Source organism: Mixophyes fleayi, chromosome 9 (assembly GCF_038048845.1).
Source record: "Mixophyes fleayi isolate aMixFle1 chromosome 9, aMixFle1.hap1, whole genome shotgun sequence".
Classification (NCBI taxonomy): Eukaryota; Metazoa; Chordata; class Amphibia; order Anura; family Limnodynastidae; genus Mixophyes; species Mixophyes fleayi.
The window spans coordinates 120,415,333-120,487,421 of NC_134410.1; the positions used below are offsets into that span (position 1 = coordinate 120,415,333).

At 43.6% G+C, this 72,089-nt stretch overlaps 1 protein-coding gene across 1 annotated transcript; it reads left to right on the plus strand.

The window, feature by feature from the left end:
* Positions 1–8,949: 8,949 nt before the first annotated feature.
* LOC142101133 (histo-blood group ABO system transferase-like) lies at positions 8,950–37,595 on the plus strand. Its single transcript, XM_075185355.1, has 7 exons — positions 8,950–9,025; positions 15,638–15,701; positions 18,362–18,418; positions 29,711–29,761; positions 31,819–31,854; positions 35,726–35,860; positions 36,560–37,595. Exons 2-7 carry the CDS (start codon positions 15,643–15,645, stop codon positions 37,275–37,277), a joined length of 1,056 nt encoding a protein of 351 aa, XP_075041456.1. The 5' UTR covers positions 8,950–9,025; positions 15,638–15,642; the 3' UTR covers positions 37,278–37,595.
* The last annotated feature ends 34,494 nt before the right edge of the window (positions 37,596–72,089 follow it).

Below are 72,089 nucleotides of genomic sequence, written 5' to 3' on the forward strand. Positions count from 1 at the left end.
AATCTCCGTCTCAGCCAAAACACTTTTACTCCTATTAATAAAACACACATAAATTATATGAAATTATGAGTGCTGTGCGTTCCTAATTTGGGAACAATGATATACTGGACACTATACAATGTTCCATTTTATGTTTATTTTTTGGGGGGGAAGAAAGATTAAATCCAGGTGAAACACCAACCTCAAGTTGGGCAGGTTTTAACCAATTTTGAGGAGGTGTTTTCATTTCATTTTCATCAGGAAAACTTTACTTTAAAGCGCACAAAGGGTCATTTCCGTATATGTTAAACAGTGCCATATGTAGCATAAATGCCATCGACACCTGTTTTGGCTATCTTGCAAAAGTAGAGTCGTATACATTTTCTAGGGCAGTCTCCAAAGTCAAGGTACGAGCATGCAGCTATATATGCACGAGGTGAACAATCAGGCACATTTGTACAAAATTCAAAGGTAAACGCTCACACGTTTCACATTTTGGTATATTTTGTTTAGAAATGCTATTTTTTTTGATCTTACCTTAGTATTTTTCTATAGTAAAAATCAAGACATTAATTTATATTTATTATTATTGCTGCAACACTTCCACTAGTAACTACAAAGGTTTTACTAATTCTAGGCAAGCTAAGCTTTGCAGGCAGAGCCATTGCTTTTGTCTGTCTATAAACTTAGCTCCTTGTCTTTGTCAATCTTGATAATCCACTCATCAGCCTCTTGAGAAACTAAAATCCAAAAATCCACTCCAACCCCAAATTTCCTCCTATAAAATAAACTTTTTTTAATACCCACAAATAGTAGTTCACAGAACAAAAAACATTTAACACAGGACTTTAATCATTGTACTTATGACAAGTGCAGAAAATAAAACCCAAAAGATTTGTTTGGTGCCATCCGGTGTATGTGGCAAAGACACCTATGTAGACCACAATAAATTGCCTCTGTAGTTCTACTCCAAGATAGGTAATGACAAGTATGGAAACAATTGCATTTTTCAGCAGTCCGTGTCTTGTAGTAAAGAAGTAAAATATGTAAAAATAAGGGGAAAGGTAGATCAGGAAGGCAATGCTATAGTAGTATAGGGTCTCCTCTGCTCTCTCCACTCCACACTGCTCACTCCACCCTTGCTAGGGTTGCCTCATCCCCCTCTCTACCCCCTCACAGTGCTCACATAACCCCTATGCCCTACCTGTCCCTCTCCCCCAGCCTTGGTCCCATCTCCCTCTGTTCACATACAGTCACTCACTCTGCCCTGCCACCCCCACACCTCGGGCCCCTACCTAGTCCTATTTGACCCACCTGAACTCTGGACCCATCAGCTCTCTGGGCCCTTCTGTTTCCTGGACCTACCTTATCTTTGGACCCACTGGATCTCTGGTTCCACCTGAACTCTGGACCCTCCTGATCACTGGTCTTATTGGACCACTCCTGCTCCTGTGACTACCTGTGATCTGTCTGGACTCACCTGTTCCTGTGTTCTCCTTCCTCCACGCCTGGTACCGGCACTCTGAAGCCCTCCACTACTGCTATTACCATGTGTTTCATTTCAATTTACCATTAGTTTATCTTAACCTTTATTTAAAATTTTTACTTCACTTTATATTGTTATATTGCTTCACTTTATATTGTTATATAGTTTTTGCCACTGCCTTACTGTTTTACTCTGTTCTGCTTGTCCTAATTTGCTCTGGTTCACTACGGTCTGCCTTTTTCTGCCCTCACCTCTGTGTTACTCCCTTACCCCTCCTCCTGCCTCTTTCTCTTGCTCCCCGTCCCCCTGTCTCTCACCATGTTGCCCCGCTCCTTTCCTATACCCATCCTCTCCCCTAGCCCCCTTCACCGGCCCAACTCTCACTGTCCTAGCTCTCACTGTCCCATCTTTCACCCTCCTCCTCGCTCCTCCAACCCTGGCAATCTCATCCACATCTCCCCTCTTCCCTCCCTCCCCTTCTCATGTGCCTTCTGGAACTCCAGGTCCATTCGTAACAAACTGTCCTCTATCCATGACCTCTTCATCTCCAACTCTCTTAACTTTCTTGCCATCACTGAAACCTGGCTTCTTCTGATGCCGCCTCACCCGCCGCTCTCACCTATGGCGGCCTCTCCTTCACCCACTCCACCGGACGAGCTTCCGGGAGATGGTGTGGGCCTCCTCCTATCCCCTAGCTGCATTTTTCGGGTCATTCCCACTGTACCTTCCCTTTCTTTCTCCTCTTTTGAAGTACACTCCATCCGTCTCTTCTCCCCCATCCACCTCAGTGTCTCTGTCATCTACCATCCCCGTGGCTCCATCTCCCTTTTCCTTGACAATTTCGCTGCCTGGCTCCCCCACAACCTTTCCTCTGACCTTCCCTCCATCATACTTGGCGACTTTAACATCCCTATTGACAACTGCTCTGACCCTGCTACCATCAAACTTCTCGCCCTTTCCACCTCCCTAGGCCTCACTCAGTGGACCTCTTCCCCCACCTACTGTCTTTGTCACTCCCTTGACCTTGTCTTCTCTCATTTCTGCAATCTGTCTGACTTCTCCAACTCTCCCTTCCCACTCTCTGACCACCATCTCCTCTCCTTCACTCTGTCTTCCTCCCCTGCTCCCACCTCGTCTAAAGGTACCCTCACTAGGCGCAACCTGGATGCTATCGACCCTACCTCTTTCTCCTCCTTTCTGGAAACTCTCCTATCACCTCTTCCCTCCCTGGCCTACCCTAACCAGGCATCTCTCTGCAACCACTCCCTCACTACTGCCCTGGATGCTGTTGCCCGTCCTCTTCTATCCGCCGGCGCCACCTCATTCCCCAACCCTGACACTCCAAAATCACCCGCTTCTCCAAGAGTGCTCTCGCACGGCTGAACGCCTCTGGAGGAAATCTCATTCCCTGGCTGACTTCCTTCACTTTAAATTTATCCTCTCCTCATTCTGCTCTGCCCTCTCCCTCCCTAAATAATCCTTCTTTAAGTCCCTCATTTCTACCAGCCTCCACAGCAATCCATCGCCATTTGACAGAGGGAGAGAGCAGGGTTAGGTCACAGGCTGTATTAGAGCAGGGACAGAGCAATAATTGTACAACTTATTCTTTCAATTATTATTGCAATTCTGATACTTATTCTATTAGCAATTGTTAGAGCAGGAAAAGAGGAGGATAGAGGAGGCATTTTTTTCAATATTTTGCACTACAAGTGCTTTGGGATGTCCCATATTTCCCAGTGTGAAACACTAATTTTTCTGGCTGCCAAAAGTCATATTTAGCAGCAGTATCTATAGAATATTTTGCACTACAAGTGCTTTGGGGTGTCCCATATTCCTCAGAGTGAAACAATAATTTTTCTGGCTGCAAAAAGTCATATTTAGCAGCAGTATCTATACAATATTTTGCACTACAAGTGGTTTGGGGTGTCCCATATTCCCCAGTGTGAAACACTAATTTTTCTGGCTGCCAAAAGTCATATTTAGCAGCAGTATCTATAGAATATTTTGCACTACAAGTGCTTTGGGGTGTCCCATATTCCTCAGTGTGAAACAATAATTTTTCTGGCTGCAAAAAGTCATATTTAGCAGCAGTATCTATACAATATTTTGCACTACAAGTGCTTTGGGGTGTCCCATATTCCCCAGTGTGAAACAATAATTTTTCTGGCTGCAAAAAGTCATATTTAGCAGCAGTATCTATAGAATATTTAGCACTACAAGTGGTTTGGGCTCATTAAAATGGATTCAAAGCAGTCCACATATGAGCAGAATCAGCAAGCAGGTTCTGTCACCAGTCCTGATGGTAGTGTTTGATGGTTAATAAAAGAAAGGCTAAGTAGGTGCACTAATGCTCTAAATTATTGAAGGAGTAAGGAACACCTAAAACATAACTTTTATTTCTGACATATCAGCGAAATATAAAATAAAAATTGAAAAACTTAAAACTTGATGTGTGGTTAAAATTCGCTGGATGCTCTACTCAATCCTAAAAATCAATAGTTGCATCCTTGTACTAGATCCTTAATATACCTCATACAGTAATTACATTACTTATCCAAGAAACAGGTGGAGCACTAAATTCGGGTATTTTATGCCCAAAAACATTGATTTTTAAACAAAATTGCAAAACAAAAGCAAACAAAACCAAAACCAAAACACAACGGTAATCCAGATCCAAAACCAAAACCAAAACACGTGAGTCAGTGAGCATCTCTACAAAATACACCCACAACACCATCCTCATCAATATCCTCAGTAGCGCTCGGAGTTAGCCCTGCATCCCACTTAGTAAGGCTGCACTATAATTGATTCCTCTGAAGAAAGCGTTAGTCCCATTGTTGCTGTTGTTGCTGCTGCTGGGGGTGAATCGTCATCCCAGAGGAAGGCCAAGAAAAAGAGCAGTCCTACATTACAACAATTAACTGTGAAACAATCATTTGCTAGGGGAAGCAAATATGACAGCAATCACCCAGTCGCCAAGCGAATCACAGATGCCATGGCTACCATGTTAATGTTAGATCTGCGTGCAATATCCACAATAAACGCAGCTGTTTTTTCACAGTTAATGAAGGTTTTGTGTGCGCGTTACAGAATTTCATCGCGCCACCATTTTTCCTGTAAAGCTATTCCACAACTATACCACAAAGTGTGTAAAATATAGAGATTGTGCTGAAAAATGCCATTCTGCCCACTGTCCACTTAACCACAGATATGTGGACAAGTGGAAGTGGCCAAACCAAAGACTATATGACTGTGACATCCCACTGGGTTGGTCATTTGTCTTCACCAGCAGGAACAGCAGCAGCATGTACACCACTACGTAACATTTGTCACAGGCAGGCCACTCTTTGTATCACCGGCTTCACTAACAGGCATACAGCTGACAATTTGATACAAAAACTAAGAGATTTGATTGCTTCATGGCTTATACCACTCGGACTCTCCCCAGGGTAAGTCATTTCTGATAACCCCAACAATATAATGCGAGCATTACAGCTGGGTGAATTCCATCACATTCCCTGTTTTGCTCACACTATCAACTTGGTGGTGCAGAGCTTCCTAAGAAATAACCGTGAGGTGCAGGAGATGCTTTCGGTGGCCCGTAAAATTTCAGGCCATTTCAAGCATTCAGCCACAGCATGTAGGAGATTACAGCAGCTCCAGAAACAGTTTAACTTGCCCTGCCACCAACTTAAGCAAGAGGTGATAACTAGGTGGAATTCAACCCTGTACATGATTCAGAGGATGGAGGAACAGCGCAAAACCATCCAAGCGTATTGCACAAGCCATAACATTGGAAAAGGAGGGGGGGTGTATTTCACTCTTGCACAGTGAGGAATCCTTTCAGTGCTGTGCAAGGTGCTGAAACCATTTAAAGTTGTGACGTGTGAAGTGAGTGCAGACTCTGCTAGCTTGAGCCAAGTCATTCCTTTAATTAGTATAGACTATTGGAAAAGCAGCTTGAGAAACTGGAGGAGGAGATGAAAGAGAGCAATTCCGCAAAGTATGTTGGCCTTGTAGATCAAGTACTTAATTCGCTTCACAATGATCATCAAGTTATTAAAATCTTGAACTCGGATCACTACGTTTTGGCCACTGTGCTTGATCCAAGATTTAAGACCTACATTGAGTCTTTGCTTCAAAATGAGCGAGATGTGAACTTTTGCAAGGAGCTATTGCTCAGCAAGTTGTCCACTGAACTGGGACTTGGCTTGACGACGTGTCCTCCTTCAGTCTCTCAAGCAGCTGCTGCTCGTAAAAAATGTAATTTTTCAAAGCAAAGCAGGGAAGACGCATTTGGCAGACTAGAACAGTTTAACATCTGGGCTGGTTCGAAAGATTTTTCAAAAAAATGTGTGACCTTGCCCATAACTCCATCCAATCTGAATAATAACATGCAAAGGATGGTGGAGGATTATTTTCAAGAGGTAATTGATATGGAAATATCAGACAATCCCTTTCCTTACTGGGAAGAAAAGCAGGGCATTTGGAAACCCATGTACAAACTTGCTTTGCAATACTTAAGCTGCCCACCCTTCAGTGTGTACTCTAAACGAGTATTCAGCACGGCCAGGAACCTAGTCAGTGATCGCCGTAGAAGGTTACTTCCAAAAAATGTTGTGAAATTGATGTTCATAAAAATGAACTACATCTTCCACGAGGAAGGCCTTCACCATCCAAGACATCCAAGCACTGACTGTTGTCTAATGGCGGATTCAAGCGGCGATGAATTGATAGTCTGTGATGATCACGTACACACTGATGAGGGTGAGGATGAAGCTGAAGATGATGATAACATCTTTTTAAAACTTTATATATAAGTGTAGGGTGCAATCTACCCCCAAATAGGAAAGGGACTTGGGGCATTTCTATATCACGTACAGTCTTGAAAGGCTGCTGTTTTGGCAATTTCTCAATAAGGGTAGGGTGTCATACACAGACTGACCCCAACTGGCTTTGTCCATTTCAATTTATATTGTACAGTCTATAACGACTGAATTTTTTAGTATTTTCTACAAGTGGAGGGGGGTCTATAGAGACAGAAACCAAACTGCCTTTGTCCATTTCTTTATATATTTAACTATAAGTGTAGGGTGTAATATACACCCAAAGACGATGGCTGCATTGCCAATATGCATAGATGGAAGGGAAGACAATCTGGTTTGTGTGTAGAATTAATGACGGCCTACCAGGAATTAAACTGTTTTTTTTCATAATTTAGTAGCTTTACAATGACCCTACTTATCCAAGAAACAGGTGGAGCACTAAATTAGGTTATTTTAGGCCCCCAAAAATTAATTTTTAAACAAAATTGCAAAACAAAACCAAACAAAACCAAAACCAAAACACGCAAGGGTGGTTTTGCCCAAACCAAAACAAAAACCCGAAGGTAATCCAGATCCAAAACCAAAAGCAAAAGCAAAACACTAGGGTCAGTGACCATCTCTAGTTTTAAGAAAAACGCACATTACTTTCACTTTGTGTTCCTTAATGAATGAGGCCCTGAGGGTTCTGACAAATAAAAACAGTGCAGACACAACACCTAAAGCCCTTACCCTCAAGGACACCAGTGCTTCCTTCACTATGTGGAGTCAGGGTGTGAAACAGAGAACTGACTAGATGGTCTGTTTGCATTAGTATCGCCTCAGGGGAAAGCTGAAGCTCTTTAAAGGTCACAGGGGATAAAATAAGACATACTAAGCCAGCGGTTCCCAAAGTGTGTAGCTGTCACAGGGGTGCCGTGGGCCAGCCATAGAACAAACAAACACCACAAAAACTTACCAATCCGCGCAGCGCCGGGACCCAGCATCCTCCTCTCTCACGCAGCTTGTCACTGAATCACAAGCTGCGTGAGAGAGGAGGATGCTGGGTCCCGGCGCCGCGCGGATTGGTAAGTTTTTGTGGTGTTTGTTTGTTCTATAGCTGGTCCGCGGCAGAGGGGGCAGAGTGAGAGGGAGCGTGGCAGAGGAGGAGGACAGCGTGAGAGGGGCAGTGGAGGGGGACAGCATGACAGAGAAGGGGGACAGCGTGAGAGAGGGCAGAGGAGCGAGGACACCGTGAGAGGACAGAGGAGGGTGACAGCGTAAGAGAGGGCAGAGGAGGAGGACAGCGTGACAGAGGGCAGAGGAGCGGGGACAGCGTGAGAGAGGGCAAAAGGATGGGGACAGCATGAGAGAGGGCAGAGAAGGGGGACAGCATGACAGAGGGCAGAGGAGGGGGACAGCGTGAGAGGGGGCAGAGGAGGGGACAGCATGAGAGGGGGCAGAGGAGGGGGACAGCATGAGAGGGGGCAGAGGAGGGGGACAGCATGAGAGGGGGCAGCGTGAGAGGGCAGAGGGGGCAGCGTGAAAGAGGGCAGAGGAGGGGGACAGCGTGACAGAGGGCAGAGGAGGGGGACAGCGTGACAGAGGGCAGAGGAGGGGGACAGCGTGACAAAGGGCAGAGGATGGGGACAGCGTAACAGAGGGCAGAGATGGGGGACAGCGTGACAGAGGGCAGAGGAGGGGGTCAGCGTGACAGAGGGTAGAGGAGGGGGTCAGCGTGACAGAGGGTAGAGGAGGGGGACAGCGTGAGAGGGGGCAGAGGAGGGGGACAGTATGAGAGGGGGCAGCGTGAGAGGGCAGAGGGGGCAGCGTGAGAGGGCAGAGGGGGCAACGTGAGATGGGGCAGAGTGTCTGAATGCTGAGGGGGCATTTTTGCATACAATTAAATAAGTATTTCTGTCCTGACCTAAATACTTATTACAATTTTTTGACCCAACTACTTCTAAAACAGGACTGCTCAGTAATTATTTTGGAGGGGTGCTTTGAAAAAATTATGGAGACTCTAAGGGTGCCGCGAACTGCAAAAGTTTGGGAACCACTGTACTAGACAATGGGATTGTTTGTCTAACATTTCACTACTACAACACAGTGCATTCCTACTGAAGCCAGAGGGGTACAATAGAGGACAATAGAGACATTATGGATCACATACCTATCAGTTACATTAGATAAATAAATTATCTATATACATTATGAGGCCCTAGGTTGGCCATGGTATTTAATCAAGCATTGATTAGGGATAGATGTCGGCACCTCCTTTGTCTACCTTCAATGTATCTGTTATGTTTTTATGTTTCACTTTTATTGTATTAAGTTTAACTTGTCCTTATGTACTTTTATAGATGCTACTTGCGGCTTTGACTTGCACGCTCTGTACTTGTTAGTTGTACTTATACAGCTTGTTATCATGTTTCATTTGTTCCCATGTATTTTGAAAGCTGACCGTTTGGCTATGGGGCATTGGTGGCACATCCCAAATAATGATGATAACGATAGGATGATTGTCTCAGTTCATAGACTATAAATTCAGTGAAATACAAATTGTTGCAGCGATTTGCTCTTATGTATTTCAGGTGAAACCCTTCCTATCCCCAGCCTCTAGTGTACTGTTTCTATTGCTTGAAATAGGAGATTATACCACACCTACTATTCACCAGTTAAAGTCTACCAGCAAGATAGATTCAAAGTTACAGTTTGAGGATACTGATTACCTCCTAAATTCTGTATCTGGACAAATGTAAGTACATCTATTAACTAACATAAAAGTGGAGTCATAGGATTTATTATTAGAAATGGGGTGGGGAAAACAAATTCTAGGGAAAAACGAAAAAAAAAAAACGGTCTAGGGATCATTTGAAAATGATTTGTAGGAATAACATGTAGTATTGTAAGTATTATGTTTTGTACGGTATCCAAACTTCTACCTTGTTCAAAATACCTCATTGTGAATGTATCATTTAATTTATTATTACAGTTAGCCGGGTTGAATTCGTTAACGGAGTTTTCTAAAAAAAAAACACCCTTTTACCAATTAATTCAGCACAGGTATCGTCAATAGTTCATGTAGAGGGAGGTTTAGGAGCGGAGAATTTTGTAGTTTGTTATTCTACAGTCATTAATTTTGTTTCAACTCTGAACTTTGATCCCAAACTATTTCTTAATAACGAATGATCAAAGCCATAAATAATATCAACTGACTGGGTGGTGGCTGATGTATCCTCGGTTTCCACCGGTTTAGAATGATTTGACTGTAAACTTCATGATTACCGACTAATCATAAACAGTAGATTCCCGGGGAGCATGCCAAACTTACTAACATAGGAAGCAGACACCTAAATTATTATTAATGCACTTTGTATGTAGCACAAAACAAAGCCAACAGATAAGCCATTACTCAGGGGCGCACGAAGGGGGAGTTTCTGGTTCTCCAGAAACCCCTCACCTCCGCAAAGAACGGGCGCTGAACAGTGCCCCTACATAGCGGCACTTTACTGTACAGCAGCCGCGGCGCAGTCAAAGAAGCGTCCGCTTCTTTGACAGCGCCGCGGCTGCTGTACAATACAGTGCCGCCGAAATGGAGCTACTGCGCATGCGCGGCCGCATGCGCAACAGCTCTCTATATTTTTTTTCGGGGGGAGACCACCCCTTAAAAATCCTGCGTGCGCCCCTATTACTATAGATCAGGGGTAGGCAACCTGCGGCTCTCCAGGTGTTGTGAAACTACAAATCCCAGAATGCCTTGTCACCTATCTGCTGGTTATCTACTGGCAAAGCATGCTGGGGCTTGTAGTTTCACAACACCTGGCGAGCCGCAGGTTGCCTACCCCTGCTATAGATCATACTAACAGCAATGCCAGCATAAAAAATGGGAACTAAATCAGCGAGTGGAATAACACACCCCCCCAAACTAAATAAATAAAAAAAAAGAATAATCATTGATTTCTTCATACTGCATTTTTAACAAATAGCTCCAACAAAAATAGTGGCTAACATGACATATAGGTGTATAGATGTAAACTGGTTTATAAAAATATATAAATGAATGTTTGGGGCATATTTAGGTTTGAAAAAACTATGGGCCGGATTGATTAAGGCAGGCAAAGCAAACTTATGGTGAATAAAGTCCTACGCACGTCCGTATATTCAACTAAAAGAGAATCTGCAGAAATGTCTGCAAGATATGATCAATACATATATACAAATTAAAGTCCCAGTACAACAGACAGAACATAAAAGAATATTTTTTTTTTTAACATTTGCACCGATTTTGCGATTTATTACCTGACAAAATGGTGCCAATCTGCACCTCTCGTTATAATTTTGTTACATTGACAAACACCACCTTATTTTACATTCAAAATGTAAAAAGAGTCACAGTGAAAATAAAAAAAAGATAAGTATTCCTGCTGGCAGACATTCAGGTTTATTTCTCGCAAGGGACACTGTAGTCAATCATTATCGAGAGAGTTAACTCACAGAACACCGGAAGAATATCTAAACCCGATCATGGTGTCTGTCCCCTTAATATATGACCCCGACATAACAAAAACAGGAAAACTATTTATATAAATATCTATGTTTCCATAAGGATGATAATAATAATATGTGTCAACATATAGCTTGAATAAACTATATGACACATAATGGACTAGTTGCCCGCGTATTGTGCTCGAATCCCATTATAGCGCCCCCTATGCTGTGAAAATCATAGAAAAAGGAAAAAGAATAGTTTAAAAGAAGCAATTCGAACGACCTATTTTGTCCCCAATAAACATTTTACCAATTCCATACCTCAATTTGCCTTTAAATTAGCTGGGAAGCAAAATTCAGATATATAATGGGGCAGGTTATTGAAACATACAACTTTTTATTTACATGTAAAATATAATTCCAAAAGGTGATGGTCAAATTGTTTAATAAGTAATATACTTCTGTACTAGAATTCATATTATCTATTAAAATATCACTGATATAAAAGTTACATATTTGAATATCCAGGATTTACAAATGTTTTGATTGGTATATTTGGATTATATACTTAATAATTATAGTGCTTTCCATTGCATGGATTTGTATGTATTACATTTAAATGAAAATATATTTGAGTTAAAGAGATAGATATAAGTTAGATAGATAGATAGATAGATAGATAGATAGATAGATAGATAGATAGATAGATAGATAGATATGAAATAGATAGATAGATGTAATATTGGTAGGAATGAGATCCTTAAGCTGGATACACACGACAGAAAATTTCTTCCAATGCGATATCGTTAACAATTATACCAACGACTAAAAGTCCCGATCAGCAGATTCCTGTGTACGTACTATACGCGTTTTACATGATTTACTTTGAGATCTGTGCTCCTCATCTGTCATAACCATCGATCTGCCTACACTGCTGGTGGTCAGTGCATACACACTGCAGAATTTGCTCAACATTGTTCCAATGTTCATAGTGACTTTTAGTCAGTTTATAAAATCAAATCAAACGATACGATGTGCTTTTGGAACGAAAAAACATGATCATAGGAGCTTACGAACTCTTGTGATATCAGACCTAAGAATTGTTTATCCTGTGATTGGCATGATAATTAGTTGAAAAACCTGTAGTGTGTACCCACCTTTACAAAGGTTGTAAACAGGTGTGGTCTCTTAGTCTTATAAGTCTCTTAAGAGAAATGGAATGTGCAGTAGTCAGTGATGAAGTGTGCTGTCACCTGTCATGTGCACCTTTAGCATCTGAGAAATTTCTTCCCTTCAGCAACTTGCAGAGCTGATCTGGACTTCCAAATGCACAGCAGGAGAGACATAAGTCAAACATTAAACATACAGGCAAAATAAAAAAAAAGCAGGGATTTCCATAATCATATATATGTAATACATTTGTCATCATTTGCAAAACATACATTATAATATACCAATCTATTAGCAACTGTACTACTCCTAGAGAAACAATAGTGTATCCGCCCCAGTTTGTTCACCTAAAAGCTGTTATACTTCTTGTGCAGCCAATCAGGAGAAACGATTTTATTATTATTATTATCTTTAATTTAGAAGGCACTACAAAGGGTCCGCAGAATGTACATGACATATACAGAAAACAGTGAACCATGACACAACATGATACATAAAGAACAAAATATGAAGAACAAAAATATATAAATACACACACACACACAGACACATATCTATTTCTGTACAGTTATTCATACAATAACTTACATGTTGTTACTTGCTGGATTTACCTTGGTTGATAATAGACAACAAAACGGATTCCGTCTTTGTGTGCACAATGTTAAACCCTAACCAGAAACAAATGAGGACTTATTGGTTTTAAACAAAAACATGCGTTTAAGGAACAAAACCAGTTGAAAAGGAGAACAGATTTCTGTTCACATGCTTTAACCTCTGAGTCTTAGCCTGGGTACACAGTACAGGGTTTTCAGCTGATTATCGGGCCAATCACACAATAAACGACTGTTCAGCCCGATATCGCATTAATGTGTACGCTCTAACGATGAACGATTATCATTCCAAACCACATTGTATCGTTTCATTTGATTTATAAACTGAACTTAAAATGGAATGATGTTGTTCCATTTCTGAAGTCTTTGTGATGAACTTACTTGCTTGGCAATAGTGTAGAACTGTTTGATCACTTTTAATGCCGCGGCGTTTGAGTTTAGTAAGCTGAGCAAATACCGGGCTCTAGATTTGGAGGACAAGCAAGAATACATGCACAAACTAATGTCTACGTTGGTTTTACTCTTCATTTCATTAAATAATTCTGACAGATTGATTAGACCATGGAATTACTAAATGTGGATTGAGGGACCGAACGTCATCTGTGCCATGTTTTTTGTGTCATCTTCTCTCTATACTCTTCCCTTTGCACTCAAAGGTAATCTGTTAACTATTGTCTTCTCCACTCATTGGACCCACTCTCTCCTATGTCGTGTAGACATACTTTACATCTCTGAGGGCAGACATTGCTGGGTAACCACCAGGTCCAGAACTTTATACGGTTTCACTCAACGCAAGACAAGGAACGTGAAGGTTATCTAATAGCCGTTGAGCTGAAACTTGAGATCCCTGATACAATTGATTTTCAAAGTAGCCACATACAGTGTCCGCACCATCAGCTACAATTATTATTTCACCACCATGGGTTTCAATTATTCTCCGTACCTCTTAGATTGTAAACGTATTTGGGCAGGGACCACGTTGTTGTATGTGATTTATTTGATATTATGATTCCCCTTTCAAGAGACAGCACTGTGTGATATAATTGGTGCTTTAAAAATAAAGGATAATAATAAAATTAGTTGGTAAATTAATGACTCCCATGTAGAACTATGGCTTGGAGTCACCTCCTAATATCCTAAATTTCTAGGGATTTTCTACATTGTATTGATCAATGGCACAGTATTATTTTTCTTGTTCTATTATATGGGTACAATTCCTGGGGGTAAATGTATCAAGCTGCGAGTTTCCAGCAGGTGTGAAAAGTGGAGATGTTGCCTATAGCAACCAATCAGATTCTAGGTTATCATTTATTTAGGACATTCTAAAAAATTACGTGTATAATCTGATTGGTTGCTATAGGCAACATCTCCACTTTTCAAACCCGGTGGAAACTCGCAGCTTGGTACATTTACCCCCTGGTATATGTTCTTATTCTCTATGTATGGACAACTGAACATTGCCAATTCTCTTTTCGGTGTACTGACTTTTATTCTCAATATCTTTTCTGGACAGGATCATTCCTCTGTTCTGTGGTTTGTGTGCAATTCTCAGTATCTGTGTAGACCACAGCACACGTAGCTCGCAAGTGCCCTCAAACAATATATTAAACTACGTAGCACATGTTTCATAAGAAACAAGCTGGGTCAGCTCTAGGATTCTTTAAAACTTACTGTGAAAATGTGAAAAATTGTTACACAATATATAAGTGGTATGAACATCTGCATAAACAGTTTTGCAAATCTGCTGATCTGTGGTGACAGATGATTTCTGAGAATGGCACACCCATCACCCATGCTTGCAGGATACGATTGATTAATTTTGCAATTGTTTATATGAAATCTACCTCACCTGCTTCTTTCCTCAATCCTCCACCTAAAGATATGATTACCTATTCCTAGACCTACCCCACCCTCACCCCAATCACAGAAAGCCAACTATTTCTTAATATTGCTGTGTATTATTATTATTATTATTATTTGTAAGGTGCCACAGAGCTGCGTAGCGCCGTACAGTAGGGAAAACAGTACATACATTAAACAGGAACATACAAGGCAGACAAAACAAATGCAGACATGAAATAAAAGGTATGGAGGTCCCTGCTTGTTAGAGAGCTTACATTCTAAGTGGAAGAGGGCACAACTGAAACAAGAGGAGCGAGTGTGGTTCAGAGTGGAGATTGGGACAGTTGTGAGGGTGTATTAGTGTGAATAGTGTTATCGAGGATAAGATCACCTATAAAAAAAGTGATGGGCTTTCAAAGAGCATCTAAAGATATGAAGGCTGTGGGAAAGTCTGATTGAGCGGGGTAGGGAATTCCATAAGTAGGTAGCAGCACGGGAGAAGTCTTGTAGGCGGGAGTGAGAGGTGGTTACCAGAGACGAGACAAGGCGTAGGTCAGAGGTAGATCAAAGAGGACGGGAGGGAGAGTATTTTGATATGAGATTTGAGATGTATGCAGGGGTGTTGTTGAGGGCTTTGTAGGTAAGGGTGAGTAATTTTAATTTGATTCTGGAGGACACAAGGAGCCAGTGTAGGGATTTGCAAAGTGATGCAGCAGATGTGGAGCGGTGAGAGAGGAAGATTCGTCTTGCGGCAGCATTTAGGATGGATTGAAGTGTGTATATATGGGTGTCAGGAATGCCAGATATCAGGAGGTTGCAATAGTCAAGATGGGAGATGAGAGAATGGATAATAATTTTGGTAGCATGTTGAGTAAGAAAAGGGCATATTCTGGCAATGTTTTTAAGTTGGAGTCGATAGGACTGGGAGAGAGTCTGGATGTGAGGAATAAAGCAGAGGGCAGAGTCAAGTGTGACACCAAGGTAGCGGACCTGGGAGACTGAAAAAATAGTGGTATTGCTGACAGTGAGGGAGATTTGAGATAGTACAGAATGGGAGAGGTCAGGGAAAGAGATATAGATTTGGCTGTCATCAGCGTAGAGGTGGTATTGGAGGCCGAATGAGCGAATTAGTGCTCCAAGAGAAGAGGTGTACAATGAAACAAGTAAAGGGGCCAATATTATATGGAATAATACCTTGGACTGTACAATTCACACTGCATGGTGCATTACCGCACATCATTTTTTTTTTCTTTCAGATAAAATGGTCTGTGCAAAGAAATGGATTTTTGTATTGGCTGTCCTAATGGTCTCTTTCTGCTGGTAAGTTTATGAAACTAAATGTTGGAGGACAGTTGTAGGACAAGGTGTTTTCGCAAGATGCTTAATGTGATCCCTTATTTAAGATAAATAAGTGGACGTCCAATCGGGTTATGGTTTCAAGGCACAAAAAGTTTTATTTTGCAGCTAAAAGTAAGTTCAAAAGTACGGCCATTATTGTGCGCAAGCCCGGCCTGTATCAGCACTGAGCATGTTATCCACAAAGCCCCTGCAGTCCAAAGGGCGTCTGCTGAAAAGATGATGACTCTGCACACTCTACAGAGATCTGCCAACGCTGCTGGTCTTCAGTGCTTACGCACTTCTGCATGGAAGTTTATAAAACCGAATCAAACAATACGATGTTGCAATATCTGATCAAACGGCCGTTTATCGTGCGGTCTGCGCGATGATTGCATCAGTGTGTACCCAGCTTAAGTTATATCTGGTCCTGCTTTCAGAGCAGACACTTGGACAAGCACAGGCACAGTACGGTAAAGGCGTGGAAACGCTTCTGGTCACTTTCCTAGGTCAAAGGCCAGGGACTGCCCGATAACACAGTTTACTAAAGGAAAGATCTTAGGTAATTGGTCTTGAGGCTTGTTTCTATCTCAACTGTAACTATGTATGGATCCAACTGCTCAGCCACCCCCCAGATACTGGTTAAACAAGTACTTCCCCTCCGGCTCCTGACTATAATAAAAGAAAGAAGTATGCAGCGTATGCCTTTATAGTTGTAAACACAATTGTGGTTGGCAAGTAAATATTACGTAGAACTATGTTAGACTTTAAACAATAATGTTTATAAGATACAGCATACTTGCCAACATTTTTTTTTCTTTTTCCGGGAGATGCCGGCTGGGACGTGGGCGTGCAGGGGGCGGGGCTGCGAAATCGCGTCATTTTGGCCCCGCCCCCGTGACGGAATGACGCAAATCGCGTCATTTTACAGTGGGGGCGGGGCTAAACGCCGCGATTCCGGGTGAATCGCGGCGTTTAAACTAAATTTTTCCCCCTTCCTATCAGGGAGATTGCCACACTCGTCCGGGAGACTCTCGCAAAATGCGGGAGTCTCCCGGACAATCCGGGAGAGTTGACAAGTATGAGATACAGTTTAGCAAAATAGATACATTTAATAAATCTTAATAGCACATTAACAGCTATAAATACACTATAGATTAATTAGCATATGAAAACAGATCATGTAACAAGCAAAATAGCCGGCAATTGCAGCTTGAAATAGCCAAAAAGCTACCGATTCAGTATGTTAACATTGGTACAATCCTCGTTCAATTAGAGCTTTTAATAATCTCCTTTAGAGAAAAATACTGTGTTTCTAGCCGGTTCCAATGGTAGCTCCCGTTGACGTTTATTATTTGGCAACTGCCAGAAAGAGCCAGATGAGGTTCCTATTAAGTACTGCTCACAGTTCTATATGCTGCAAATGAAGCAATACACGAGTATATTAGAGGTTATAATTACTGCATGGCGGCCACAGTGAAATGGGAATCATTGAGCAGCTGTTTCGGTCTTGCGGTATCTGCAGAAACAAATTCATTTTACCTGAAACAAACAGCTTCTGATGCATTTGCAAATGAATTTATTAGAGCTGAACGATGGACTTTATTTTTACCTTCAGTTCTTCTGCCAATAAAGAGCGACATAAGCGTACTTAGTATAATGTTATACAAAGTCTGATTTCATACAAAATTAAACAATAATATGAATAAATCAGGTGTGATCGCAACAATGTACGAAACGATAGCAGCTAACTACAAATGTCTGCGTTTAACACAATCAACACAATTAAAAATTGACAGTTTTAATAATTTGACTTTAGGACGTCACACATAAATATGGCATAATCTCTTCGTTGCTGCATAGTAATGCTTTGTGGGGCGAGGGGTGTTTTTATCCCTCTTTCTGTTCTGATAGATTTAAATGAATTTAACCAGCCACGGAAAAGCAAATTGTTCCTCTTGCTTATAGTGATCAGGTGCAGACTGTGGGCCTGAGGCTGAGTGGAATTTTACAGCAGACTGCATAGCGTAAGTTGCGTAAAATTGGCACTGCTCCTGCCCACAAAGAGAATGGATGCATTTGCAGACTTGCTCATATCTTCCACTTGAGCTTTTACGATTGGAGTGGAGGAACGGGAGAGGGGAGGTCTGACGTCGGCTAAATACAGTAAAAGCATGTTGAATCGCGGCTCACGCAGAAACAGGCATATATTCCCGTTAGGGGGGCGTGTCTTTTGGACCTGCAAGAAGGCAGGTGGAAATACACGCTGTTAATGATGACTTGGCGTAAGCCAGGCGCATTTGCTGCTGATACAGAGCTTGATGCGCCACAAGATGTGTACGGCTCTGCAGATGGGTGGAAATACGCTATTTTTGCATTCTATTTTAGCATAATCTACGACAATTCTGCATCGGGTGCAGTGTGATTCTCCAACCACAAGCCTTGATGCAGCAAACACTGCCTCTTCTGAGTACTTCTTGTTCTGGACTATGGAGAAGCACCGCAGTTCTTAATTAGAAGCAGAAGCTTTATAACAATAACAGTAGAAGTAATACTAAACAGCGACACATATTGTAGTGACTGACGACAAGGGACATTACAGCGTTTTTATGTCATGATTCAATTGATACGATTTGTTGTTTCAGGTACAATATGAGAAGAATGGCGTTGCATCCTAGTCTTGTATTTCACTGTAACTCACAGTAAGATTTTTTTTATTTCTGTCTTCTGATTTGCATATTGCATATGTAATGAGTAAGTTATTTGCAATAATTTGACTCTGGGGCTTCCATGACCTCACTGTTTCCTATACAAATGCATTTTAATCTTTCATAGACATTATAATACTTTATTGCCATGGTTAATCTGATGCAAAAATATATTTAACGTCTGCTGCTGTCTAGGGGCTGGTTCATTAGAGTTATACACAATGGGCCGGATTCATTAAGGAAAGTACAGCAATAAAAATGAGTAACTTTGCACCTTGGCAAAACCATGTTGAATTGGAGGGGGAGGCAAATTTAAAATGTGATGGCAGATTTATAGTTGGGATATGGAATGTCCCAGATCAACTTTGAATTTCAGTGTACAAATAAAGCTATCAAGTATGGTTGTGTGCTACATGAAAAACACAGACAGTGTTTAAGTTATATGCAAAATAAAAAACTAATTTGCACCCCTTGCATTGCAACATGGTTTTGTCCAGGAGAAAACTTACTCCCTTTTTTACCTTACTTTCCTTAATGACATAAACAAGAGGATATATACACTGGTGCTTCCTTTTTGTACAATTGAATGATCAAAAATTCAGATACCTTCTTCTCAAACTGTGATAGTGTGCACAGATGATTATAACCCTAATAGGACTCATAAGCCCAAATGGAAGAGAACCCTAGTGGTGCCAGAGTCTAGTTTATATATTGGTGAACTGAGTTTCATTGGTGGGAGTGGAGGTCGGCGGTCAGCTGGTCTGACCGCCGACAGGAAGTACCACTTAGTGTCTCTGTTGCCTAGCATGCGCCCGAACTTCCTGTCTAAACCAGAAGTGACGTCCCGTTGCTAGGCAACGGGACGTGCGGCAGTAGAGAGGGCGTCCGTTCCGGCACCAAGTAGGAGTGCGGGACGGCGCCTGACAAGACGTCACAGATGAAAATCTGTGCAAACCGCTCAATCCTTGTGGCAGCTTGGCTAGCAGCAACTCATAGGCTGCCAAGAGAGCGATGTTGGAGTCTGCAGTCAGCAATGATAAGCTGTTGTGAGGTCTGCTTCCAAAAGGTCCGTAGCACAGTGGAATAATTAGGCAGCTGACACACTGCAAAAGTCCATCAGTGGAATTTCCAAAGTAAGAGCATGTAATCACAATGAGGAAGATCAAAATATATCAAATCCTTCACAGTCCAGCAACAAAATAAAACAGAAGAAGTATACCAGTGTGTAACGGTGATATTTACTGACACATTTCGTTATAGTTAATACAACTTCATTAGAGGATACTGCATGGACATAATGTGCCTGATTCATTAAGGAACGCAAGTTCAATTCCGCAATTCATGTTTGTGCGTAAATGACATGAACGACGGGCTGTGAATTGAAGGGCGGGACGGGGAGATGAATGGGCACAATGTACAGTAAGGGCGTGCCAAGGTTGAGCGCACACAGCAGCATCCGATTCATGCTTTGAGCATCTCTTAGGTACGCGATTTTCAGCCGTATAACAGTTCTGGGCATGCGCAGTGCGATTTTACGCAAAATGCCGTACATATCAGCATTTGCGCTAATTAAAGAAGCAGGCCCTCGGTGTTCAGTGTAGCTAGCAGCGGAAGTCTCTGTGTATTACGGCAAACATTGGCAGTCTCTATTCAGTGGAGTACAGGCAAAATATCTGACAATAGAACCTGTACACGGAGGCTGTCTACAGGGTCTGTGAAATGGGGCCCTCTAAGGTATAGTTATAAGGACACAGTTCTGCTATAATCATTTGCAGGGGCACAGTTGGTATATTCATAGGCAAAGAAATGGCGAAAACTAAACTGAGACAGTGCTCCTGCCAAATGACTACTGTACTTTTCTAAAAGGAATCCACACTTTTCCCAAAACAATAATCAAAATAATGATAGAATTTCTTGCGCTTCTTGTGTTCTAGCCATAGACAACCCATTACATAGTGGATAACTGAATGCTTATATGAAGTGAACGAAGTCCTCAGGATGTTCTTCAATCAACATTGATGGTGTTCCAATTAATACTGAGTGACCAATGTGTACCGTATATGAAAAAAAAAAAACAACATAGCGTGAATCTGTTTATATACTCACTTAATGTTAATAATTTGCTACATATTGTAAAACATAGATTCCGTTTTTCAGTGAAATATTTTCTTCAATTATCCCCCTATAGGGGGTGCACTTACTAAACACAAATGTGATAGGTGCCACATATACATATATATGATGGATTCAGTGCTTCTGTGATCTTCTGCCTTCACCACCTCTCACCCATTCAAATTGCACTTACAAACGTTTAAAGTAGAATAAAAGTGATAATAAAAATAGACTTCTTGGGCATAATGAAATACAGGTGGATTCCTACCAGATTGGAAAGATGTTAAGCATGACACAAAACTCTGTGGTTCCCAGGATGTTCACAAAGTTGCATCCTCTAGATAGTACATCAGCATTGGCGTTAGTATAGCTTTATGCCTTCTGAAGCTTCAGCTAATTGTCATTGCTGAAGCAATACTTTACCAATGCGTTTCAACCTTTTGGTTTAGGTCTTTTTCAAAGTTGGATTTTTTTTTGTTTTTTTTTATACACATTGGTCACTCAGTATTAATTGGAACACCATCAATGTTGATTGCGAAGAGCCTGAGGACTTTGTTCACTATTTTCATAGGCAAGAACGCTAAGGAGACGTGGGGATTCACCGTAATACCAGCTACAGATGACAGGTGGCAGTGCAATTGTCACGTTAATGAATAAAGAATGCCACTTTCCTTCACTATGGCGAATATCCAGCAGTTTTGTTTTTTCTTACTAGAACATAGTATAGTATGTCCTATTCAATTCTAAGCAATTCCCAGGTTCATAAGATAGAAGCATTCCATATAGACACCATGTGGTTTTAAATGGAAAAACACCAACAACCAGGATCTGTGTTTCTTCTATCACACCTTGACCCCAGAGGACCTATGCTTACAGTGTTTCCAATCAGTATGGGCTTTCAGATAAACATCAGGGGGTAAATGTATCAAAGTGCGATTTTGCAACTCCAGCGATTTTCTCGGGAGAGTTAAAACTCGCCGATGTATGAAGCTGAGTTTTCATACAAAATCGCCAGAGTTCTGCTTCTGTCAAAATCGCTACTTGCAAAATCGCCAGAGATCAAACTCACCACTGTTTGCCACTGCAGCTATACAAGTCTACAATGTATGAAGCTGCGAGTTAGCAAAGTCAGGAGAGTTTGCTTCTAAACACGCCAGATACAACACACTGCTTGATAGCACCGTGTTGTATCAACACATCACTGTTACACTGCCATGGCAGTGTTAAAAAGTTAAAGAACAGATAAAAGTTGAAAAAAAAAAAAGCGTGAGGTCCCCCCACTATTCATGCTTAACCCTAGTGCTGCCTGACTAGTGCTGGTCCCGTGAAAATCGGGAAAAAATTTTGCGTGGGGTCCCCCCGATTTTCACTTTGCCAGCACTAGGCAAACCAGCCAGGGTTGGCGGCACTATAGCAGGGGGACGCGCGGCAGGGGTCCCCCTGCCATAATGACTAACCAACCCTAGACTGTTCAGCGCTGGGCTGGATTCCCTAGGGAGTGGGGTCCGCCGAAAAAAACGAGCGGGTTCCCCCCCTAGAAAGAACCAGCCCAGTGCTGATAGCACTAGGGCTCTTCCTACTACCCCTGGGCTGTGGGTAGTAGGGTAATACGGCGATAAAGTATTAGAAAAACAAACTGACACCAATTTTTTTGTGGAACTACAAGTCCCAGCCAGCCAGGTTGCCCTAAAAACTGTGGCCATGCTGTTGCTTGTATTTGCCGCGATTTAAACACGCTGGCAAACTCGCAGTTTGATACATTTACCCCCAGATCTTATCTCCTCCTTCCTTCACTGAGAAAACCGTCTTTACCTCCATGTGAAATACAAAATAGCAGTCAGGAGAGATATAGTGTATTACTTTTTTACTCAAAAACTGAATGATTAAAAACAATCAATCGCTCATAAAGATTAAATAAAATCCATCCACAATATAACAGGTACTCGTACCGGATTATCACAGAAAACGGGCATTGGTGTATAAGTCCAGATCTGTTGAAAATCAAGTCAGGTCCCCGCTGCCAGGACCTGACTTGACAGGAGGAAGTGAAGGTCAGAATCCAGGAATCAAGCATGGCCAAAAAGCAGGGCAGAGAATTGTCGGGAACAAAGCCAAAAGCCAAGAACAGTGGAAACAGGATAAAAAACGCTGGAGCTGGTGAAACCAATACTCTGGCACAGACGGAGGAGGTGCTAGATATACACCATAGTGGGAGGACATGATTTCTTGAAGAACTTGTTGATAACAAGAGGCTTAAGAAGAGATATATGAAAAGAGTTATGCACTCGGAGGGAAGGAGGCAACTGGAGTTTGTAGGTAATGGGATTTATAGCTGGAGTAATAGGATTGGGTCCAATATAGCGAGGTGCAAATTTCATGGACAGCCCTTTAAGCTTAAGATTTTGAGTCGAAAGCCACACCTTATCCCCAATGTGGAGTACGGGAGAGTTCTTCCGATGACGATCTGCAAAGTACTTGTAGCGATCCAGAGTCTGTTGTAACTTGATTTGTACCTGGGACAAGATTAAGGAGAAATTGTGAACCAAAGCTTGTGCTGCAGGTACCGTGGAGTTAGGTAGGTCCGAGAAAGTAGGCAAAATCGTGTGTCTCCCGAAAAGAGTAAGAAAAATGGAGATGTACTGGTGGATTCATGCAGGTGGTTATTGTGGGCGAATTCTGCCCAAGGAAGAACCTTACTCCATGTAGATTGTCTCTCAGAACAAAACCATCGGATGTGGGACTCCAAATCCTGGTTGACCCGCTCGGTTTGACCATTCGTCTCCAGATGATATCCAGAAGAGAATTTTGATTCAATTCCCAGAAGTTTGCAGAAGGCCCTCCAGAAGCTAGAAACAAACTGCACCCCATGGTTTGAAATTATATCCCGGGGACAGCCATGCAGACGAAAGATGTGGAGAATGAATAAGGATGCCAATTCAGGTGCAAAAGTTAATCCCTATAGAAAGATGAAATGAGCGAATTTAGAAAATCGGTCAACAATTACCCATATACAAGTGTGACCATGGCTGCTAGGGACGTCAGTGATAAAATCAATGCTCATGCTAGACCAGGGATGTTCTGCAACAGGAAGCGGGAGTAGGAGTCCAGCAGGAGACCGTCTGGGAATCTTATGTCTAGCACATACTTCACAGGCCTGAATAAATTTCTGTACATCAGAGATCAGAGAGGGCCACCAGTAAGAACGGGAGAGGAGTGCTACCGTTTTCTTGACACCAGCGTGTCCTCCAATTTTAGAACTGTGTACCCAATTCAACAATATGCTGCGCAAATGGATGTCAACAAAGGAACGTCCAACCGGAGGGGTTTTGACGGAGGATTGAGTTAATGTCAAAATTTTCTCAGGATTGATAATGGGTCTAGTGAGCATGGAAGTCTTAGCATTAGAAGGATCAAAGGATCGTGAAAGAGCATCCGCCCTGAAATTCTTGGAACATGGCCCGGGGAATTCTTCTGGGATAAGACAGCTCCCACACCCACAGAGGAGACATCAACCTCTAGAAAGAATGGTTTGTGTAGGCCGGGTTGAATCTGGATAGGAGCCGTGGAAAAAGCCTTTTTGATAGCTTTAAATGCAAGGACTGCTTCTCTGGACCAGGATTTAACTTGACCTCCTTTACATGTGAGAGAGGTAATGGGAGAAATGAGGGTGGAGAATCCCTGAATAAATTGTCAGTAATAGATTGTTAAACCGATAAGTTGAGTAGACTTTAGCCCTGCTGGCTGGGGCCAGTCAAGAATAGCTTCAATTTTATATGGGTCCATTTAGAGACCGGATCCAGAGACAATGTATCCCAGAAAGGGTACCTGGGATTGATGAAAGAGGCATTTCTCCATTTTGCAATATAAATTATTTTCCCATAAGCAAAGAAGCACTTTTCTCACGTGGGCGTCATGGGAAAAAATGTCCTGGGAGAATATCAAAATGTCATCTACATAGACCACCATGGATTGGTACAATAAGTCCCAGAAAATTTAGTTGATAAATACTTGGAATACGGCTGGAGCGTTGCATAGCCCAAATAGCATTACAAGGTACTCGTAATGGCCATCTCTGGAGTTGAATGCCGTTTTCCATTTATCCCCCTTTCTAATCCTGATTAGATTGTAGGCGCCACTAAGGTTCAATTTAGTGAAAATTTGGGCTCCATGGATGCTATCAAACAGCTCCGGAATGAGTGGAAGAGGATACCGGTTTTTAACTGTGATGGCATTGAGCTTGCGATAATCAGTACATGGTCTGAGAGACCCATCTTTCTTCTTTACAAAAAAAACCTGTATCAGCAGGAGAAGATCATTTGCGAATGAATCCTTGTTTGAGCTTTTCAGAGACATACTCGGACTGGGTCTCGGGTACAGACAGTGGAAATTACCTGCCTCGAGGAATTCTCTTGCCCGGTACCAGATCAATTGGACAGTCCTACGGGCAATGAGAAGGTACTGATTCTGCAGCCATTTTGCTAAAAACATCAAGGAATTCAGAGTAGACCTTGGGGAGAATATCACAGGAGGAGCTAGCCCAACAGGTTTTCCGCGAATGACAGGTGCCAAACAACGTGATTTACAAGAAGAACCCCAGTAGGTAACTTGAGCGTGCTGCCAGTTGAATTGAGGAGAATGTGTCCTCAACCAAAGTAAACCCAAAATAATAGGATTAATGGATTGCGGGAGAACCAAGAATTTAATTAATTCTGAATGGAGAGCTCCTACCATCAGCCGAACAGGAACAGTGATGCATGTGATAGAGCCGCTAGAGACTCGGTTTCCATCTACTGCGGTAAGCGACAAAGGCTGAGACAAAGGTGTAGTACCCAAACGAAGCTGCAAGACCAAACTGGATATGAAGTTCCCCGCAGATCCCGAGTCCACGAAGGCAGACAGAGGTTGAGGACCATCAGAGGAGAAGAAAGTAATGAACATGAGAAAATTGCATTCTTTCTGGGAACAGGGAGAAGAGGACTGGGATCCTAGGTTGACCTACCTACAATCGCCTAGGTCAGAAGGTGTTGTTTCCCGGTCTCTTGGAACATCCAGAAAGACGATGTCCAGAATCATCACAGTAGAGACACAGCCGATTCTTCAGGTGATGGTCTCTTTCTTCAGGAAATAATCGCGACCGACCGATTTGCATAGGTTCTTCCAGAGAAAGGGTAGGAGATTGAAATTGAGGTGCCAGACGCGGAAAAGATCGGCGACCGCGCTCTTGTTCCTGTGTACGTTCCTGTTGGCGAATATCCACTTTGAGGCAGAACTAGATTAAATCATCCAATCTAGAAGGCAGATCACGTGATGCTAAGTCATCCTTAATCTTGTCATTCAAACTTTGCCAGAAGGTAGCGATTAATGCCTCATCGTTCCAGTGAAGCTCAGATGCTAGTGTTCGGAATTGAACCGCATACTGACTGGCGGTGAGAGTTCCTTGACGAAGATTTAAGAGACTAGTGAATGCGGAAGACACACAAACAGGTTCATCAAACACCCTGTGGAAGCTTTCAATAAAGGTAACAGAGTTCTGGAGCAGTGGATCATCATGTTCCCATAATAGAGATGCCCAAGCCAAGGCTTGGCCAGAAAGAAGGGATATTATATAGGCATCCTTAATTCTGTTTGAAGAAAAAGTTTCAGGTGCAAGTTCAAACTGTATGGCACACTGGTTAAGAAACCTGCGGCATTTCTTTGGGTCACCGTCATATTTCTCTGGAGGTGGTATGCGCAAACCTCAGGAGCTTGTGGGACTACATAAGCTGATGGAGGCAGAGGCGGGTGCAACAGCAGCGGCCTGAATTCCGGAAGGAGCCACGGGGCGTGTGGGTAATGACCCTTGAAGGGTGTCCAGGCAGAAGACCACTCCCTGGATGCATTGAAGAAGTTGAGCCTGATTGGCATCTTGCTGGTCTACACATTGAGCCAGGTGCAGAAGGAGGTCCCGGGCCGAGGGTTCTTCCTGGTTACTCATTGCCAGAGTATACTGTCACGTCAATGACTAAAGAATGTCACTGACTAATCTGAGAGTCTAGAGCACCCCCGGTATTTACCAGGGACCCCCGCAAGGAGGTATGGGCTTGGCTGCGTGGAGTGCGCAGGTCGCGGTTCTCCCAGTTAGCTATCAGTGCAGTGGAAGAGAGCAGGAATAGTCGGACAGTCCAGGTCGGAATACAAACAATGGTGTAGTACACAGGGGTGATCTGAGAGAATGGTCAGGAGGAAGCCGAAGGTCAGAATCCAGGAATCAAGCAGGGCCAAAACGCAGGGCAGAGAATAGTCAGGAACATAACCGAAAGTCAGGAACCAAGAACACTAGAAACAGGATACAGGACGTTGGACCGCAGACATGATGGGCAACGGGACGCAGGCTCACCTCACATTCGCGGCTGGCGAAATCTGGAAGTATGTCCCGTTGCCTAGCAATGGGACATAAATCTGAGGAGACAGCGGGCGTCCGTCCCCGGCACCTATACACAGTGTGGGGACAGTTCCTGACAGCAATGTTAACACTGAAAACTGCACATTCTTTTTCACTTACTGCAAGAGACCTCACTTATTTTCAGCCTCACTCCTACCAATCTTGGCACAAGCAACATTGGAAATTTGTTCCTCTCCTAGTGCTTCAAGAGTCTTGTTTTCTTTGCCTATTAATTGACTTCAGCTTTGTCCATCACGATTCAACATTCTCCGACCCATTGATATCAGCCTTGTCTTTCACAAATCTACCTTCTCCACTTGCTGTCATTACATTGGCCATTCATTTCAAATTGAGAGTTTCCAAAACAGCACTTCTAATCGACCACTAATCAGTATGTATCTTTACGCCAAGGCTTAGGGAGTCACAACAGATATACCTCCAAAGAGGTGTGTATGAAAATTTACCCTTTCCCAAATAAGTAGCATATCTTATTGCAACCTCTACACACAGTCCAAGTAGCCATTTTCTGAGAATGCAGTCTGTTAATTCAGGGCTGCCACCAGAAATTGTGGGGTCCAGTAGAAATTTAACAGGCAGGGCCCCCTTCCTTCCACCCCATTTTGAAATTATCCTTTACCCAACATTTGGCTCCTTAATTCCAATTCTCTCCAGCCACTACTCCTTCTCTCCAGCCACTCCTCCTTCTCTCCAGCCACCCTATGTTCTCTCCAGCCACTTTCCCCTTCTCTCCAGCCACCCTATGTTCTCTCCAGCCACTTTCCCCTTCTCTCCAGCCACTCCCCCTTGTCTCCAGCCACCCCTTGTTCTCTCCAGCCACTCCTCTTTCTCTCCAGCCACTCCTCTTTCTCTCCAGCCACTCCTCTTTCTCTCCAGCCACCCCATGTTCTCTCCAGCCACTCCTCCTTCTCTCCAGCCACTCCTCCTTCTCTCCAGCCACTCCCCCTTGTCTCCAGCCACCCCTTGTTCTCTCCAGCCACTTTCCCCTTCTCTCCAGCCACTCCCCCTTGTCTCCAGCCACCCCTTGTTCTCTCCAGCCACTCCTCTTTCTCTCCAGCCACCCCATGTTCTCTCCAGCCACCCCTTGTTCTCTCCAGCCACTCCTCCTTCTCTCCAGTCACTCCCTCTTCTCTCCAGCCACTCCTCTTTCTCTCCAGCCACTCCTCTTTCTCTCCAGCCACCCCATGTTCTCTCCAGCCACTCCTCTTTCTCTCCAGCCACCCTATGTTCTCTCCAGCCACTCCTCTTTCTCTCCAGCCACCCTATGTTCTCTCCAGCCACTCCTCTTTCTCTCCAGCCACCCTATGTTCTCTCCAGCCACTCCTCTTTCTCTCCAGCCACTCCTCTTTCTCTCCAGCCACCCCATGTTCTCTCCAGCCACTCCCCCTTGTCTCCAGCCACTCCTCTTTCTCTCCAGCCACTCCTCTTTCTCTCCAGCCACCCCATGTTCTCTCCAGCCACTCCTCTTTCTCTCCAGCCACTCCTCTTTCTCTCCAGCCACCCCATGTTCTCTCCAGCCACTCCTCTTTCTCTCCAGCCACCCTATGTTCTCTCCAGCCACTCCTCTTTCTCTCCAGCCACCCTATGTTCTCTCCAGCCACTCCTCTTTCTCTCCAGCCACCCTATGTTCTCTCCAGCCACTCCTCTTTCTCTCCAGCCACTCCTCTTTCTCTCCAGGCACCCCATGTTCTCTCCAGCCACTCCCCCTTGTCTCCAGCCACTCCTCTTTCTCTCCAGCCACTCCTCTTTCTCTCCAGCCACCCCATGTTCTCTCCAGCCACTCCTCTTTCTCTCCAGCCACTCCTCTTTCTCTCCAGCCACTACTCCTTCTCTCCAGCCACCCCATGTTCTCTCCAGCCACCCCATGTTCTCTCCAGCCACTCCTCCTTCTCTCCAGTCACTCCCTCTTCTCTCCAGCCACCCCATATTTTCTCAAGCCAACCCCTTACCCGGTTTTATCTAGCCCCTTCAGTAGTTTACATACCTCTTTGCTTTTCCTCTTCTTATTCTTGCTGACTCCTTTCAGTTCCTCTCCATTGACAGCGCCATGATGTCATTAGTTACATCAGCGACACTGCAGGGACCCGGGCGACTCTCTGTCCGGGAACTGTGTCTTTCTCTCAGAAGATACTGACCTGGGGGACTGGGACTGGAGAGAATGGCAGCTGCCGTGGTGCCCCCCATAGGCGGATGCACTGACTACAAGGAAGCTCGCTGTCACACCCCTTAATTCAGCATGGTGCCCCTCCCCTCCCCCTTCTCAGGATGAACTGCTGCCTAGAAAGGGAGCCGCCACATTCCTTTTGAGGTCCCCCACTCTTAATAATTCTATTTGGGCCTAGAGCTGGCCGGGCCGCATACAGTTGTCAGGCCCCATACTGCTGTACTCCTTGTATCCCCAGATAGCGGCCCAGTGTCAATTCACTAAGAACCAGAGCCTCGCTAAATGCTTCAGTAATTACATTGATTCCTATTAAACTGTTTAGCTAAATTCTGATGAGTATCTGTTGAGATGCTGAAAATCTCTACAGTGTGTACAGGTGACAGGTGCTCTTCAAGGAATGGAGAATTAAGGTGGGCAGGATTATGAGGCTCGTAGTTCAAATGCTAGAAGTAGACTGACCAACAACTAGAAATTGCTACAGTGAGAGAGCTTTTATTGTATGATTAAATCCATTTTCTAATGATGTCTTTCTTGATAGTACCAATAATGAATATTTGCTTTCTCCATACAGACTGACCAGCTCCTCACAATTCGACCTATTAAAACAAGACTTTCTTCACAGGTAAAAACCATGAGAGGCACAAATGAACAACTCATTATACTTCTGGGGGTAAATTTATTAGCCAGGGTTTTTTTGCAAGTTGCCGATATTCAGCAACTTTGCAGGGCAAATTTAAAACGACAATGGTTTTCAAGGCAAAGATCTTGTGGATCTTCAGTAAAAATTGTGCTTGGCTGCACATAGCAGCAAAGGGCGTAAAATTCAAACTCACTCAACTCACCACCTAAGACATCACATACTTCACATGTCACAAAGAACGTGACAATCTTTTGCACAATTGGGGGTGTAGCATTTCCCCAACATTAGCATAATACACAACAAGCACGCCTTGGTGGATCATTAAGCAAAAAATCATGATATTTATTATGTCATTGCAATCAATTTTGGTTATCACAAAGTTATGAATGACTGCCTTTTGGATACATTCATATTATAAATTAAGCATATTTTAAGACAGTGCGGTAAATGTTTCAATATGCGGGTTCTTCAACACCCGCGTGTTCAGCCTCTTCCGCGATTAAATTTCAAGCGGCACTGCATTGTAAAGGGAAGTTAACCCTTTACAATGCAGCGCCGCTTGAAATTGAATCGCGGAAGAGGCTGAACACGCGGGTGTTGAAGAACCGCATATTGATACATTTACCCCAGTGACTTTATGCAATTGCCAGCTTTTTGCATTGTGGGATACAATTAAATCCATGGTCTGGCTTTACTTTAAGTCTAGCTGGATTTACTCCTTATTCTAAATCAGGTCCTTGATGTTTTGTCTGTACATATCTACTGCTCGGACTGAATGGCTTCAAACACTAAGGGGAATATTTCTCAAAACTTCTGAAAAGGAAGTGTAAGTGTTCCCCATAGCAACCAATCAGATTCTAGCTATCATTTATCTAGTACATGCAAGAAAATGATAGCTAGAATTTGATTGGTTGCTATGGGCAACACCTCCACTTTTGTGTTTTTAGAAGGTTTGATAAACCTACTCCCATGTGTTGTAATGTCTTTAGTGCAGCCTTCCAAATATCCAACACAGAACAAGAAAAAAAATGATACTTTCTGGTTGCATGACTGTAGGATCCTGCAGCCATGCAACCAGAACCTCTATTTTTTCTTGTTTTGTTCTGAATAGTTGGTATACATGAGTGAATGCTCGTAATGTACAAAATGCATTGTATCTTGTAGCCGGGGACCACTTTTTAAAATATTTTTTATCTTTTTTTGCAATTTATTTATACATTTATTTTTTAAGTGGCACATGCCAATATGTACTGGTAGATTATGTCAATCAATTAATTGTTTACTAAAGCAAATTGTACTGATCATTTTAATAACCACGCACATTTGTTCTCTTCTAACAAAGAGGCTTTGTAATTGCGCAGAGGCATGTGCTCCAATTTTAGAGACAGATACAAGTGAACGTGTACCCAAAGTGATAAATTTGATCTTCAGAAGCTTTACTCTGGTCACTACTTTGGCTAGTGGGCTGGAGGAAAAATTTAGATCATTTTAGGGGTGGGAAAATAAAATCAAACATAAAAAAATGATCAACAATGGACCAGTAAAAAGAAATTGACAAAACATTATTTTCTCCTGTAAGTTATGATTATTAGGTTGGGGGATTTAGTTCTTCTAACTAGGATTTGTTCTGCACATGCATGGCGAGATGTAAAAATTGAATAATGTTCAATCTTCTAAAAGCAAAACAAATTGCAATAGAAATAAGAACGCGCTTGGTTAATCCCATATTGTTCAGGATACCATTTGCATGGCACTATAAATGTCCTAAATGGATACAAAACATAAAGGGTCTATGTGTAGGACTTACAAGAAGGAGGACTTTGACGCTGGGATGCAGGCTTAAATGTGTTGATCAAAATATGAACTACTACCTCAGACTTTAATTTTGCTAGATTTGCAGTGGAACAGACAAGTGAGGACAGCAAATTGCAAATGTTATTGTTAAATTTTTAATATATAGAGGACCTATACATGCCAAACTTGAGATAACGGATGCCATAATCTCAACCCCTAATTTGTTTTTTACCCCTTTATTTCAGAATGCTGTATGAAAAGCCAAATGTCTTGAGTCCACCGTAAGTGTGTTTATTTAGCATATGTATCACTGTTAAAAGATCAATAAATATAGATTTCAAATAGTTTAATACCACCTTCCTCCTAAAATCTCCCCTGTGTACCCTAGCTCCCTAGGTGTGCAGGGCTTCAGAGGGAATCCCCGCTAGCAAAACATATTTCCCTACTCACAGCCTGCCCCATATTTGGCAAATTTGTTATGTGAGATAAAAGGCTCATTCACCGCTTTTTGCTATTTAACAAAGGGTTAATGTCGGAGAAATCTATGATCCATGAAATTACTATAGTGTGTGCCCAGCTTTAGGACGAAGCCTCTCTTTGATGAATCCCTTATGGGGAAAGAGCTATGTCCATGCCGGTTAGGAGGGAAAATACTTTATTGAGGAGACCCCCTCCTCAATAAAGTGCCAGCCCAGACCAGCCCCAGCATAGTACATTTAATTAGTAGCTTGTTATGTACCGCTGTGATTTTGCAGCGCTACATATCAATGGCTACCGTGCTGGGGTCATAAAAAGACCATAAAAAGACCCCTTAATCTTTAATCATGTGTTTTATTGCCTGGCCTGTTTATTAATTCTGCATGTGGACCTAATACACTCATGTATTTGTGTGTTTTGTATAAATTCTAATATACAATGAAAGGAGATCTTCACTGCAATTTACAGCACATTTAATCTATGTTTAGCTTTGTGCTGCAAGTCAGCAGGTTATTTAGCAATAATAACTTGCAAATCAACTTATTGTCTAAAATACCTTTTGAATTTGATGGGAAAAAATGAAAACAACTGGACAATGTTGACGTGATCCAAATGTTCTTGGATAAGTGTAATGAAGGCAGTAAGGCATTTGTTGTGGTGTTTTTCTCTAATGGCATGTGTTCGGTTTAGTTTGAATTGCAATTATTTTACTTGAAGTGCATTTTGGTTTCTTTTTATTTGTTATTAAACATTACTAGTTGCCCGTGTATGTGTCATTTAATAAATTGCTAGTGTATCTGCCACTTATCTTTACTACAACCTCTCCAATTTTGGAAGTATCCAATTTTTTGTCCAAAGATGCCCCCTATTAGCACATCACAAATCCTACAATATCGGTTTTTAACTAAGTAGCGCAAATAGCTTTCACATAGCTCTGTTCAAATCACTGATGATTGATTAATGGGGGACAGATGTAGACAAATGACCGCATATGCCTGCCCCCCCTCCCCAAGATTAATACACTGGAGTAATGATAAGTGCTAGATACATTCTATTAGACAGTGTATCAAACAAACATAGGATAGGGCTATATTTGCCAAATAGACTGAGAGTGAGGTGATAGAGGCTTACCTTTATGGTGTTAATGATAAATCATAATTGCCTACGTTTTCTGCTGTGTGTGTGTGTGTGGGGGGGGGGGGGGTGACGTGGCAATGTGCGTCATTTAGCCTCCTGTGTGCTCACCTGCAATTGCATCATCTCGATGCGGGGGCGGGGCCAAAAAGATGCAATTCTCCACAAATTACGTCATTGAGGTGCCAGTCCCGCCCAGTTCACAAGGAAATCGGCTGGACACCGGCGGGTGACCTGTTCTCCCGGGAGTTCGGAAGAATTACCCGAAATCTGGGAGCTTCCTGAACATTCTGGGAGAGTAGACAAGTTTGGGATAATTGTATCAATTGTCCTTCTAAGGAAACCTCAGTCGTTTAGAATAATGTATCTGGAACCCTTGAAGTCCAAGTCTTCTTGTAGCTGTACATTGAAAGCTCTTTATTTCTTTGTAGTAATATAAGTTTATTGCACACAATAAATAGCTCATAATGGAACTAGCTCATATAAAGTGGATAGACAATGTTTATAGATATCAGCAACAGCACTTCTTTTGCATGAGCGTGGATTAAGGTTCAAAGCTCTTTTGTGTTTTGTCTTTTGCTCTTATTGTTTATAGCTTTAATATAGAATATGTTTATAACTTCTATATAGCACCTGGTGTATAGGGTAATTCTGAATATTTAATGTTTAAGCTCTTTAAATGTTTATTGCTCACATCAGATATAAGGAAAAGTTCCTTAGTGTTCTTGGTTTCTGTGGTGTGCGATGAGATGGTGTGTTTCTTAATGTGGTATACTTGGTAAACGTTGTGGTATTGGTGTGTTATATTTTTGTGGGTGTAGGGTGTCAAGTGATAGGTGAGTGGGGTGATATAGAGGTTGTGCTGTTATACCTGTAAGTGTGTTTTGTGCTCAAAATGTTGTTTATATGGGTGCAAGGACAATTGGTCCATGTATCCGTAACACCATAAAGGTAAGCCTCTTTCTTCTCCTTCCCATGGTTATTTCTCCCGACTCTCACCACCACTGTGCCAGAACAAACCCCCAACATTGGACTGGAACTCTGGAAGTCTAACGCAAGGCAGCAACCACCACATAAGGACCACGACTCACCAGCGCAGACGGTCCAGAGTCAATAACCATGTTGCAATAACACGCCCTAAGATAAAGCCCAGCAATGTTGACAAATCAAAACATTTTTACTTGATCATAATCTTCTGAAGAGTCCCATGAAAATGTTACTCATACATGTTATGGTTCTATAAAAAATGAATTGTCAAGATAGCAGTTGCACACACCTATTACTTACAATAATAAAACACACCCTGCTTTATATATATATATATATACTTTATATAATGGTATTTGAAGTTACGTTGGACACCCATGACCAACTTAAATGTGTTCAGCAAATAACTTCGTACATTCAAATGTTGTTGTAATTTCAAGGTGCGTTTCAACATTTTTAGGGCATGACCTTTGAAAAACAATGCCTCACTTTTAATAGAGCATTTGGTTTCTGAAATCCTTGCTTCAGCTCAGTGTACTATGTACTAAATGAATGCTCCTATCGTACACAATGATATTGTACCCAGCATTATTGCTTGTGAATGCTGGAGGCAATATTGAAATTGATGCAAAGTTGTCAGACAGAAACTGTGTGTGTATACAGATCAGTTCCCTGACATTGTTTTTTTAGTTTCAAATGACATTTAAATGGCTTTAATATTGCACATTTAACATGCAATATTGGCAGCTGGGTGTATGAGCAATTATAATCTAGAGAAGAGAATCAGTTATCACCCTCTTGATTTTTTGTAGGATACATTATGTGAAAAATCTAGAATTTAAATCCTATTTAAATTGACATTACATATAAGATATTGTAAACAGTTTTCTTTTAATGTGCCTCGTGGAAAGCAATTGAAGGGGATTGTCACATTTCTTTTAGACATTGACATCTTATTTCTTTATCACGAAAACACATTGTTAATACATTAGTAGTAAACCGCTGGGTATGTTTGCAGAAGCTGTAAAGCATGCAGCCGGGTAAATGACTCTATCAGTGGTGAAATTACTATGGTTGGTACAGTGGAAACCACAGTTGGGCCGGAGAGAGCAGGAGAAGGGGCGAGGAGAGAAAGGAGGGCAGTCACTTAGAGATGGAGCCTCTGTTATTGGCTGATAGGCATCTATCTCCTACTTTGCAGTGAACGCTGATAGCCAATCACAGTTCAGTGTAGAACACAAAACGGTGCTCAATCTACAGGCAGTAGAGCTTTATGATAGAAGCTAGGCTCAGTGGTAGTGGTTGGTAGCACTAGGTTTGCTTTGCACTGTACCTTCCAAATTTGGGTCAGTTTTGTACCCTGCTAGATTTGGTTGTACTTTGTATTTCGGTAACCGTATAAGGTTCAACTTTGAATGCAAAACAACATATTGGGTTCAGCTTTGTATAGTTGCAGCAGATTTTACAGCAGAGACAGTCATCTGGAATATTTGTTTGAAATGATCCTAAATTATTCACACATAAATTAATCAAATGTCTTTTTCTTGCTTTAAGGAGATCAGATGTCTTGATGATGACACCTTGGTTTGCCCCAATTGTATGGAATGGCACCTATAATATAGACATACTGAATACTCAATTCCATCAGAAAAATGTCAGCATTGGCATTACCATTTTTGCTATTAAAAAGTAAGTTATGAAGTGATCTGGACATGAGGTCGGTTAGGGATGATGTCTAATGTTATCTATAACACACATTTAACTTAATTTAGACTTTAAGCTCCAATGGGTCAGGGACAAATGTGACTGCGTTCTCTGTACAGCGCTGCAGAATTAGTGGCGCTATATAAATAACTGGTGATGATGATGATGATGATGATGAACATGTGAAATATTACCAATGTGCAGTTGTTAGGTGGCATTCACTCTGCTGTGAGCACTTATTGTATTCACTTTTGTATCATCAATGTCCATTTGTCAGTAGCACTGATGAGAGTAGAACAAGAAAGAACCTGTAGTTAATAGAAGTATTAGAATGTTTACAATGCTAATCCAATCACAGCCAATCAGAGCATTTCAATGTTCATAGACTTATACCAACTGGCATCCAATCAGAGATTTGGAACATTCAAGGGTTATACCCAACTGTTGTTAGAATGTTCAGAGAGATAGAGCAACCTATAGCCAATAAGAGCATTTGAACATCCACATGACTTCACCAAGCTATAGCCAATCAGAGAATTAGAACAGTCACTGTACAAAAGTAGACAGGTCTAAATGTACTTTTGCTTGAAACAAAATTCATACATGTAAAATTCTTAGTTAAATTTGCTTGCCTCATTAATTAATGAATTAGTGAATAGTAAATAGTGTTCACTTACTTTTCAGGTATACAGTGTTCATCAAGACGTTTATTGAAACTGCTGAAAAGTTCTTTATGGTGGGGTATGAAGTCAATTATTACGTGTTTACGGACCGCGTCGGTGACATTCCAAATATTACTCTCGGTGAGGGCAGACAATTGGTCATCCTGGAAGTCCCTAGTTACAATCGATGGCAGGAGGTATCAATGAGGCGGATGGAGATGATCAGAGATCATTCGCGTCAACGATTCGTCAATGAGGTGGACTACTTGGTGTGCGTGGATGTAGACATGAGGTTCAGTGATGATGTTGGAGTGGAGATTTTAAGTCATTCGTTTGGCACTTTACATCCTGGTTACTATGCTGCATCTCGTACAAGTTTCACCTACGAGCGCAGACAACAGTCTACGGCATACATTCCTACAGACGAAGGGGACTTTTATTATGCAGGTGGATATTTTGGTGGTACAGTAGAAGAAGTCTATAAATTGTCCAATTTCTGCCATAATGCCATGATGACTGATAAGGGAAACAATATTGAAGCCATTTGGCAGGATGAGAGCTATTTGAACAAGTATTTTCTTTATCACAAGCCAACTAAAATTCTATCTCCTGAATATCTGTGGGACAATAATTATGAGGCTCCAGCATTCCTTAAGAGAAGAAGATTTGTTGCCGTTCCAAAAAATCATGATGCAATCCGGAACAAACGGGCATTGCGGGACTATTCAAGAAACAAATAAAAAATTCACAGATGACTCTACTGTTGGAAGATCTAACATCTTCCATAAATTAGAAATGTTAAAACCTAGCATTGATTGCATGGGCATTAAACAAGGTGCATTTTCCATTATCACTACGTTTATAATAAGCACTGATTCGATCTACTGACATAGGCAGTGGGCAGGTATACGGTGGTATGTCATACAACCACTTCTCTTACTGCTCCGATTGTAAGATTACCAAATTCCATTCACTTCCATATTTCATACCCTCACTTCAGAGGCGTAACTAGATATTTTAGTGCCATGGGCGAAACAAAATTTGGTGCCTCCCCTCATGTACCTTTATGGCAGTAGATGCCGCTTCTCGGCGGTTAAGTATCGCCGGTGTCTTCTGTCTGCTGGTGTCTTATGCTCCGTTGCTACTTAAACGGATCTTGGAATATTGGGGGCCTGTTTGGAAAAGAGATTGTTATTACTCACCTCCTGGAAAGTTGAGCAGTTAGTGAAGAATCTAGGTCACCCTCCCCACAACCAGACAGACTTTAAATCAGTAGCTTTTTCTGTTTAAAAACAAGCCTCCTTCCATACAATCAGCTCCAGAATCTAATTAATAGCATTTACAGTTAATGTCTATTTCCCTCCATATAGCCCCAGCATCAAATCAATAGCCCCCACATTTAATAAACCCAACCAGTTCTGACATTAAATTAATAACATTCCCAGTTAATAAACAGATATACCCCATGCATCAGTCCATACATTAAATTAGTAGCATTCCCATCTAATTAATAGACCTACTTTACCCCTCACCAGCTCCTAACATTAAATTAATAGCATCCCCATTTAATAAACCAAACTATTTCTCCCCATACCCAATTAATAGCCTCCATATTTAACAAACAGACTCTCACCAGCCCCAACATAAAATTTTGAACATTTCCATTTAACACAAATGCCTATTTCCCCCATCAGCCCCACAATCAAATTATGGCTTCAAGTTTCCCCATATTGAATAGTAACTATTATTATATAATTAATATATTTTCTTTTCTCCAGACCCCCCATTCACTCCAGACACCCTCCTCACCAGACCCCTCACTCCTTCTCTCCAGACACCTCCCTCACCAGACCCCTCACTCCTTCTCTCCAGACACCTCCCTCACCAGACCCCTCACTCCTTCTCTCCAGACACCCTCCTTACCAGACCCCTCACTCCTTCTCTCCAGACACCTCCCTCGCCAGACCCCTCACTCCTTCTCTCCAGACACCCTCCTCACCAGACCCCTCACTCTTTCTCTCCAGACACCCTCCTCACCAGACCCCTCACTCCTTCTCTCCAGACACCTCCCTCACCAGACCCCTCACGCCTTCTCTCCAGATACCCTCCTCACCAGACCCCTCACTCTTTCTCTCCAGACACCCTCCTCACCAGACCCCTCACGCCTTCTCTCCAGACACCCTCCTCACCAGACCCCTCACTCTTTCTCTCCAGACACCCTCCTCACCAGACCCCTCACTCCTTCTCTCCAGACACCTCCCTCACCAGACCCCTCACGCCTTCTCTCCAGATACCCTCCTCACCAGACCCCTCACTCTTTCTCTCCAGACACCCTCCTCACCAGACCCCTCACGCCTTCTCTCCAGACACCTCCCTCACCAGACCCCTCACTCCTTCTCTCCAGACACCCTCCTCACCAGACCCCTCACTCCTTCTCTCCAGACACCCTCCTCACCAGACCCCTCACTCCTTCTCTCCAGACACCCTCCTCACCAGACCCCTCACTCCTTCTCTCCAGACACCCTCCTCACCAGACCCCTCACTCCTTCTCTCCAGACACCCTCCTCACCAGATCCCTCACTTCATCTCTCCAGACCCCCCCATTCACTCCACACACCTTCCTCTCCAGCCCTCACTCATGTCCTCTCCAGCCCCCCCCTTCTGACCAGAAACAAACAATTCCCTTGGTGCCAAAGCGAATACTGGTGGTGCATAAATAGGATATAAGAAATCAAGCAACAGATAATGGTGAATGGTCATGTATTGAGCCCAATCATATTACAACATAATCTGTGCACTGATACAATATAATTAGTATAATACTCTATTTTATTATACTTATACATTATTGGTTTTGGCGCCAAGGAAATTGTTTGTTTCTGTATTAACCTATGAGGGTAGGAGCTCAGCCCTTTCTCTACCACCCCCTTCAGGCAGCCTACCACACTTGAACATAGTAAGTGCAGATATCCCACTTTTTGCATTTGTACCCTCTTCTGACCAGCACTGCAGTAGTTTACTTACCTGGGCTTCTGTTCTTCTGTCATCTTCTTCCTTCTGTGCCGGCTCCTCGTCGCCTGTGTTCTGGCACCCTCCTCCTTGCGCCACTGGCTGTCTTCAATGGGCAAAGTAGTCCTGCATTGGCAGCACCGCAGGACTAGATTGCCATTTCACTGGTGATATGGAAAGGGCGGGTGTTGCGCCCCAACTAGGCCTTGCGCCCTGGGTGGTCGCAACGCCCTCGTTACGGCTCTGCCCCTCTTCTAAATTTCTATACCACCACTTCAGGCACTGGAAATAAGGACAATTTAAAGGACATTGAAAAATCAGTACCCCAAACCCGATATTCTTATATTGTCCCTGCCCAGGACCTTTCTCTGTGTTAGTGGAACACCTTTAGAGAACAGGCCTACTAAAACATGGACTTGATGGGCAAAGCTGAGTACTGTGGAATGTCCTGCTAGGTTTGCCAGTAAAGTACCGCAGCAGCAACACCTTCCTGGCAAAATGGCACGTGAAAGCCTCTGCTCCAGTATTTAGACAACTGTCATCATATATGGAAAATTGAGTTTTAATATGATAATATAGGTACTCTACTGCGGTCAGCTTTGTGGAGATCCAATTTCTACAGACCTGCTGCCACTGTATAGGAAAGTGGTACCAGTGGGCAGCTCCCCATTATATTTGTGGCGTATTCATTAGTCAAAGGACATGTCCAAAACTGCAATATCCTTTAAATGATGGGTCTTTTAGTCATTGCAGCATTATTACCCTTGACCATGTTTCCAAAGAATAAGGATGACAATAAAAACTAGAGTATTTAGAAATGAAATAAACAACCTATATTTGTACTGAAACCTCCCAATGTTTGTCCCACTGGCAATTGGATAGGGGTGTGGCCATAGCACTCTGGGGGAGTATGTGTACTGACCTTAGTTAATTGGCTAAGTACATAAAGTCATTTTAAACTTAATGGGAATACTTGACACGGAAGTGAGTGGGGCTGTTATGGCTGGAGTGTACCTTTTCTGTAAACATCTATGCCACTGGCATTTTCTACCAGCTTATTAATCCAACCAGTCATGAAATAAACTGTCAGGACAGTAATGTTGATGCTGTACAGTACTCAGTTGAGGCAAATTCTTAGCTGAACGTTTAAAACAGAGAAAAAGCAGATATGTAATTTTTAAGTGCTTTTAACCATGTTTTAAAGCACTAATTGCATGCATTCTTCAAAACTGGCTACCCAAGTCTACACAGGAGATAACATCAACCTGCAGCCAATTAAATCAGTAGAATATTAAAATTAACATTTTTCAGCTAAATCAACTAATGCCAGACGTCACTGTGTCTGCAAGAGGAGAGGGCAGGTCAACTTGCATCCCAAATCAGAGCAACACTGAGTAGCAAGATCATGTTCCTGTGGAGCAAAGTTTAATTGTCTGTCTTTCTCTTTTTGTTTTCCTAAACCCTGGAATACCTTTAGAATTACTATTATTACTGTAGATTATATAAGACAATTAGCCCCCCAGTGTGTTTTTGGACTGTAGGAGGAAACTGGAGTACCCTGAGGAAACCCACATAAACACAGGGAGAACTAACGGTGAGTACCCAGCACAGATAGGGCCCTGGGATTAAATGCATCAAATAACGATTTTTGCAAATTGCTGATATCCAGAGACTTTGCATGGTAAATTTAAAGCAGCAATAGCTTTAAAGGCATTGCCGCTTTAAATTTACCATGCAAAGTCGCCAGATATCGGCGTGTTGCAAGAAACTCTATTTGATACATTTACCTCCTGGGGGTAAATGTATCAATATGCGGGTTCTTCAACACCCGCGTGTTCAGCCTCTTCCGCGATTAAATCTCAAGCGGCGCTGCATTGTAAAGGGTTAACTTCCCTTTACAATGCAGCGCCGCTTGAAATTTAATCGCGGAAGAGGCTGAACACGCGGGTGTTGAAGAACCCGCATATTGATACATTGATACATTTACCCCCTGGTCTGAATAGGACTTGTGACTCCAGCAATGTAAGCTGGCAATGCTAACCACCCTGCCGCCATGTTTCCATTAACATTCTCTCCTGCTGGTGAAAACTTCACAATCCAGAGGATTTGATTAGCAGTCAACACAATAATCTCGGAGGAGTTGTTTGCGATAGTTAAATAAATAGAACATAAAGGGGCATATTCAATTAGGTTTCCGGTCCGCGGTAACGCAATAACGTGGATTTTCGTGTGTACCCCATAGGGTTGCGTAGGAAAATCTGCAAACTTTTCATGTAACGCACGTTACAGCGGACTGGAAATTGAATATGCCCCAAAGTATTTGCAGATTTCTCACATCCTGTCCTCAGGGAGCCCTAACAGGGCAGGTTTTCTATATCTCCTTGCTGGAGCACAGGTGTAATCGTTACTGACTGACACATTGTAACAGATCCACAGGTGGTGCTAAATATTTCACTTGTGATTCAGGGCCCGATTCATGTCTGAACTCATCCATAACAGGGATTATACATTTAACCGTTACCTATAAAGCACATATTATTGCAATAAACTCGGCAATTTAAATATTTTTAAATATCTTAGTAAAATGTTAAAAGCTTTTTTTTATTATTTTAAAACATTTATTTGTAGATTTTGTCACACAATAAACAGATATACAGCTGTAGCCCAAAAGGGTTAAACGCTTTTTTTATGCTGAACCTATGCTCATAAAATATGAAAACTCTAAAATTAGTCCCCAATTAGCAAAGAGGTGAATCCGCTTCAGGAAGCTGCTGGACTGAGCATTGTAGTTTAAAACCAAGTTTCATTTAAAAATGAAAGTTTATAGCTTTTCAAATTAAAAGTGAAGATTCTCACTAAAAGCTGCTGTATCAATGGGGCAGGGACTGATGGGAATGACTTCTCTGTACAGCGCTGCAGAATCAGTGGCGCTATATAAATAAATGGTGATGATGATAGATTTCTGCAACAGATTGTTCTCTGTCCCAAACTACTTCATTAGAACAATTAATAAATGTCTTAGTCACATCCAGTGAGGAGAGTGAACATTTTGTGACCTTGGCTTTTTGTTTTTTAGTGCCCAAACAGACAAATACGTCTCTGCTATTATGCTGGGTACACACTACAAGCTTTTCACCCGATCATCGTGTCAATATCGCATTAGTGTGTACACTCCAACGATCATGTTTTATCATTCCAAAGCTCATTGTATCATTTGGTTTGATTTTTATAGATTCTCTCATCATCTCCTCTCTTGACTATTGCAACCTCCTGCTATCTGGCATTCCTGACACCCATATATTCAGACTTAATTCCATCCTAAATGCTGCTGCAAGACTCATCTTCTCACTGCTCCACATCTGCTGCACCACTTTGCAAATCCCTCCACTGGCTCCCTGAGTCCTCCAGAATCAAATTCAAATTATTCACCATCACCTACAAAACCCTCAGCAACACTACCCCTGCATACATCTCAAATCTCATATCAAAATACTCTCCCTCCCGCTCTCTTAGATCTACCTCTGACCTGCGCCTTGTCTCGTTACTGGTAACCACCTCTCACTCCCGCCTACAAGACTTCTCCTGTGCTGCTCCCTACTTATGGAATTCCCTACCACGCTCAATCAGACTATCCCACAACTTTCAAATATTTAGATGGTCTTTGAAAACCCATCTCTTTTTTAGATGTGACCTTATCCTCGATAACACTATAAACACCAATGCACCCTCACAACTATCCCAATCTCCACTCTGAGCCACACTTGCTCCTCCTGTTTCAGCTGTGCCCTCTTCCACTTAGAATGTAAGCTCTCGAATGAGCAGCGTCCTTCATACCCTTTGTTTTCATGTCTGCATTTATTTTGTCTACCTTGTATGTCCCTGTTTTATGTATGTACTGTTTTCCCTACTGTATGGCGCTGTAGAGCACTGTGGCGTCTTACAAGTCTACAATAATAATAATAATAATAATAATAATAATAATAATAATAAATAGACTAAAAATCTCTGTAAAGGATGGAACGATGTCGTTCCGATTCTGCAATGTGCATGCACTCACCAACAGCAGTGCAGCTAGATCTCCATAGAGTTTACAGAGTCACAATCTTTTCAGCTGATGGCTATGACAGATGAAGAGCACAGATTTGAAGGTAAATCATGTAAAACTGGTATAGTGTGTACACATGAATCGGTTGCTAATCAGGCCCTTCAGTCATTCGTAAAATCGTTAACTATAAGACATTGGGAGAAATTTTCTGTAGTGTGTACACAGCCTTATTTTAACTCTAGAAGGAGCTGTGTTATTGCGTTTCCTTCCCAGAGGCCCACTGTGCTCCTAAAAATCTCATCTTAAACTTTTTTAATGGACATCTTGGGGTAAATGTATCATATCCCGGTTTTTGCAACTCGCGGGAGATCGGCATGTTCGCAGCTTAAATTTAAAGCAGCGCTGCCTTGTAAAGGGAAGTTTAAGCTGCGAACACGCTGATCTCCCGCGAGTTGAAAAAACCGGGGTATGATACATTTACCCCCTGTTTGCAGACACAAAGCAAGCAAGGTGCAGATCACTGCATAAGAACAAGCATTTCACTGAGACTTTAATGAAGCGCGTTGGTTGCTCACCTCAATTTAAGGAAACAACTGTCCCTGGATGAGGGCAGTTAGTAGTGATGGCTGGGAAGTTTCTGCTGAATTCCTGACAAAGATATTGCAGAATATTTAATGCCCATGGAAAATAAAGAAGCAAATTAGCAAACGCCAACAAATGTCACATATTCTTCAGTTTTATAAAAGTAGTTTACAGTCTCCCAGATACTAAATCTTCCTGAATTTTTCTAGGGTTAAATATATGTAACTATTAGTGCACTTAGTTGAGCACTGTGTAAACAGCCCTATAGCATTATATGAGAATATAAAAGAACATACGCTCTACCACTCTATATACTGCAAGGTTTACAAGGTCCTCTCCTTGACTACAACCATAAACAGTGGCGCTCATTGTCTATACCGTATACATAAAATGTTGTGGTTACATTTAGAGCATTAAAACACAAACTATATTGCATAAATAAAAATTTCAAGCTTATATATGAGAAAAGTAAAGTGAGAAAAAGCTGAACTTTGAACAACTATTCTTTACATATATAGAAAGTGAGTGCAGTTTTTTTTGCTGTATAGTATTATTATTATTATCCTTTATTTGTTAGACGCCAAGAGATTTCCGCAGAGCCGTACACAGTACAAACAGTAGACTATACAGGGTGAAACAGTACTGAACAATAAACAAAAATACTCAGAAACTCCAGGCAGGCTAATGCAGTAAATGCAGTAAAGACGGAGCAGAAGAACAGGTATTGAGACAGGAGGTAAGAGGGCCCTGTTCATACGAGCTTACATTCTAAGGGAGGGTAAACAAAAATCAGGCACAAAGGGGAGCTAGTTGAAGCATGGGGGAGAGAAAAGGGGGGGGCGGGAGGAGAGAGGGGAGAACGAGCGGAGGAGATGAGGGGGTTATGTGGATGGTTGGTAGGCTTTGAGGAACAGGTAAGTTTTAATTGCCCATTTGAAGGAGCACAGATTAGGAGAGAGATGGATGGAGCGAGGTAGGTTGTTCCAGTGAAGGGGGGCCACACAGGAGAAGTCTTGGATTCTGGATTGGGAAGAGGTGATCAGAGTTGAGCAGAGGTGACGGATGATTCAGGAGTGTGAATGGAGAGGAGGTTAGAGATATAGGGGGCAGTAGACTGGGAGAAAGCCTTGTAAGTGATGGTAAGGAGTTTGAAAAGGATTCTGTAGGGGAAGGGGAGCCAGTGTAAGGCAAGGAAGAGAGAGGAGGCAGAGGAGGAGCAGCGTGAACGGAAGGTGAGTCTTGCAGTCGTATTGAGTATAGAGCGGAGGGGGTGAGATGGGAGTGGGGGAGGCCTGTAAGGAGGAGGTTGCAATAATTGAGGCAGGAGATGATGAGTGCATGGATGATAGTTTTGATGGCATCCTGAGAGAGGAAGGCCCGGTGTACGGGCAATGTTGCGTAGTTGCAAGCGACCGGCTTGAGCAAGGGATTGAATGTGGGGGGCAAAAGAGAGAGAGGAGTCGAGGGTGACGCCCAGGCAGCCGAGTTGGGTGATAGAGGAGATGGTGGTGATACATGAGAGAGGAGGGTGGAGGAAAGATCAGGAGAAGAGATGTAGAGTTGAATGCCATCAGCATAAAGGTGATACTGAATACCGAAGGAGATGAGAGCACCAATGGAGGAAGTATAGAGCAAAAAGAGTAGAGAGCCTAGAACAAATCCCTGAGGGACTCCTACAGGGAGAGGGGAGGGGGTGGAGGAAGAACTAGACATGGATACAGAGAAGGAGTGGTTAGCGAGGTATGAGGCATACCTGGCTTGGACCGATCCAGAAAGGATGAGAGAGAGAAGAGTTTCCAGCAGGAGGGGGTGTTCCACAGTGTCAAAGGCCGCGGAGGGGTCGAGGAGGATGAGTAGGGAGAAGTGGCTCCTGGATTTGGCTGAAATGAGATCATTGGTAACTTTGGCCAGGGCAGTTTTGGTGGAGTGAAGGCGGGAGTAACCTATTGGAGAGGGTCGAGGAGGGAATTGTCAGAGAGGTGTCTGGTGAGGCGACTGCAGACAATCCGCTCAAGTAATTTGAAAGCATATGGCAGAAGTAAAATAGGGCGATAATCTCGAGGGTGGGGTCGAGTTTTATTTTGAGGATAGGAGAGATAAGAGCGTGTTTAAATGAGGAGGAGACTATGACAGAGGAGAGTGATAGGTTGAAAAGGTGTGCAAGGTAAGAGCAAGCAGTGGCAGAGAGAGAGCGAAGGAGGTGAGAGGGCATGGTATCGAGAGGACAGGTAGAGGGTGGAGAGGAAAGAATAAGGGAGTGAACTTCATCACCCGACTTAGCGCAGAAGGAGCACCAGAGATGGTTGTTGGAGGGAGGTGAAGTGATGAGGGTGTCTGGAGAAGGATGGGAGGAGGAGATGTTCAGTCTGATGGCCTCAATTTTGGAAGATAAAAAGGTGGTGAAATCAGAAGAGGGAAAGTGGGACAGGAGGGGGGGAAGAGGGAGTTGAAGGTGGCAAAAAGGCTGCGGGGATTGGAGGACTGTGAAAAATGAGGTACTTAAAGAAGGATTGTTTAGAAAGGGAAAGGGCAGAGCAGAATGAGGAGAGGGTAAATTTAAAGTAAAGGAAGTCAGCCAGGGAATGAGATTTCCTCCAGAGTCGTTCAGTAGTGTGAGAGCACTCTTGGAGGAAGCGGGTGATTTTAGAGTGCCAGGGTTGGGGAATGAGGCGGCGCCGGCAGATAGAAGAGGCCGGGGCGACAGCATCCAGGGCAGTAGTGAGGGAGTGGTTACAGAGAGAGGACACCTGGTCAGGGAGGGAAGAGGTGATGGAGAGTTTCGAGAGAGGAGGAGAAAGAGTGTCAGACGCCGTCCCCGCGCCTCCACGCTAAGCAGGGACGGACGTCTGACTCTCCTGCAGCGTCCCGTTGCTAGGCAACGGAGACGCACCTTCCGGCGGCGGTGTGCGCATGCGCGCCCGTCGCCATGACAACGGGACGCGCTGCTAGGATTTCCTGTCGGCGGCCAGACAGCTGGCCACCGAATCACTGCCCACCAATGGGGGTTTAGCTCCTGCTATTTATATCCTGCTCTGACATCACTAGGATGCCAGAGCAACTAGTTTCCTAGCCTCCAGCGTTTCTGACTACCTTAGTGTATTCTCCATTGATTCCTGTGTTTGACCCGGCTTCCTGACCTTGCCTTTGGATTCTCCCTGTGTCCTGCAATTATACTTCGGTTCTGACCTCGGCCTGCTGACTATCCTCTGCCTTCTGATTTTGTACCTTACCTGCCCGCTTGGTTCTGACTCGGCCTGTACCTTCACGGATTTGCCCTTACCTCGCAAGTAGCTACCTGGGAGGGCCGCGACCTGCACGTCGTTCGCCGCGAAGCCCAAACTCCCTTGCGGGGGTCCCTGGTGAATACCGGCGGCGTGTTAGACTCCGCGCCTCCTGGCATAGCTGAGCCAATACTTGCAGGTACTAAAGTCACCTCCGTGACAGTTTGCTCTGGCCATGTCTACCGAGTCGTCTAACGAACCTTCTGCACGTGATCTACTACTCCATTTGGCACACAGAGTGGAGAAACAAGAAGCCGAGCAAGCCCAGTTGCTTCACTGTGTTCAAGGCGTCGCCTCACGTCTCGAGGCCCTCCAGACCTCCATGACCGCAGCTCAAAATGTTCCCGTGACCACTCCTGCGGCCGCAACAACTTCCTCCTCTCCTGCCGTGGCACCCACTGCGGTTTTGAGACTTTCCCCCGCCGGAGAAGTTTGACGGAGAGCCTAAGAAATGCAGGGGGTTCCTAAACCAGTGTCTTATTCATTTTGAATGTAATCCTGCCTCGTTTCCCTCGGAACGCATCAAAGTGGCTTTTATCATCTCTCTATTATCCGGACAGGCTCTTGCTTGGGCTTCTCCCTTGTGGGAGCGAAATGACGCACTTCTTGCTAATGCTGCTACCTTTATTGAGACCTTCCGTAAGGTCTTCGATGAGCCAGGCCGCGTATCCTCTGCTGCCGCCAGCCTCCTGAACCTCCGTCAAGGGTCCATGACAGTCGGACAGTACGCCATTCAGTTCCGCACCCTGTCCTCTGAACTCAGCTGGAACAACGAAGCCCTAGTAGCGGCATTCTTGCAAGGCCTATCGGATCGAGTTAAGGACGAGTTAACGTCTCGGGAGCTTCCTACTGATCTGGATTTACTAATCACCCTATGCAACCGCATTGATTTACGATTTAGAGAACGCACCCAGGAACGTTCTGCCTCCAGACGGGTCCCTACTCGCCTAGCTCCCATGTTCCAAAATCCGATACTTCAGGAGGAACCGATGCAGATTGGCCGATCTCGACTTTCTGCTGAGGAGCGCCAGCGACGCTTTAAACAGAATCTGTGCTTATACTGCGGGGATCCTGGCCATACCATATCCTCCTGCACTAAAAGACCGGGAAACGCCCCCTCCTAGTCGGTGGCAGGGAGGCCGACTTAGGAGTTGGAGTTACCACTCCCTACACTACTACTAGCACAGATTGCCTCATGCCCATCTCCTTGGACTCAGCTGTCGGCCCCTTTGAGACCCTAGCCTTTGTGGATTCCGGCTCTGCCGGGAATTTTATATCTGCCACTCTGGCATCGCAACTCCAATTAAATGCTCTAAAATTGCCTCAGCCGTTGTTTCTCACAGCAGTGGATGGGACTCGGATCTCCAACGGGTCGGTGTCCCACATCTGTTCTCCTATTCGGCTGACGGTAAGGGTGCTACATTCTGAACTTATCGAGTTTTTGGTTCTTCCTCGTTCAGTCAACACTGTCATTTTAGGATTACCTTGGCTCAAGCTTCACTCACCCCAATTTGATTGGAATCGTGCTATGGTCACCTCCTGGGGCCCACAATGTTCTAAGTCCTGCCTGTCTGGTCTAAAGTCTGGCCACTCTACTCTTCCTTGGTCGTCGGACATCTCCGCAAATTGAATTACCTTCTGTATATAACTCCTACCGAGATGTGTTCTGCAAAACTGCAGCCGAGTCCTTGCCTCCTCATCGGGCCTGGGATTGCTCCATTGAACTTCTTCCTGATAAACCGCTTCCCAAGGGCAGAATTTACCCATTATCTCTTCCTGAGACTGCTGCCATGTCTACTTATATATCTGAAAATCTCCAGCGTGGATTTATCAGGAAATCTACCTCTCCCGCAGGGGCGGGATTCTTCTTTGTCAAAAAGAAAGACGGGACGCTGCGACCTTGTATTGATTACCGGCGATTGAATGCCATCACTGTGAAAAACAGATACCCGTTGCCTCTCATCTCTGAACTATTTGATAGGATCTCTGGTTCTAAGATCTTTACTAAATTAGATTTGAGAGGAGCATACAACCTCATCCGGATACGCTCTGGTGACGAGTGGAAGACTGCCTTTTGCACTAAAGAGGGTCACTTTGAGTATCTCGTGATGCCCTTTGGATTGTGCAACGCCCCTGCTGTGTTTCAGTCTTTCATTAACGAGATTTTTCAAGACCTTCTCTACGTTTCTGTTGTAGCTTATCTTGACGATATCTTAATCTTCTCTCCAGATTTGGCCACCCATCGTGCTCATGTTGCAGAGGTTCTTTCTCGGTTAAGAACGAATAAATTATACTGCAAACTCGAGAAGTGTGTCTTTGAGGTATCCCGGATCCCCTTCCTGGGTTACATTGTATCTGGAGTTGGATTGCAGATGGATCCTGTGAAATTATCTGCTATACTCGAATGGCCCAGACCAGTGGGACTAAAAGCAATTCAGAGATTTGTCGGATTCGCCAACTACTATCGACAGTTTATACCGCACTTTTCGTCCATTATTGCACCCATTACCCATCTGACCAGAAAAACAGCTAATTCTCAAGTTTGGTCTCCGGAAGCCATTACTGCTTTTGAACTCCTCAAAAAAACCTTCTCTTCTGCTTCAGTGATTGCTCAACCTGATCAAAACAAACCATTTCTAGTCGAAGTTGATGCCTCCTCGGTTGGTGTCGGGGCAGTCTTGTCGCAAGAGACTATTTCTGGGAGACTAATACCTTGCGGGTTCTTCTCTAGGAGATTTTCCCCTTCTGAATCTAATTACGGCATCGGGGATAAAGAGTTGTTAGCTGTAAAATCTGCACTCGAGGAATGGCGCCACCTCCTGGAAGGTGCTCTCCACCCGGTCACCGTACTTACCGATCACAAGAATCTAATCTACCTTCGGGAGGCTCGGTGCTTGAACCCCCGTCAAGCCAGATGGTCCTCGTTCTTTGCTCGGTTCAATCTCAAACTCACCTACCGTGCTGGTTCACTAAACTCCAGAGCTGATGCTCTGTCCCGTTCCTTCGACACCTCTGATACTCCTCATTCGGTAGAACCTCCACCGGTCTTAGAACCTTCGTGCATTGTGGCCGTCACTCGGACACCGCCTGTCGGTTGCTCCTTTCTGGAACCACACCTTCGCCTGAAGGCGCTCCGTTGGGCACATACTTCCAAGTTTGCTGGACATGCCGGATCAGAGAAGACTCTTTCACTACTCTCTCGGCAATACTGGTGGCCCACCATCCGTACTGACGTCCGGGAGTTTGTAGCCTCATGCACTACTTGTGCTCAAAATAAAGTACCCAGACAACCTCCTGCTGGACTGTTACAACCTCTTCCAATTCCTGACCACCCTTGGTCTAGCATCTCAATGGATTTCATCACCGACTTACCACCCAGTAACGGCTACAACACCATCTGGGTCACTGTCGACAGATTTTCTAAAATGGCCCACTTCGTCCCCCTCAAGGGCCTTCCTACTGCAACTAAACTAGCACAAGTCTTTATTAAAGAGATCTTCCGCCTACACGGTTGTCCTCAGGAGATAATCTCGGACCGTGGCGTCCAGTTTGTTTCTCGTTTCTGGACAGCCTTCTGCAAGGACTTAGGTATTAGTCTTAAATTCTCCTCTGGGTACCACCCACAAACCAACGGTCAGACGGAGCGAGTTAATCAAGATTTAGAATTATTTCTTCGTTGCTTTTCTTCACACAACCAATCCAATTGGAGTCTTCTGTTACCTTGGGCCGAATTTGCCCACAACAACCACAATCACTCTTCTTCTGGTTATTCCCATTCTTTACGGTATATGGGACCCATCCCATGCTTCCCTCATTTTCCTTCCCTCCCCCCACGGTCCCTGCCGCCCATGCCATGACTCAAGATATGGCTAAACTATGGGTTTCCACCAAACAGAATCTTCTCAAGTCTGGACGTCATTATAAATCATCCGCTGATATTCACAGAAGAGTCGTACCAGCCCTCCAGGTTGGGGACAAGGTCTGGCTGTCCACTAGGAATTTGAGACTTCGGGTTCACTCCATGAAACTGGCACCACGCTTCATTGGACCCTTCTCAGTTACTCAAATTATTAACCCAGTTACGGTTAGACTCCAACTTCCTCGTGCACTAAAGATCCATAACACCTTCCATATTTCCCTCCTTAAACCGCTGATACTCAACAAGTTTTCCCACGTCACCCCTGTTCCTCATGCTATTCCCACCACTATGGGGGACGAATATGAGATTAGTCAAATCCTGGAAGAACGTAAATTTCGAGGACGTTTACAGTACCTGGTACATTGGAAAGGCTTTGGTCCAGAGGAGAGGTCTTGGGTTTTTAAAGAAGATTTGCATGCTCCAGGATTACTATCCGCCTTTCTTAAACAACACTCCTTACCAGATAGGTCTTCCGATTGTTAGGAGGGGGGTACTGTCAGACGCCGTCCCCGCGCCTCCACGCTAAGCAGGGACGGACGTCTGACTCTCCTGCAGCGTCCCGTTGCTAGGCAACGGAGACGCACCTTCCGGCGGCGGTGTGCGCATGCGCGCCCGTCGCCATGACAACGGGACGCGCTGCTAGGATTTCCTGTCGGCGGCCAGACAGCTGGCCACCGAATCACTGCCCACCAATGGGGGTTTAGCTCCTGCTATTTATATCCTGCTCTGACATCACTAGGATGCCAGAGCAACTGGTTTCCTAGCCTCCAGCGTTTCTGACTACCTTAGTGTATTCTCCATTGATTCCTGTGTTTGACCCGGCTTCCTGACCTTGCCTTTGGATTCTCCCTGTGTCCTGCAATTATACTTCGGTTCTGACCTCGGCCTGCTGACTATCCTCTGCCTTCTGATTTTGTACCTTACCTGCCCGCTTGGTTCTGACTCGGCCTGTACCTCCACGGATTTGCCCTTACCTCGCAAGTAGCTACCTGGGAGGGCCGCGACCTGCACGTCGTTCGCCGCGAAGCCCAAACTCCCTTGCGGGGGTCCCTGGTGAATACCGGCGGCGTGTTAGACTCCGCGCCTCCTGGCATAGCTGAGCCAATACTTGCAGGTACTAAAGTCACCTCCGTGACAAAGAGGTAGGATCGATAGCATTCAGGTTGCGCCTAGTAAGAGTAGCTTTAGAGGAGGTGGGAGCAGAGGAGGAGGACAGAGTGAAGGGGAGGAGATGGTGGTCAGAGAGTGGGAAGGGAGAGTTGGAGAAGTCGGGAGAGATAGCAGAAATGAGATAAGACAAGGTCAAGGGAGTGACTAAGGCAGTAGGTGGGGGAAGAGGTCCACTGACTGATGCCTAGGGAGGTGGAAAGGGCCAGAAGTTTGATGATAGCAGGGACAGAGCAGTTGTCAATAGGGATGTTAAAGTCGCCAAGTATGATGGAGGGAAGGTCAGAGGAAAGGTAGAGGGGGAGCCAGGCAGCGATGTTGTCAAGGAAAAGGGAGGTGGGGCCACGGGAATAGTAGATGACAGAGACACAGAGGTGGATGGGGGAGAAGAGACAGATGGAGTGTACTTCAAAGGAGAAGAAAGAAAGGGAAGGTACAGTGGAAATGACCCGGAAAGTGCAGCTAGGGTATATGTGGAGTAGGTGAAGGAGAGGCCGCCATAGGAGAGAGCGGCGGATGAGGCAGTATCAGAAGAAGTAAGCCAGGTTTCAGTGATGGCAAGAAGGTTAAGAGAGTTTGAGATGAAGAGATCATGGATGGAGGACAGTTTGTTACGGATGGACCTGGAGTTCCAGAGGGCACATGAGAAGGGAAGGAAGGGAAGAGGGACGATGTGGATGAGATTGTCAGGGTTGATGGAGAGAGGGGGAGGGTGAGAGATGGGACAGTGAGAGTTGGGCCGGTGAAGGGGGCTAGGGGAGAGGATGGGTATAGGAAAGGAGCGAGGCAGCATGGTGATAGACAGGGGGATGGGTAGCAAGAGAAAGGTGCAGAGGAGGCAGGAGGAGGGGAAAGGGAGTAACACAGAGGTGAGGGCAGCAAAAGGCAGACCGTAGTGGATCAGAGCAAATTAGAACTAGCAGAACAGAGTAAAACAGTAAATTAGGACAATGGAACGGAGTAGAACAGAAAGGCAGTGGCAAAAACAATATAACAATATAAAGTAAAGTAATATAACAATATAAAATGAAGTAAAAATTTAAAATAGTGGTCTACATAGGTGTCTTTGCCAAATACACTGGATGGCACAAAACAAATCTTTTGGGTTTTATTTTCTGTACTTGTCATAAGCACAATTATTAAAGTCTTGTGTTAAATGTTTTTCATTCTGTGAACTACGATTTGTGGGTGTTAAAAAAAAGTTTATTTTATAGGAGGAAATTTGGGGATGGAGTGGATTTTTGGATTTTAGATTCATTAAGCACTCTGTCATAAACAAATTTATCTACTTAATTATGTACAGTACAGAGGTGTGGGAGACATAGCTATATGCTAATTTTGGGGTTAGTGCTCTCTCTTCCTTGGTCATGGCCCTCAATGATGTCATACTACACCCCTAAGTATATATGGCTCAACCACTGTCATTAGGCAATCCCCAAAAGATGTTCCATAGTGAGTGGATTATCAAGATTGATAAAGACAAGGAGGTAAGTTTATAGACAGACAAAAGCAATGGCTCTGCCTGCAAAGCTTAGCTTGCCTAGAATTAGTAAAAACCTTTGTAGATGCCAGTGGAAGTGTTGCAGCAACAATAATAAATATAAATGAATGTCTTAATTTTTACTATAGAAAATACTAAGGTAAGATAAAAAAAATAGCATTTCTAAATGTAATATATAAAAATGTGAAACGCGTGAGCGTTTACCTTTTAATTTTTTACAAATGTACCTGATTCATTTTCATTTTGTGCATATATAGATGCATGCTCGTACCTTGACTTTGGAGACTGCCCTACAAATTGTATACAACTCTACTCTTGCAAGATAGCCAAAACAGGTGTCGATGGCATATGGCACTGTTTAACATATACAGAAATGACCCTTTGTGCGCTTGTAAACTTTTCCTGATGAAAATTAGATGAAAACTCCTCCACAAAATTGGTTAAAACCTGCCCAACTTGCAAGTGGTGTTTCACCTGGATTTAATCTTTCTTACCCCCAAAAAATTAAACATAAAATTGTATAGTGTCCAGTATACCATTGTTTCCCAAATCAGGAACGCACAGCACTCCAAATTTCATATAATTTATGTGTGTTTTATTAATAGGAGTAAAAGTGTTTTGGCTGAGACGGAGATTAACATGGCACACCAGAACGGTGTTCAGAGAAAGCAAATATTAGTATAAAGCTACTTACACTTATAAAATAAACATTACAGTCTGTTACTTAAGCTGGGTACACACTACAGAAATTTCGACCAACTGTTTATGCGGAGCGATTTTACATGCGATCGATGATACGATCGCTCGGTCCATGGACTGCATACACACTAGCCTTGTTTAGGACGATAAAGGGAAGAGCAGACGTTCCTTTAGCGACTTTTTACAGCCATGTTGTCGTGAGCAATGACTATAATTTCGTACTCACTGTTGTGGATCGGTCGGAAGTTTATACACACTACACAGCGGAAACGAGATTGGACCAAAAATATTAAACGGTACGACCAACCACATGAGGCGATAGTCATCCATTTGGGCAGACTCTCGACCATCGTGTCACTGTACACACTGACCCGACTTTTGATCGAGCGGTTGTATGTCGGCTGCCGATTATTGGATGAAAACAGTGTATTGAGTACCCAGCTTTACGGTGCAGTGTAGAAAGGAGCAGTAAGCATCATCTAATATATAAATGCTTAGTGGCGTCTGTCTGTGTGTGTGTGTGTGAAAAAAAAAAGCAAGTTGCTGCGCCACCTGCTGGGCGGAGTTATACACTGACCTACTAAATTCTTAGTGTGTGTGGGAAAAAAATTTCAAAAAGGGCTGAAATTTGGTAGGGCTCAAACTCATTTTCGTGAGGTAATTTTACCTCATGAACACACATGTGTAGAGGCGTGCGTTAGTGTGTGTGTGTGTGGAAAAAACTATTTTCTCAGAGAGGGCTCATCCAATTGACCTGAAATTTGGTATACTGACATTATTTGACAAAAAAATTAGAATAGTCAAGTCAGTTAACTTCCATCATCCCCCCTTCCCCCCGTGGGAGGGGTAGTAAAGGCTAAATTTACGAGTTGAGGGGTCAAACTCATTTTCGTGAGGTAATTTTACCTCATGAACACACATTAAAAAGGCCGCTTGCGTCGGGAAGTAACGCTCTTCCCCTGAGGAGGCCTGCGCTAGGCCCAAATGCATGACAAGAACCTTTTTAAGACCTTAAGTAGCTTGATTTGACTAGAATGCATGAGTATCATGCACGGGTTAACTTGTTGTTTAATATATCTAGACACCTCACCGGTCCTAGGTATGGGGATTTCAATGTCTAGTTCATCTGTCAATACCGATTCCTGCCAACTCAATGCCATTCGCCATTTGTCTCATAAGCATTATGCAATACAGAGAAGGTTAATATATTTTTGCTGCATTTTCGACTCAATTTTTCCAGTGTGAACACTGGCGCATTGTGTGTCTGTGGAATTTTCCGAAGACACGTCAGTCCGAATTAAATCTCTCTCATAGAATGGAATCAATACATATGATTCCATGGTGGCTCAGTGGTTAGCACTTACAGCACTGAGGTCATGAGTTCCATTCCTGATCATGGTCTTATCTGTGAGGAGTTTGCATGGGTTTCCTCCGGGTGCTCTGGTTTCCTCCCACACTCCAAATTAATTGGCTGCTAACAAATTGAAAGAGAAAAAGATTTGCTTCTTTAAATTAATGAAATGTGTACAAGTGTATAAAATCATTTGCGACAGCAGCCAAGGACAAATAAGACCAATGTGTAAATAAAAGAAAATGATTTGTCCTTGGCTGCCCTCTCAAATGATTTTATACACTTGCACCCATTTAATTAATTTAAAGATGCAAATCTTTTTCTCTTTCACTATTTTCTAGTTTGTTTTTTGGGAGTTGACCACTCCCCACAGGTGCTGCAGGCTTTATAACATGGAGGTTCAGGGGAAGGTGTTAAATGGAACAACCTGAATGTAAATTTGTATCTCTAGCTTAGGGACTCATCTACAGGAGATGCCTTGACGCTGGCAGTTGAGCTTAACCCCAATATAGCTATATTGTGCACCCAATTCTCCTTTATGTATATGCTGACACAGTGATTTTTATATTTTGTTTGTTTCTGAGTGCCAAACAACATTTTTATTTTATTTGCTAACAAATTGACGTGTGTCTGTGTGTGTGTGTGTGTGTGTGTGTTAGGGAATTTAGACTGTAAGCCCCAATGGGGCAGGGACTGATGTGAGTGGGTTCTCTGTACCTTTAGGTTTAAAGGACAATGAGAAAGGTGAACCTAAATAAGGTGAGGTGAGATTCCCAATGCCACCACACCTGCTTTAAACAATGTTAATATATGTTGATCTTTATGTCAAGGTAGCCAATGTGAATTAGAAACTTGTTTATCATATTAGGGGACTGTAAATAAGAGATAAGATCATTACACTGTGTAATATATATTGTTAAAAGGTATAAAAGCTTGTACTTGTCTGCACAAGTGGACACTCCTCACATCTGATGTGAATGTAATACATACTTGGGGCCTGAGTCATTAAGGAGAGCAAGGCAAAAAGAGGCAGTACATTTTCTCCAGGACAAATCATGTTACAATGCAAAGGGTGCAAATTAGTTTATTATTTTGCATACAAGTTAAATCCTGGCTGCTTTTACACCTAGCATACAAATACTTGATAGCTTTATTTTTAATCTGAAATTTAAAGCTGATATAGGACATGCCCTACCCCAACTATAAATCTGCTTAGAAATTTACCTCCCTTCAATTTACTTGTTTGTTTGCTTTACTTTCCTTAATGACTCAGGCCCAAGGACTACCCAAGCAATAGCAGCTATTAGCACCTAGGAGGTCACCTAACACAAGCTGGATGGGAGGGGAGCAACAAGGGGTTATAAAACCCATTTTAACAAAATAGGCTATACAATATTGTGTTTTATGCCAACGGGTATATTTACTGAACTGCAGGTTTGAAAAAGTGTAGATGTTGCCTATAGCAGTGTGTACGCATGAATCATCAGACTGATCGGACCTTCAGTCGTAGGTTCAATCGTTTGAGATAACAGGTCGGTCGGAAAATTCTTCAGTGTATACCTATGCTTAATGACAAGTGAGGCTTTTAGAATGAACACACTTAAAGGGCGACAGGGTTTGTAGCAAGCTGAACACTTACCTTAAGGGGTTAACATAGGGTGGGGACCGACCAATGGTTGCTCCCGTGGGAGGGACCTTGATAGAATATAGCAGGCTGTACTTCCTGCTCTGCCTCACTTTGCAGCACGAGATCCCATCCACCCACTCCTCAATTTAGTATTTTTGTGTTAACGTGGGGGTAGGAAGGCACTGCGTTCAGCGGCTGATTAGTGGGCGCACATGTAGTTGGTCGTAGGTCACTACCCCCTTAGAGGCACCAGTAACTCCTTTTGGTCCTTTGTTGAGGAGGGTCCAGCTCGGTGAGGGAGGGCAGCGTGAGTTTGAAAGGGGCAGTCACTCTGACGCCAACTCAGCGCAAGTTATATAGGGATTTGTTCCCCGTGGTTTGCGGACTTACGGCGGTTTGCGCCAGTCCCCAAAGTGATGTAGTGTTATCAGCTTGAGTACTGTGCAGTGAAGTGATAGTAGCCAGGAAGTCATTTCTGTTGAGTGAAGCTCAATCTCATAACATTTTTTATGAGGTCTCCTTTATCAACCTCCTTTTGTTTTAAATTCTCTCTAGCAGTATAAATGAAAATCAATAGGTCCCTTTGTCTCTGCCTACCTGCACCCAAGATGTTGGGGGTGTCCCAGCCAGGGTGGTGGGCCTGCCCTGCCCCAAAAAGAGGTTCTGCCCTCTGTACCTCTTCTCGGGGGACAGGAATGGCTTTCAAAAATAAAATAAAACTGTCAGCTGTCGCGGGCACCGCCGCGACTCTCTGCGCCCAGCCCTGCTGGTGGCATCCTGGCCGTCTCTATGATGACCGGGGCGTCACTTCCAGTTCCTTCATCCCAGTTGTCTAGGCAACAAACGGAACGCTTCAGGTTCCCAAAGAGCTGGGCACACGCGCAGGGCTGTTTTGGCTCAGCCAGTTATGGTTGATTAGTTTAAAATCACTGCTGGGCACTCTGCTCTTTTATTGCCTGCAGTGCCAGTAATTAATTATGCAGACTGTGGGAGCACTTGTGGCCCTTTGTACTATTTAAGGCAGTGAGGTCTGAGCATCACTGCCGGTTATAGCGTTCTGTTCTAGTCTGCTGCCTGCTTCTATTCATTGTTGGTTTTTAACCTTGGATTGCTTACCCGTGTATGACCTCTGGCTGGTCCTGGACGCTGAACCTTTGCCTGTGACCCTTACCTTCTGCCTGTACCTGGGCTCTGAACCTTTGCCTGTGACCCTGACCTTCTGCCTGTACCTGGACGCTGAACCTTTGCCTGTGACCCTGACCTTCTGCCTGTACCTGGGCTCTGAACCTTTGCCTGTGACCCTGACCTTCTGCCTGTACCCGGACTCTGAACCTTTGCCTGTGGCCCTGACCCAGCTTGTACCAGACGTCTCCAACTGTGCTCTGTCAGGCCAGTCAGACACTATCATCTCTGTCCAGTTCGCAGATCTCTGGCCTATCCTTACTCCGTGTATTACCTCCTGTACCTAAGCGCTACCGTGTGACTATAAACTTGTACTACACTGAGTGTAAGTCCTGGGAGCATCCGAGTACCTGTGAGCATAACCAGTCTCTACGGGAAAGGCGGCTGCTATAGGTGAAGAACTCTTCTGCTAAGTTCTATAAGTTTATGCCGCACTGGTTGCCATAACAAAAACACTTTTAAATATAACTGTTATTAACCACCTCTGAACACTCACATAAACAATGCAAAAAATACGTTTTAACGTACAACACAACGTTTGAAAATAAATTTCTTCAGGTTAATCGTTATTCCAGCTTCCCAAAAATGCCCTCTCTACCTCTTAGGCTAGGTACACACAGCAACGTTTTTGTCCCATAATCGGGCAAATCAACAGGCATACGACTGTTTGGTCGGAAATCGGGTTAGTGTGTATAGTGACACGATGGTCGAAAGTCGTTCCAAAGTGACAATTGTCGGCTCATTTGGTTGGTCGTACTGTTTAATATTTTCCGACCAACCAACGATTGATCATGTAGTGTATATGCACTGACACTCACAATCTCCATAGACTTTATGCTAGTGATGAATGCCCCAGTGAATAAATGTAGAAAGCGCTGTAGAAGGAATAATTAATTTGTTAGTTCTGAGACAGAATGTTTCGTTTCAGTCACAGAATCTAACGAAACTCGTTAGGACATGTGTATAGCTATAACAAGGCGGTTTTGATCAGTGTGACAATGTGACAATAATGAATGAATGAATATTGTGCTGTCATTCTCTGAAGACTACTAGAACAGATGAAGGACCAGGTTAAGAGCACAGATCTGAAGGTAAATCATGTCAGTGTGTATGAATGAATCGTCAGACTGATCGGACCTTCAGTCGTAGATACAATCGCTGGAAAAAACACGTTGAATGTAAAATTCTTCAGTGTGTATCTAGCCTTATTGAGTGAAGAGGCGGCTTTCAAAAATAAAAAAAAATACTTTTAAATATAACTGCAATAAAATCAATGGAATTCAGTCGACGAGTAGTGTAAATATCAAAACCAATCTACATTAACTGGCCTATTCCTCCTCTAATTCATGTTCGATTGGTCCATCATCTGTATGCTGGGGTTGCTTTGGTCTTCAGATTGCATGAATGAAGACATTGCAGGTGAGAACTGAATACCTGCCAAACAGGTTTGGTGAAACAGCTATTTAAAAAAGGTTTTTTTTATGATTTATGTTGCTGCCTGCTGGCGGTACAGGTTAATCAGCATGACATGGGGTGATATGAGTCATTGTCTCTTGATATTACTGCAGATATAACTCCGTCTGTAACAGTGGACTTTTTAATGCAATGTATCTGTCTCCATTTGTTGTAGAACGTCTTTTTTTCCAACGGACATTGGAGGAAAGTCTTCCAACTGCTCAGCACTAAGGATACTCCTGTTCTTGATAAATTGGAGTGTTGAAAAACTTCTTTCACATGTCACTTGAGTTTTTGAAAGTTATGCACCAGCGTATTATAAACACACACTGCGTAGTTCTAACAGACTTCTTTTTATCATAAAGATATTGGGCCTAACTCATTAAGGAAAGTTAAGTAAAAAAATGAGTAAGTTTTCTGGACAAAACCATGTTGCAATACAAGGGGTGCAAATTAGTTTATTATTTTGCACATAAGGAAAATACTGTGTTTTTTTCATGTAGCACACAAATACTTGATAGCTCATTTGTACACTGAAATTTAAAGTTGTTCTAGGACATGCCCTACCCCAAATATAAATCTGCCATTACAATTTAAATTACCTCCCCCTCCAATACAACATGGTTTTGCCTTACCTACTTACCTTTTCTTAACTTTCCTTAATGAATCAGGGCCATTGCAATAAATGTAACAGTGCACAAGAACTACCATATAAACTTAAAAAAAAAAATCTGCGGATAAAACATACATAAAACAATTTAATAGATCATAAGGAATCCAAGGTGTATCATACACAGAACTGTCCAGAGTTCAAACTGCAAAAAAACAGTCACAAAATCTACCTTACGCGTTTCGCTGCTCATAGGTAATTTTATGTGTTTATTTCATCTCATATAGGAAGTTTCTTCGTGTTTCCAACTATCATCTGCAGGTTTATACTTGGAAATCACCTTCCTTACAGGTTGAGCTCCATCTGGTCCCATATTATCATAGGTACCGCTTTATTCTCACTAACCAGCGGTCTGAAATTTCATTACCGTTTTCCATTGAGATTGGGCTCAAGGCATTTATCACATGGAGTTTCTGTGAAGGATCAATGGATATATTTGTCGCTATAGTTGCTACACTGTTTGTCTATGTGCTTTTTATTATTGTTTTTTGAGACTATTTTCCTAAGTATAATAATACTGTTGTTCAAATGTTTAATAATTATCTAAGAGGCCACACACTATGATGTTTTTTTCTTTGTGTATTTTAATATATGATCTATTAAATTGGTTTATATATGTTTTATCCACGGATTCTTTTCTGAAGTTTACATGGTAGTTATTGTGTGTTCTTGCATCTATTACACTATCTTTTTGGTTTGATATTGGGGAATACAGATCTTCTACAACTGGCAGCCTTGAACAACCATCATACCCAGCGCTGAAAGGTTATTTTTTGTATTCTTTTCATCATAAGCCAATTCACAATTTTCCTTCATTATAAAGTTTGAATCCTCAACATTCTCCTCTAGGCTGTTCGGTATATATTCCTCAGGAAGTGATCTTATCAGCCAGTTATTCTCTCACCAGCTCTGATTGCAACTGATCTTTCTTTATTTGTACATCAAACTTAAGGAGAACCTCACTCAGCTTTAGGTGGCAATGAGGCCTTTATCTCACCAACCTGCAATCCAAATAGGAGACAGACAGGTCGGACCCCTATACGTTATACACTATATGGACAAAGGTATTTGGCCACACCTTTTAATTATTGAATTGAGGTATTTAAATCAGACCCGTTACCAAAGGTGTATAGAATCAAGCACCTAGCCATGCAGTCTCCATTTGCAAATATTTGTGATACAAAATGGGTCGGTCTGCGGAGCTCAGTGACTTCAAGCGTGGTATTGTGATAGGATGCCACCTTTACAATAAGACGGTTTGTGAAATTTCATCCCTGCTGGATATTCCATGGTCAACTGTAAGTGATATTATTAGAAAGTGGAAGCAATTAAGAACAACAGCAACTCAGCCACGAAGTGGAAGACCACGTAAATTCACACAGTGGGGTCAAGGACTGCTATGGTACATGGTGTATAAAAGTCGCCAATGCTCTGCTGATTCCATAGCTGAAGAGTTCTGAACTTCCACTGGCATTAATGTAAGGACAAAAACTGTGCAGGCGGGAGCTTAATGGAATGAGTTTCAGAGTCTCCAGGTCATTCTGGGAGAGTGGGTAAGTACGGGTGAGAATTATCCTTGCAGATGAGGGCATGCATGAGCTGCTTTGGTGGCATGTGCAGTGGAAATTGGAGCCCCTGTTTGGGGTTTCAGTTAAACTAAAGTGAGGGAAAAATAAACAGTTTAAAAATACATTTATTTCTTTTATTTTATTATAAATGAAAAGATAAACTTCCGTCCACAGAGAGTGAATCTGCATCAGCATGAGTGTAGGAGCAAGCAGCAGGCCATGCACCTACCAAGACTGGAATATTTTCTAACTTGGGACACTTCATAACAATGGACATGGGAGGATGGTACGTTTTTTTTTTACCCATTCAAACTTTTTATTATTTCACGTAGGCTACCACAAAGACAGATAACAGTAAAACATACAGCAAATCAACATTCTTATTTGTTACCGAGACAATTTTTATGTACTATTGTGTTAATTAAAAGGACACTGTATTAAATTTTTAAATTTAAATAATATTCATTTTGTATCCAATTGATGAGGATGATTGTTATTATTTTGCTGCAGGATTCATGTGGAAATAAAGCATGTTTTAAATATCTTTGTATATTACGTACATTGTACTTATCTATTTATCTACTTGATAATCCATCAATCATAAACGCGCGTGTAACTCCAAGACCCAATGCTCAACTCTTCAGGGAACGTAGACTGGGGAGGAGAAGCCTATTTCCATGACGCACCGGTATTTAGGTTGTGTGATTAATTGTCCTTGTAGGGAAGTTCTGGAGGATGTTTCATACAAAATCGTATCTGTTATATGGGCCGGATTTACCGCTAGGCAACCTAGGCACCTGCCTAGGGCCTAGCGGTTCTCGGGGGGCCCAGCTGGGGGGGGGGGCACGAGTCGGGTTCCACAAAACTGGGGAGGGGCTACTGTGTAGGCAGGTCTCCACCCTCCCTCCTCTGTGCGGCCTGATGTGTATTACATGGGACGTCCCATGTGTGAAGGGGATGCACAGAAGACTGCACAGAAGACTGCACAGCTCCTAGATGTAAAAATGTAAGTTGGGGAAGGGGTAGGGTAGTATATTAATAGTGTGTGTGTGTGTGTGTGTGTGTGTGTGTATTATGTGTATGTGAGGGGCCATTGTCTGTGTGTATTATGTGTGTGTGTGAGGGGCCATTGTCTGTTTGTATTATGTGTGTGTGAGGGGCCATTGTCTGTTTGTAGTATGTGTGTGTGAGGGGCCATTGTCTGTGTGTATTATGTGTGTGTGAGGGCCATTGTCTGTATGTATTATGTGTGTGTGAGGGGCCATTGTCTGTAAGTATTATGTGTGTGTGAGGGGCCATTGTCTGTGTGTATTATGTGTGTGTGAGGGGCCCGGGGGGGGGGGACCCCAAATCAATAACTTGCCTAGGGCACCATGAGGTCTAAATGCGGCTCTGTCTGTTATCCTTAAAGTTCTGGTCTTTTTGTTTAAACAAGCTCCTTTTTGTTAATATATAGCTCTTCTACGTACAGTATATAGCTCGTAATGTTAGTAGCTATGGACATATTACAGCTTACAATGTTTATAGTAAGCAGTGTCAACAGTTCTTTTGCATAAAATGTGTATTGCACATAACATAGATGGAGCCCGGTTTTATAGCTCATTTGCATGTTATATTATCGCTCAAAATGTTTATTGCTGGAAGAATATAAGTCTCAGTAGTTTCTTTTGCAGAGAACAATAAATATCTCATTTGCATACCATATCTACTACTAACATAGTAACATATGTAACAAAGGGAGGCATGTATCTGACAATATGTAAAGACAACATACAAGCAGAGTAAGACATTGGCGCAGTTATGCACCTAGATTCAGGTTAAACCAAGTAAAGACTTATGCGTAGTTTAAAGTTGGTTAACTTACATGATTTAAAAGATGATTCCTCTCAGCAAACAGACAGGGTGTGTCTGTTAGTTGAAACAGAGCCAGTGATGGGCGTTTTCTCTTAAAGAGAAGGTGGGTGTGTCACCTGTCCATCAAGCTAAGGCTGGGGGAGGAGTATCATGTATAAAAGCTTGTTTGTGCCATTTGTTCACTGAGACCAACGCTGGGAAAGCTGGCTGGTCCTGAGAGAGAGCTGGTCTATGTATAGCTAGCGTTTAGGGTCTCCATGATTGCTGTGCAAGTATACGGTGTCAAAACATTTACCATCCTGACAATAAAGCACCAAAAAAAGGAAGAAGTTGTTCGCGTGTGCTTCTGCAGTAGCGGGCTCTTGCCACACATAGTAACATAGTAACATAGTTGATGAGGTTGAAAAAAGACACCAGTCCATCAAGTTCAACCTATTTTAGATCTCCTGCGATCCCTCACTTATTTTTGAAATTGATCCACAGTAAGCAACCGCCAATCTGTTTCAATTGTGAAAATCCCCCCACACCCAATATTGCAGTCCTATATTTACCCAATATCCACTCCTATCCTTCATTTAAATTAACGGTCGTATCCCTGGATACACCTTTCCGCAAAAAATTTGTCTAACCCTTTCTTAAACATATCTATTGAATCTGCCATCACAACCTTCCCTGGCAGTGAATTCCATATCTTGTCTGCCCTTACTGTAAAGGACCTCTTCCTTTGCTGGTTGTGAAATTTCCTCTCCTCTAATCTTAGGCGGTGACCGCGTGTCCTGTGTATAGTCCTTGGGGTAAAAAGTTCCCATGAAAGTTCTCTGTATTGACCCTTAATGTATTTGTACATAGTAAACATATCTCCTCTTAGTCGCCTCTTTTCTAAAGTAAACATGTCTAACCTGGCTAACCTTTCCTCATAACTTAATGACTCCATACCCTTTTATCAATTTTAGTCACCCTTCTCTGAACCCTTTCTAGTTCCAAATTATATTTTTATAGAGTGGTGCCCAGAACTGTACTGCATATTCAAGATGAGGTCTTACCAACAATTTATACAGTGGCAAAATGACACTATCTTCCCTTGCATCTATGCCCCTTTTTATGAATGCCAATACTTTATTTGCTCTTGCAGCTGTTGCTTGACATTGAGCACTATTGCTAATTCCACTGTCTACGAGCACTCCCATATCCTTTTCCATTATAGATTCTCCTAAATTAATTCCATTTAATTTATAGATCGCATTCTTGTTTTTGATCCCTAAATGCATAACCTTTCATTTATCTGTGTTAAACCTCATATTCCATTTGGCCGCCCAATCTTCCAGTTTATTTAAGTCTTTCTGTAGAGAAGCTAAATCTTGCTCTGATTTTATTACCTTACAGAGTTTAGAGTCATCTGTAAAAATAGAAACTGTACTCTCTAAACCGGCGGTTCCCAAAGTGTGCGCCGCGGCTCCCAGGGTTTCCACAGCGCTCTCACTGGGGTGCCGCCGAGCCCAGGAAATTTTAAAAAAAAAATACTTACCAATCTGGTGGCACCTGGGACCAGCATCCTCCTCCCTCCTCACTTCATGTCAGGAGTTATGACGTCACGCCCGGCAGAAGCGACAGGAGAGAGGTGGATGCTGGGTCCCGAGAGCCGGATTGGTAAGAAAACAGAAGAAAAGATAGAAGAAAAGAAGGCCAAGTAAGCAAATAAAGGGGAGGGGAAATGGTGATAGCAAATAGCAATGGAGGGAAAAAAGAATGAATGAGGGGGCAGAATGAGATGAAGAGGGGCACAGAGTGTGTGTGGATGAAGGGGGGCACAGAGTGTGTGTGGATGAAGAGGGGCACAGAGTGTGTGGATGAAGAGAGCCACAGAGTGTGTGTGGATGAAGGGGGACACAGAGTGTGTGTGGATGAAGGGGGGCACAGAGTGTGTGTGGATGAAAAGGGCACAGAGTGTGTGTGGACGAAGAGGTGCACAGAGTGTGTGTGGATGAAGGGGGGCACAAAGTGTGTGTGGATGAAGGGGGGCACAGAGTGTGTGTGGATGAAGGGGGGCACAGAGTGTGTGTGAGGATGAAGAGGAGCACAGATTGTGTGTGGATGAAGAGGGCTACAGAGTGTGTGTGGATGAAGGGGGGCACAGAGTGTGTGTGGATGAAGAGGGGCACAGAGTGTGTGTGGATGAAGGGGGGCATAGAGTGTGCCTGAGGATGAAGAGGAGCACAGATTGTGTGTGGATGAAGAGGGCTACAGATTGTGTGTGGAAGAAGGGGGGCACAGAGTGTGTGTGGATGAAGGGGGGCACAGAGTGTGCCTGAGGATGAAGAGGAGCACAGATTGTGTGTGGATGAAGAGGGCTACAGATTGTGTGTGGAAGAAGGGGGGCACAGAGTGTGTGTGGATGAAGGGGGGTACAGAGTGTGCGTGGATGAAGAGGGGCACAGAGTGTGCGTGGATGAAGAGGGGCACAGAGTGTGTTTGGATGATGAGGGGCACAGAGTGTGTGGATGAAGGAGGGCACAGAGTGATCGTCAATTGGCACAGTGTGATTTTATATTGTTTTATTTTGTTTGATCTTATTACTCTTAATATTAGCTGTAAATTAATCTTTGACAGAAATATAATTGAAAAACATATATAAAAATATTCTTTTCCCTTTGATTTATGTGTATTATTTTTTTTGTCTTGGAAGGTGGATTACACTACCTGACATAAAGAAACAAGCTACAAACAAGTGATACAATCACTGGCATTTGCAGCAGGTGGGCATGTGGGGTTATTGGATCAGGCTCTCTCCCATCAGTAACCCAGGCTATAACCTGTGTAACTTGAAGTGCCATATTTTCACCAGAATTCGGAAGGGGAGCGATCTTTAGGATGTTTGCTGAGATTTTGTCACGAACTAGGTAATTGGAAGGCCTTACCTGCTGGTATTAGCGCTGCTACGCAAGGAGGCGCGGAGTCTAACCACGCCCCAGGTCTTCACCAGAGAACCCCCCAAGGAACCCCCTGTGGGGCGGGAAGTGACGTCCCGTTGCCTAGCAACGGGACGAGCGGTGATCGGGAAGGCGTCCGTCCCGGCACCAGGTAAGAGCGCGGGGCGGCGCCTGACAGTACCCCCCCTCTCTACATCGAAGAGGTGCAGACCTCGAGGATAGCTTCTTGATAAACTTAGCCAAGAGACGAGGGGCATGAAGATCCTCCTTAAATACCCACGACCGTTCCTCGGGTCCGAAACCCTTCCAGTGGACCAGGTACTGGGGACGTCCATGGAAGTTACGGGTATCTAGAATGTGGCTGATCTCATACTCGTCACCGGTGGTAGTAACGAGAGGTTGAGGAGAAGAGGTCTTGCGGGAGAATCTGTTGAGCACCAAAGGTTTTAGTAGAGAAACATGGAAGGAATTGTGGATTCTCAGAGAGGGGGGAAGGAGTAATTTGTAGGTTACTGGGTTGATGACTTGTGTAACCAGAAATGGCCCTATGAATCGTGGAGCAAGTTTCATCGAATGTACCCGAAGTCTAAGGTTCCATGTAGAGAGCCATACTTTGTCGCCAATATGGAGAATGGGAACACATCTACGGTGGCGATGGGCCGTTAGTTTATATTGTTGAGATGCTTTCAACAAGTTTTCCTTAGTAGATGTCGAGATGTGGGCCAGATCCCGAACCAGAGAATGGGCTGCAGGAACAGAAGGTGCTGGGGAACGGGAGAAATCAGGAAGGATTGGATGGGCACCAAAGACAATAAAAAAGGGAGAGGAATCCGTGGAGTCGTGTATGTGATTGTTGTGTGTGAACTCTGCCCATGGGAGCAATTTATACCAGTCGCCTTGATTGCCGGAGGAGAAGCAGCGGATGAACATCTCAAGATCCTGATTAACACGCTCTGTCTGGCCATTCGTCTGGGGGTGATAACCCGAGGAAAACTTTAGGTTCATTCCAAGATCCTAGCAGAATGCCCTCCAGAATTGAGATATGAATTGTACCCCACGGTCTGATATAATTTCTTGAGGACAGCCATGGAGCCGGAACACCTCTTTAATGAAGACTTGAGCCAGTTTAAAGGCAGAGGGCAGACATTTAAGGGGGACAAAATAGGCCATTTTAGAAAATCTATCGACGATCACCCAAATGGTATTGAACCCTTCACTGGGCGGGAAATCGGTAATAAAGTCCATGGAAATACTAGTCCAGGGGCGATCAGGTACAGGAAGAGGCAGGAGCAGCCCAGAGGGATGGGATCTAGGAATCTTGTTTTGGGCACATGTAACACAAGACTTAATGAATTCTTTGAGATCCGATCAGAGAGTAGGCCACCAGTAGCTTCAGGAAAGGAGAGAACAAGACTTCTTGAATCCGGCGTGGCCAGCAAACTTAGTAGCATGAGCCCAGCGGAGGGCTTTCAAACAAAGGTGGGGTTACAAAAGGAGCGGCCAACTGGGGGAGTCTTGGCCCTTAGGGCGACTATACTAGAAGGTTTCAGGATGTGAGGAGGTTCGGCTGCAGGAGTGTTATCAGATTCATTGAAGGACCGGGAAAGAGCGTCTGCCCTAGAATTTTGAGCACCGGAGCGAAATGTAAGTTTAAAATCAAATCAGGCGAAGAAAGAAAACCATCTAGCCTGGCGAGGATTTAGGCAGCGTGCCTCTCGGAGATAGGTTAGGTTTTTGTGGTCCGTAAAGACCGTCACCGGGTGTTTTGCTCCTTCAAGAAGGTGACGCCATTCCTCAAATGCTAGTTTGATGGGCAGTAATTCTTGATTACTGGTAATTCTTGATTACTAGTTGCGCTCAGCAGAAGAAAATCTCTTGGAAAAGAACCCACAAGGCCGAAAAGTCCGGGAGGGGGATCTTTGGGAGAGAACAGCTCCTACTCCGACAGCTGCATCCACCTCTAGAAAAAATGTTTTTCCTTGATCCGGTTGGGATAGAACAGGGGCAGATAGAAAGGCTTCTTTCAGGGAGGTGGAAGCAGAAACGGCCTCCGTGGGCCAAACCTTTGGGTTAGCAGATCATCTGGTGAGAGTTGTTATGGGCGCAAATAACGTGGAGAATTGATTAATAAATTGTCTATAATAGTTAGAAAATCCAATGAAGCGTTGAATAGCTTTCAAGCTCAGAGGTTGAGGTCAATTGGTGATAGCGGAAACCTTCTCCGGATCTATCTTCATTCCAGAACCAGAGACGATATACCCCAAGAATGGTATCTGAGGAAGTTCAAAGATACTTTTCTCCAGTTTACAGAAGAGTTTGTTTTGCCGTAGACGAAGTAGGACCTCTGAGACGTGAGACCGGTGAGCGGTGATATCTGAAGAAAAGATTAGTATGTCATCCAAGTAAACTACTATTGAGCTATAGAGGAGGTCCCTGAAGATCTCGTTGACAAACGATTGAAAAACAGCGGGGGCATTGCATAATCTGAAGGGCATGATGAGGTACTCGTAATGTCCGTCGCGAGTACAAAAGGCAGTTTTCCACTCGTCGCCCTCACGAATCCGGATCAAATTGTAAGCACCCCGTAAATCAAGTTTAGAAAAGATCTTGGAACCACTAATTCGGTAAAACAGTTCGGAAATGAGGGGAAGCGGATATCTGTTTTTAACAGTGATGGCATTAAGCTGTCGATAATCGATACAGGGATGCAAGGTACCGTCCTTCTTCTTCACAAAGAAAAAACCCGCCCCCGCAGGAGAGGTAGATCTTCTGATGAATCCACGTTGCAGGTTCTCTGAGATATACAGAGATATGGCCTGATCCTCGGGAAGAGAAAGAGGGTAGATTCTGCCCTTGGGAATGGGCCTCCCAGATTGTAACTCAATAGGACAGTCCCATGGACGGTGAGGAGGAAGAAGCTCAGAAGCTGCCTTGGAGAACACATCTAAAAACGACAAGTAAGGAGCGGGAACCTCCAGATGAGGGGAGTGCGCCTGGCATGACGTGGAGGAAAGGCATAACTTCTTGGGTTCGACCCAACTTAAACATCTCTTGTGACATTGGGGACCCCAGGAGGTGACCTGAGCTAAACTCCAATGAAATTGGGGCGCATGTAGTCTAAGCCATGGGAGACCTAGGATGACTGAATTGATGGATTGGGGTAAAACCAAAAATTCAATCAGTTCAGAATGCAGAACCCCTACCGTCAGCCGAACCGGTGCAGTAACCTTGGAGATGGAGCCATTGGAGACACGGTTTCCATCCACGGCAGTTAGAAATAGTGGCTGAAGCAAGTCAAGAATCGTAATTTGGAGTTGTGATGCCAAGGTGGCGAAGATGAAATTTCCGGCAGCACCGGAATCCACGAAGGCAGAGGTCAGAAGGGGGCCACTAGGAGAGTCCAGTGGGATGGTCATGAGGAAGTCTGGATTGGAGGTGGAGAAGGGAGTGGAAAGTCTCACTCCTAGAACGGCCTCCGTGTCACCGACTAGGATGGTGCGTTTCCCGGCCGTTTAGGACAAGACAGCAACCGATGTCCGGATTCTCCACAGTAGAGACAGAGATTCTGCCGGAGCCTTTTCTCCCTCTCCTCGGGAGATAGCCAGGAGTGACCAATTTGCATGGGTTCGTCAGGAACAGCTGGTGTTGGGTTCCGGAACCGAGGGGCTAGGCGAGGGAAAAAACGTCTGGGAGAGGATCTCTCTCTTTCTTGGGTACGTTCTCGAAAACGGAGGTCCACCCTATTACATAAAGATATGAGAGAGTCAAGATCCGCTGGGAGCTCACGGGACACCAACTCATCTTTGATACGATCTGTAAGACCCTGCCAGAAGGTCGCCACAAGTGCCTCATCGTTCCAGTTAAGCTCAGAAGCAAGGGTGCGAAACTGTACCGCGTATTGGCCAACAGACAGAGAGCCTTGGTGTAAGGAGAGAAGACTGGAGGCTGCTGAAGATACTCGACCTGGCTCATCAAAAATCTTGCGGAATGCTGTGATGAAGGAGGAGACATTCAGAAGAAGAGGGTCATCTCGTTCCCACAGTGGCGAGGCCCAGGCCAGGGCTTGTCCAGAAAGAAGTGACATGATGAAGTCCACCTTGGAACGTTCAGTAGAAAAAGCTCCTGCGTTGCATTCAAAGTGTATGGAACACTGATTAAGAAATCCTCGGCATCTAGTAGGATCCCCATCGAATTTCTCAGGCGTGGGCAGCCGTAGCGAGGAGGAAGCCCATGGAGAAGAAGCAAGGACCGGAGAAATGGAATGTGGAGGAGTGGCAACAGCAGGCTGAGAGGCAGCTAGCGAAACCTGCATGGAGTCCAGTCAGGTGGCTATACCCTGGATACACTGGAGAAGCCTGGCTTGCTCGGCGTCCTGTCGTTCGACCTTTTGAGCCAAATGCAGTAAGAGGTCCCGGGCTGAAGGTTCATTTTGGCCGTCCGTGGTCCTGGCCAGAGTATTCTGTCACAAACTAGGTAATTGGAGGCCTTACCTCCTGGTATTAGCGATGCTACGCAAGGAGACGCGGAGTATAACCACGCCCCAGGTCTTCACCAGGGAACCCCGCAAGAAGTTTTGGACTTAGCCGCTGAGATGTGTCGGTCGCGGTTCTCCCAGGTAGCCACCAGCGAGGTAACGTGAACAAACGTAGTGAACAGTCCGAGGTCAAATCCGTGCAGGCAACGAAGTACAGAAGGATGAGGCAGAAGAATCGTCA

What these genes read in the sequence shown, in the direction of transcription:
- LOC142101133 (XM_075185355.1), top strand. Translation starts at nt 15,643, where the DNA reads ATGGTCTGTGCAAAGAAATGGATTTTTGTATTGGCTGTCCTAATGGTC. An exon ending in CTAATGGTCTCTTTCTGCTG is followed by an intron (nt 15,702 to 18,361) that starts GTAAGTTTATGA and finishes TTGTTGTTTCAG; the next exon opens with GTACAATATGAGAAGAATGG. An exon ending in AAACAAGACTTTCTTCACAG is followed by an intron (nt 29,762 to 31,818) that starts GTAAAAACCATG and finishes CCTTTATTTCAG; the next exon opens with AATGCTGTATGAAAAGCCAA.